This window comes from Schistocerca americana, chromosome 4, assembly GCF_021461395.2.
Source record: "Schistocerca americana isolate TAMUIC-IGC-003095 chromosome 4, iqSchAmer2.1, whole genome shotgun sequence".
NCBI lineage: Eukaryota > Metazoa > Arthropoda > Insecta > Orthoptera > Acrididae > Schistocerca > Schistocerca americana.
This window is the reverse complement of record NC_060122.1, coordinates 257,732,395-257,804,483: the sequence shown is the minus strand read 5'-3', so window position 1 is coordinate 257,804,483 and position 72,089 is coordinate 257,732,395.

Here is a 72,089-nt window from a genome sequence, read left to right as displayed (position 1 = left end):
TGCAGCGGATAGGCACTTGGTGCAGGGACTGGCAACTGACCCTTAACATAGACAAATGTAATGTATTGCGAATACATTGAAAGAAGGATCCTTTATTGTATGATTATATGATAGCGGAACAAACACTGGTAGCAGTTACTTCTGTAAAATATCTGGGAGTATGCGTGCGAAACGATTTGAAGTGGAATGATCATATAAAATTAATTGTTGGTATGGTGGGTACCAGGTTGAGATTCATTGGGAGAGTCCTTAGAAAATGTAGTCCATCAACAAAGGAGGTGGCTTACAAAACACTCGTTCGACCTATACTTGAGTATTGCTCATCAGTGTGGGATCCGTACCAGATCTGGTTGACGGAGGGGATAGAGAAGATCCAAAGAAGAGCGGCGCGTTTCGTCACAGGGTTATTTGGTAACCGTGATAGCGTTACGGAGATGTTTAACAAACTCAAGTGGCAGACTCTGCAAGAGAGGCGCTCTGCATCGCGGTGTAGCTTGCTCGCCAGGTTTCGAGAGGGTGCGTTCTGGATGAGGTATCGAATATATTGCTTCCCCCTACTTATACCTCCCGAGGAGATCACGAATGTAAAATTAGAGAGATTAGAGCGCTCACGGAGGCTTTCAGACAGTCGTTCTTCCCGCGAACCATACGCCACTGGAACAGGAAAGGGAGGTAATGACAGTGGCACGTAAAGTGCCCTCCGCCACACACCGTTGGGTGGCTTGCGGAGTATAGATGTAGATGTAGAAGACAGTCGTAATGTGCAATAGGCAGACATCGATCCCGACCATCACACAGGAATTCCAAACTGCATCAGCATCTACTGCAAGTACTTTGACAGTTAGGCGGGAGGTGAGAAAACTTGGATTTCATAGTCGAGCGGCTGCTTGGATGATTTAGCAGTAGAAAGACGTTGTGTGGAATGACGAATCATGGTACACATTATGGCGATCCGATGGCACGGTGTGCGTTGGCGAGTGCTCGAGGAACGTCATCTGCCAGTGTGTGTAACGCCAGCTGTAAAATTTGGAGGCGGTAGTGTTATGGTGTGGTCGTGTTTTTCATGGAGGAGGCTTGCACCCCTTGTTGAAGAGCAATTCGGGGATGGCGATAGCATCTGTGAACACGATCAGGCAACTTTTCTTAATACACGGCCCGTGGCGGTGTGGTTACACGACGATAACGATCATGCAAAATCTCTCGGCAGGTACCCATACTTGGGGGTACACACTGTTTTCTAGGCATCTTTCCGATACCTCTGTGCCCTCAGAACCGCAAAGAGGGAAGTGGCGCAATCGACAGCCTTACAAGGGACACTGCCCAGCACATTTGGATGAAGCTTAATCGGATTTTCGATGTGTTGTCCTTTACCGTGAGCGATCGGAACCTACTTTCTGGACAACGTTTCTATTTTAACACACATAAGATCACATGATTGGCTTTCCGCGGTTGTATGCTTGCTTACAAACGTGTGTAGAGAGCAGATTATAACATTCTTTTACTAAATGCATAGGAAAACCTAAAAGCAGGAGAACAGGAAAACGATTTCGAAAGCAGCAAAATTTCAGTTTATTGTACTAGGACTTCCCTAGAAATAACGCGTTCCACCGTAACAAATGCATTGCTGGAGGAAGACGCAGAAATGATCAGCACCATCCGAAGGAAATAAATTTCAGACGTACTCCTCCTAAAGTATTCACTGTATTAATCTCGTAATATTTCGGGTTGGACTTAGTAGATTTCTGGCTACCTTGCGTGTGATATAAGCTACATGAACTGGCAGTAGATGTGCTACCGACGTAAATGTAGGCTTGTTGACACCATAGCTAAAAGACGATAAAAAACATTAGAATCGGGAAGCGGACATTTTCAATGAAGGAAGGAAGCATCCACTCTCTCCCGTTATTACTAGAAATTTACAGGTTTATTTTGTTACCTGGGTTACGTATACCATGCAGTCGTAAGTATGGACGATGGTTTTCATCAGCGCTGCTTTTAACATCGTCTACTTAGTACCTACGAATGTAGAGCAACGGGTGGTGGACGAACGCTGTACTGAGGTAGGTGTACATTAATCTGCAGCTTGCTTCACTCAGTGCTAGCGAACTTTTGAGCGCCACCCGGCCGCAAACGGCAATCCATGGATTGGCGCCACACCATCTGTCCTCAGAAGAAAAAGTTCTATGCAGCACCCTCAGCCGGTAAAGTCATGGTGACGGCCTTTTGGGGCCTTAAAGGGGTTATTCTGTTTGATGTCCCGCTCATGGAGCGACGTTCAACTGGGAAGTGTATTGTGAAATTGATGAAACCACTTGAGCGTTTTCACCGCCACAAAAATGCAAACGAACTTCTCCTCCTCCACGAAACACAAGACACCAAGCAAGCGTGCTCATCCGGGAAGTCACAAAACTTCGTTGGTCTGTACTTCCGCATTCACCCTACCAGCCGGATCTCGCACCTTCCGACTTCTATCTGTTTGCTCCAATAACTCAATAACTGTGGGTCTCCACGGGAAACAGCGCGTGGATTATGGGGAAGTTATTGATACAGTAACGCGTTGGCGCCCACGTCGACCAGTAAAGTGGTACTATGCGGGCATAAAGACCCTGCCAGTAAGGTGGGGTAACTCCGTCGCACTGAACGTTAGATTATGTTGTAAAATAGGGTTTTGTAGCCAGCAGAGTGGCGAATAACATGGTGTATTGAAATCCTGGAAGAAAAAAAACTTGCTTTCAGAAAAAATGTATTGCATTACTTATTGAACGCACCTTGCAGACGGTAATTAGTGAAGACGAGAGCAGAAGCACATGAAATGTGGTGCTGCGGAATACTACTGAAGGTAAATTAAGTAGACTGTGTAACTAATGAAAGCTTACGCATTCGAATCGAGGAGAAAAAATTATGGCACAGCTTGGCTAAAAGAAGGGATCGATTGATAAGACACACTCAAAGGCAAAATCGAATAGTTTATGTGTAACGAAGACACGTGTGTAGAGTGATCGTGCATTGACTGTACCAAGCATGAACCATAATCGGAATTTTATTAGGTGACGGTATTCTGAAATACCTTACGATGCCATTGTAGAGAGTGAAAATGCAGAAGGCAATAAAAAAAAGAAGCGAGATTAGTGTTTAACATCCTGTCGACAGTGAGGTCACTAGAGACAGAGCACAGGAATGGAGTGCGAAGGAATCGTTCATGCCCTTTTAAAGGAACCATAACAGCATTCATCTTAAACGATTTAGGGTAATCACGGAAATCTTAATCTGGATGGCCGGACGGGTCATAAAAGAGAACGACGGTCGTATTTTAACTGTCTCTATAACACAATAAACTAGCCTTGTGGTAGAAGATAGTAGATAACAGTACAATTTTCTGGGCCGCTAGTAGTAAAAATAACTTTCTCAGACACTAAATGACTTAGCATTGCCCACCGCAGAAAGCAACTGGATCATGGTCCCACACTGACTGCTGATAATCGGCGGCGCAGGCTGGAATTTGCACGTCAGTATTACACCTGGAAGTCCTATGAATGGTGACACTTGTCCTTTTCAGATGAATCGCGTTTTGTGCTCCACCTGACAGATGGCTGTTGGCACATATGGCCCTGCAACAATCGTCGTAAGGGTCCAGGCCACTGAAAATGAATTCGTTATATTCCCTGGGAAATCTCATAATCCTGGAACGCAAAATGGGCCAACACAAGTACTGTATTTATCTATTCTTGGCGTCCACGTCCACCCCTACACGCAGTTTGTTTTCCCTCGGCACGAAGGCATCTACCAGCAGGACAATGCACCGAGTTACACAATTCGCAGTGTATGTGCGTGGTTCGATGAGCACCAGGATGAACTTAATGGCCACGTCCATCAGACTCCCCGGATTTAGATCTAATCGAGAATCTATGGGAACACCTAGATCTGACTGACCACAATAATAGAGTCGACATGGCTCCACAGCCGGCCGCGGTGGCCGTGCGGTTCTAGGCGCTGCAGTCTGGAGCCGAGCGACCGCTGCGGTCGCAGGTTCGAATTCTGCCTAGGCCATGGATGTGTGTGATGTCCTTAGGTTAGTTAGGTTTCATTAGTTCTAAGTTCAAGCGACTGATGACCTCAGAAGTTAAGTCGCATAGTGCTCAGAGCCATTTGAACCATGGCTCCACATTCCTGTCGGTGTCTTCCAGAACCTCACTGACGTTTCCTGCACGTCCGGACTCCAAAAGTTGGTTATTCAGGCTTTTGACAGGTAGTCACGTTAATGTGTACAACGAACACTGATGTTGGTACGTTTTGTTTTCCAACAACGTACTTGAATAATACCCTACTATCTTTCTCACTTAGACTCAGTTTCATTCAGAATTGGACTCGAATATCATTTTTTGAGTATCAGGTCCTGCCAAAACGTCTCTTTTAATTTAGCTTTTGATACACGAGGAAACGTCTGGTAGAGATACTTAAAACAATCTCGATATTTATACAAGGCTTTCACAAATGACTTCGTTATTTATCAGCTTAACCCAGTCCCGTTAAACGGCCAGCTGTTGTCGCATGAAGTTGCCATGGAATTTAAATCACATGATGAGCTCAGTTCACAAATGCACACTTCGCGATATGAACTCATGGAGCTAAATTCCCAATTTCTTAAATGTATTCTAAATCGAAGGACAATTCATTTGTGTCACGTGGCAGCTGATCTTAGTAAACAACACAGATAATGAAGACAGTAGTTCATGGTGATGAAGGTTTACAGAAGCTTGCTGATAATGTTTTCAGCAGTGGTAATGATCCTTTGACATCAATGAAACATGAAAGGTGAGAGTAAAGGAAAATCAGCAGTCAATAGTGGAGGTGATAAAACCTAATTTTATCGTAGATTATCGGAAGGGAATGTGTGATGTAAACCTTCTAGAGCAAATTACAGCTTTTTTTCCAGCGTGGCACATAGTGAAGAGGTATGGAAAGATATTTTTTTATCTTCTTGTTATATGTACTTTTTTTGAGAGCAATACAAAGAAAAATAACTTCAACGCCAAAATACATGTGTACTGCCCGATGAGTCCAAACTTACGCCATCCCAATGGCAGTTCCCTACCACTTCTTGTGGAGAACAATAATTCGACTTCATTCCGACTCATATTTACTAGGTGTTGTATCCACGTGATCGTCGATTGCTCTGCACACCAAGCAGGCCATGAGACCAGCTGCCCCACCAGGAGGACGTGCGTAAGCGACTCTCACGAACACAGATACTTTAATTGTAAGGCCTGGGCTGTTTACGTCGGAGTTACACGTCGCCTCCACAGTTCCTGGGAGAGCCAACGTTGCCGGCAGGCAGCGTGCATGTCGCAGCAGAGAGTGCTTTCTCCAGAACACTCTTTTGCTCCGCCAGGTCACGGGCGAAGTCGGTTACGCCCTACGCCTCGAGTCGGCAGTACTAGCAGTTCTTTCCAGCAGCATCAGCAGTTCAGTTCCAGCGCTACCAGTTGACAGTACCAGCAGTTTCATCTCAGCGCTTAACACTGGCAGGCTCAACCCGCGTAGTATTGGTCTGTACCAGCAGCACGTCAGGCGTCACACGCCGACAGCACCGGCCCAGTAAAGCCCCAGATCTTCACGCCGCCGCCTACCGCGATTCTGTGGTTCGTCGTGCAGGCAGACAACGTCACAGGAAAGATAATTTCATTGTATGTAGTTGTGCGGTATTCATCCAACGACATTATAACTGAGTTTTGTTTTGTTAATAAACCTATTCTTTACAAGTATCTTCGATCACTCCTCACTAACGAGGATACTGAGCCGTGCTGCGACTCGCGTTGATGCTGTTTGTAGGTTTCCGCCCTCTGTTTGAGGCTGGACAGTATCGTTTAGTTGGGATGGTTGCGATTGTTTATCATCTTCTCATGTTGACTGGCGCCACTTGGTCTCGCAAGCGTTGCCTGTCCACTAGTGGCAGCAGCAGCGGTTGTCGATATGTAGTAACAGTTGCCCTATCTTTGGGGTGACGTTGTTGTTTGCCGGGTCGTGTGAGTGTGCAGTTCGGTTGGGGACTCATGAGCAGCCAGGTTCGCACAGTGCGAGAACACGCTAGGACCAATGGTGGCACGCATGGACTGCCGGATGGAAGGGCTGTGGTCACGAGGGTGCAAGACCTCGTCGTAAACCAGATCCAGCAAGCTTTAAGATGAGTGCATTTCAATCCAAGTAGGGAAACCTCCACCATTGTGATATCTCGCTATTCTCCAGTGACTTGGGTTCGTGTTGCTGCTCGTAGTGTCGTCGAGGCGAAGAGAAGCGAATGGAGTGCTTCGGGAAGGCGGTGGTAGTGATTCCTTTCCCGTTCCAGGCGCGACAAACACAGTATTCTGTGGACGTAGTGCAGACCGAAATTTCCGGATTTGGCGTATTTTTCCATTGTTGCATTTGGTTCTTCGAACGTCAAGTAGCTTCAGCAAGATTATCATTGCTCATCAGTTAGAATGCCTCTAGTCTGAGTTACCATCTTGTGAAATGAATGCAGCTCTTGGCTGCCTATCTCATCACTCGCGAAAGTGTTTGTTACCGGACATTCTCAGAGGTCGATTCCTAGAGCACTGTATGTGGCCCCTTGTGTTACAAAGTTTGCCATCACCTTATTTCACCGATTTGGTGATCAGTTGCTTTTTTTTAAATTTACCTTTGCTATTGTATTTGCTGTTTTACAGCACGTTTCTAATTTTTGTATATTATTGCCATTCCTGGCATGTAAGGCCTTTAGCCGTGATTGTGGTCATTTGCCTTTGAATTCCATTTTGGTATTTGTGTTTTAGCAGTAAGCCTGAAAACCTTATTTACTGCCGTTCCTGGCCTCTGATGCCTCCTACTGTGTTTGTGTTGACTTACCTTTAATATTTCAATACCTGTAACTTGAAAATTGCAGCGAGTTCTTAAACAGTTCTTAATTTATTGATATTCTTGGCGTGTAAGGCCTTCTGCGCAAATCACAGTGGCTTGTTTTTAAAACATTATCTGTTGTATCTGTATTTTAATGGTGGTTTTCTAAATTGTAGCTCACTCAAAACACTATTATTTACACCGTTGTTTATTCCTTCATCAGTGACGTGTGGTATTTTATTTATTGTTGAGTTTGGAATTACTAGTTTAAAATAAATTGTGTGTAATTGTAAAAGACAACCAACAGTCAATGATTATGACCCCGTCCACAATCGCAATCGAATCCTGCCTTCCCTTGACTTGCAAGTCTCAGATACTTTATTTCGACCTAATTAGAGACTTCCGAAAATGATTGTGAACAGAAGAGGAGCCATTTGCGCTCCATCATTGCTCAAATGGTTCACATAGCTCTGAGCACTACGGAACTTAACTTCTGAGGTCATCACTCCCCTTGAACTTAGAACTACTTAAACCTAATTAACCTAAGGACATCACACACATCCATGCCCGAGGTAGGATTCGAACCTGCGACCGTAGTGGTCGCGCGGCTCCAGACTGTAGCGCCTAGAACCGTTCTGCCACTCTGGCCGGCTCCATCATTGCTTCTAATACAACTCCATCATAACAAGTTAATAACTTCTTGACAAAAACTAAAGTATGAGTTTCATTGCTTTATGGGGTATCACATCACGACTTGACGCACATCGAATTTGTTTCAAGCGTCTTATCAGGACGTCACTAACTGTTTAAGGTATGTCACGCAACCTTTCCAATGGTATTACCTCAAACGCCAGAACCGCAGAGATTGTGCCTCTAAGCCTACGATTGTCACAACAGTTACATGTGCCGCATGCAGGACACCTGTAGACACGTGTTTCGATTTGACTGCAGATGGAAGATGACTATTTTAAGATATCTGAGTGTGATGCATCAGTGACAGCTGTCCATCGCGACTTGGATGAAGTGTTCGTAGAAGACAACTGTTTCTTCACAGCGGAGGGTCAGCTAAGATTTTCCAGCTGTTGGATGTGTTCGTAACTCGTTTGATCAGTGTGGTGAGGATTCGTAATATTCCTCGCTCGCTTATTTAGTTTGTAGTTGTTAGTAGTAGACGCAGATTTGAAAGGCTTAGCACTGACTGAACATCGTAAACAGTCATCACGCAGTGACACCTTGGGTACATGAGACGAGGCGTGTTCAATGACTACAATCGCCTTCCTTTCGTTGACGACACCTGAGCTCCGCAACTAACGTCGACTGAAATGAAGCTGGCTGAAAAATATTTTCTGCAGAAAGTGAAGGACTTCTCCTTAGTTCTGGCTCCCATGCGCTAATATCGGTGGTTTCACCATCAAAATGCACCGATAACCTTTCACCTATAGTACGAAATTATTCTTCCAAAATTGAGCTCGCTTTCTTCTTGTCACCAGACGCTACCTTAACTCTCTCCCATGCACCTTCCGTCGCAGTTCCGGTATCTGAACTTATGGCCCTCGATGCCGATTGTCTTGGCGCACATCGATCGAGATATTTCATAATTCTGTCTGATTTCACATTCTCCTGTTTGACTGAGCCCACAGCTTGAACCTTTCCGCTGTTTTTGTCTTGCTAGAGGTACAGGCTTCTTTGGGGCCTCGTCCAGACTTGTTTCTACGCGCACGAAGCTTCTTGGTTTTGTCTTCGGTACATGCATGTTACCCACTAACAAGAAAAGCAAGTCCGTATGACATGAAGTGATAAACCGAGCTCACACGTAACCGCGGTCATACGAATAGCTTCTGCCTTCCGTTTCGACAATGGAGATGCAGCGGCGGTAACCACGGAAACACTTGGTGCTAAGCTTTTGAACCGAAATGTTCGCTTTGCTGAGCGCTGTTCTACACGAGGTGGCCGCGGGTCTCCTTTTATGGTAAGTCGCCGCGAGCGTCTGCAGAGCCGCACGTTTCTCAGTCTGACGCTGCCAGCACAGGGAGGTGTAGCAGTCGCGCGATTTACATGCAGATCCACAGTCGTACATCTGACTGTGCCTACTGGCGTACTGAGATTAATTTGGCTCATGTCTCGTATGCGCTGCAAACGTATTTCTCAAAGTTTCGCGTTAAGTCCTTTAGCTGAAAAGTGGAACTCCGGAAAACAGTGCGCACCGAGAAACTACTCAAAGCACGGGGTGTTAAAGTGCTTATATTAGCAAATTGTTTCACATGCTATTTGCAGTAGTTAACGTGAAGTCTGAAGGAAGTAAATGGGTAAATCCTTTGAACGGTAACTTACACGCATTTCAAACTCGTTTACGAATTTAATTAAGGATGCTGACCGTCATGTTTTTGAGGGTGGCATTTCTCAATTTCAACAGCGTGCAATCATTTCGACTTTGCGCGTTGCCCAACGCCTGCAACTTGGAAATCGGGGATTCACGCTCCATGCCAATGATATAATTCCAATGCGATAATTGACTCATCTGCCCAATTGCAGCAAGGTTCTCTACATAATTCCGATGCGATAATTGACTCATCTGCCCATTTGCAGCAAGGTTCTCTTCTTGCAGTATTGTTTTACAAAGTCCTAACTATACTTTAGCGTTCTTTCTTCTGCGTAGTTTCGAGAATACGTGGGGTATAGATTGGCATATTATTCTCCCTGATCTGCATTTTTCGGTTACGACAAGCCGTGTTTATAAATAAATAAAAAACTGGGAACTATTTATCTCTACATTTGTAAAAGCTTTCAGATACAAAAGTGAAGGGTGCGTACTGTAGTTCATGTGCCACGAATTTATCAACAGTAATGCACTGCTTAATAGGAAAATGGTAATTTCCAAGAACGTTTGCCTATCGAAGCCACAAGGCTTCAAACGATAGTTATCGAACGTGCGATTGTAAATCGATCAGGCGACCGTGCTGGCGGGCCTTATGATAAATTATTTGTGATTTGATAGGGAAATATGGCTTTAACTCCTCACCCAGCTTTTACTCAGTAGGAACGTAGTAACAGGATATGTCATACTACGCAGAACATTTCAGTGAAAGGAAAAATGTTTTGAATTCCATAAATTCCAAGGATGCAGTCACTATTACCCTAGACCATGAATTGTTTGCTTAAAATGGCATCCAAGAAAAGATAGAGTACATCTAGAATCATTTCTCGAAAATACCTGATATTTTAAAACAGCTTGAAGCTCTAAATAATTCCTTGGAACATTCATTTCCTCTGATGGACTAAATTTTTGTAACATTGTCGTCACAAATACAGTGAGTTTCAAAAGCTGCTTTCGAGAAAGAAAATCATATGCTAGAGAAAAATTCCGGATACAAAACACGGTGTCAAAGTTTTAAAAGGTTTTTTGTGACGAAACAAATATTGAAGAGGAAGTCACCGAAGAAGAAGTGTGGTGTTTTTTACATATACCTGTGACGTCATGCGGCATCGAAAGAACATTTTCGATGTACAGATCATACTTCACTGATAGATGCAGGAGTTATACACAGGAAAATCTCAGGAAGACATTGTTTGTGTAATGTATCAGTCTGCAATAAGGTACGAGTCCTATGAAACTATAATTTTTGCCTGCATTACTTCTTTTTCCTTTCAGTGCTTGTTTTCACCATTCTCCCAGTTTATTTGCTTGCTTATCTTGCTATTTTATTGTGCTTAGAAATCCAGGCCTTACTGATAAGAATCCGAGGCTAATGACAAATGTTCAACAATCGCTGGAAGTTTCGTTACTCAAGGCACTTCTTTCATGGGCGAATTGCATTTCTTTAATATTCAACCAATGAGTCTTACTTTAGCATCTGCTTTTCCCAGTCATCATCAAAATATTGGTTCCTCCAGACTATTAATCGTAACTATTTTGCCTGTTGTTTGTTGTTATTGGCTTAATCGAATAGTAATGGAACTTTCCGATTATTTATAAATAGTACGTTACAGTTACATAAATTCAAGCTCAATATCCAGTCCTTGCAAGAAATATCAATCTTCTGGACATCTTCCCGCATTTCAGTACAGCTGTTTGCATTGGACTTTTACTATAGAAAAACCTTCTTCCGCGAAAAGCTCACTAGATCATTTATATATAATGTAAACGGTATCAGCGCTATAACACTCCCTTCCGTTACTTCCGAAATTACCTTTACATCTATTGATTACGTCCGCTTAAGAAACACATTTTGAATACATTCCCCTAGAACTTAGAACTACTTAAACCTAACTAACCTAAGGATATCACACACACCCGAGGCAGGATTCGAACCTGCGACCGTAGCAGTTGCGCGGTTCCGGACTGAGCGCCTATAACCGCTAGACCACCGCGGCCGGCATTCCGTTTCGGTTCCAGTATGTAACTGAAGGACTAAATAAATTATTTCTATGCGCTTACTGCATTTACGTAACTCCAAAACTTCTTCAAATATTTAGTCACACAGTTTGGCGGAATTTTTGCTTATTTTTATCCAGCACGAATAGTAACCAGAACAGACCTCTGCTGCAGAGACTCCAGTCTATAGCAGTAGGACGCAGAAGACGAATTGTGACTGACCTCAATATGCTCCTTGAAAATAGGCTCGGCGGCTGTCATCACTGTTAATTGTGGTTCCCAATAACGACTCGACCTGTATCAATTGAAGACTAGGACAGGGCAGATTGTGGACGGAGCGTCATGCGAAGGAGACGTCGTTGGTTCTGTAACTGCATCTGCATCAGCATCTTTATCAGTATCTAGCCATCATACTGCTTATGGAGGTGGGTATTCGTATATCACAGTATTTTTCCTCCTCCTCCTCTATCCGTTGTCATACGGTGAACAGATACAAATATCGTCGGTACCCTAGTGTATGTTTTCTGAGAGAATAAACCACCATTTGACTGCATATTACTGTTTTTATCGTCTGTTCTACACACATTAAAAAAAGTTTTGCATCACCCCGGTTCCCCGAACTCCTGAAGATAGACTTTGACTGTGGATATTGTCCCTTTGACTATTCAGAGATTCACTAAACCCGCCCAAAGATGTAAACAACCATACATGAGCAACGCCTATTAGACGGAGGGGCTCCGACAGCCGATCAGTTCCAGTCATTCTACCAGGAAGGAGGTGGACGGCTTGTGTTGTATGTCGTTCAACCACGCCTAGACGTTCAATACCGCGGTTCGATCGCGTCCGCTTTATTACTTTGTGCCAGGCAGGTCTCTCAACAAGAGAAGTGTCCAGGTGTCTCAGAGTGAACCAAAGCGATATTTTTCGGACATGGAGGAGATACAGAGATACAGGAACTGTCTATGACATGCCTCGCTCAGGCCGCTCAAGGGCTACTGCTGCAGTGGATGATTGGTACCTATGGATTATGGTCCGGAGGAACCATGACAGTAACGCCACCATGTTGAATAAAATTTTTCGTGCAGCCACAGAAAGTCGTGTTATGACTCAAACTGTGCGTCATAGGCTCCATGATGCGCAACTTCACTCCCAATGTCCATGGCGAGGTCCACCTTTGCAGCCAGACACCATGCAGCGCGGTAAACATCGGCCCAACAACATGCCGATGGACCGCTCAGGATATTAATCACGATCTCTTCACCGACGAGTGTCGCATATGCCTTCAGCCAGACTATCGACAGAGACGTGTTTGGAGGCAACACGGTCAGGATGAAGGCCTTAGACCCACTGTCCAGTGAGTGCAGCAAGGTGGAGGTTCCCTGCTGTTTTGGAGTGACATTATGTGGGGCCGACGTACGCCGCTAGTGGTCATGGAAGGCACCGTAACGGCTGCATCATACGAGAAGGCCATCCTCCGAGCGATAGTGCAACCATATCGGCATTCGTCTTCATGGATGACAGTTCGCGTCCCCTTGGTGCACATCTTGTGAATGACTTCCTTCAGGATAACGACATCGCTCGACTAGAGTGGCCAGCATGTTCTACAGACGTGAACCTTATTGAACATGCCTGGGATGGATTGAAAATGGCTGTTCATGGACGACGCGACCCACCAACAACTCTGAGGGATCTACGCCGAATCGACGTTGAAGAGTGGGACAATCTGGTCCAACAGTGCCTTCATGAACTTGTGGACAGAATGCCACAACGAATACAGGCATGCATCAATGCAAGAGGATGTTCTACTGGGTACTAGAGGTACCGGTGTGTACAGCACTCTGGACCACCACCTCTGAAGGTCTAGCTGTGTAGTGGTACAACATGCAATGTGTGGTTTTCATGAGCAATAAAAAGGGCGGAAATGATGTTAATGTTGAGGCCTATTCCAATTTTCTGTACAGGTTCCGGAACTCTCGGAACCGAGATAATGCAAAACTTTTGTTGATGTGTGTATTTAGATTTTGACTTTTAAGCCGTTATCGAGTACAATATTAAAAGTTCTTAGACTATTAACATGTCAGGTCTGTTAAGGTAGAATATAAATATGGTAATACACAGTCAAATGGCAGTTTATTCTTTCAAAAAATATTGCATGACTCTGCCTCAACACTATCGAGAACGTTTCCCTGTGCAAGTGTCCTGTGTCATCTAATTCCACCCTCGTGGTCATCATACCAGGTTACGGGATTCAGAAAGTTTCTTAGCTCGTGTTGGAACGAGAGATCTCTTGATACTGAGAATAAGATCTTCCGCGATGCAGTGTGCGTTACGGCACATTTCTGTGATGCTCTCGCTCTTACTTAACAAATCCGTGTCGAAATTCGAAACACTTCTTTGAATCAATAGTCTCATTTGTTAAGATGTTCTACAATCCACTTGTTTTGTTTTCATGTGAAGCTAACGTATTTTAATGTGTGATTTGCTGGCACTGTGACAAAATCCGCATAAGGGTCCCATTTTCCTATTTTTGCATACGGAATTAACTCTGCAGGTAACTGGGCCTCTATCTATCATGATCGCAAAAAGTCTTTATTAGGAACGCTTTCAAATGTTACTTTCTCGACACAGATGTGCACAACTTAAGATGCTGCTGTATGGTTTCTGATTTTCACAGTGGTGTCAGCAATACAATTAGCCTGGAGATGCGCAAAGAGACGAAATTAGTAAACAGCTAAAGCTTGATGCAAAGTGATTGTTCCAAATATTACACCCTGATCAAGGAAAATCACTTCCCACAAGAAATCATTTTTTAATATTTTCTGTATCTTACGATAGACCAACTTAGTAAGGGTAGAAGTCAGACGAACATCCCAGTGATTGGTGGAACGGGAAATTTATCGGCGACATCCTTTGTGAGTACGTTGCACAGCCTAAGTATTTCTTCTGTTAAACTCAGCCCCATACCTGACTTCTCCACGGTTAGATGTAGCGCTTATAACGGTTTTCATCTCTCCAGACCAATGTTACTAGATGGTTGCGAGTGACTGCAAAGACCGATCATCACTCTAAAATCAAAAGATATCGGCTGCTCCTCTGTTTACGGCCTTTATATTATATTTCTCCTTGTTGTTTAGCTGATAGTCAGGAAACAGTGTTTTCTACCACACTCACCATCAACATGTTCTCCAACATTTCGTAACCTTTTCTCACGACGTGAGAACCCTAAAAACAGTGTTAAAAGATCTTTTAAAAATTTTGAGCTTCTGGATTCCGCTTGTGGCTGCTAATCCTCATTTCTTATGACATGAAGGTACAAACGGTTTCGCGATAATGAATCGCATCCTCAGATTAATTTGGCTGGATTCCCTGTGTGATGGTTCATTATAATCTAAGGTTATTGATGGATCTTTCAACAACCATTGGATCTGATGTTGCCTAGATATGTGCCTTATATAACTTTTGGAGATCGTATTGGTATAATGGCTTGATGTAACCACACCAACTTAACCGGAAGATGCGATTGATTAACGCGAAATCTGTTGTACCTTGATCTCACAGTAAATGAGCATTAGCAGTGCTACAAGCGGACTCTGTTATTTTTTAGAAGATTTTATGGCGAAACCTTTTACAAAACCTTTTAACTATGAACTGATTAAGCTGCGGTTGGCCACAAAGAAAATTTGCACTAAAGACATTGTCTACCAGTTCCTTTACATATATTCTGAAATTTAACGATTAACTCAGAATTCATTGTGGTACATCACACGATATTTTCAGGTTTAACGACTCCAATTACAGATATAGCAAAGCAAAGCTCTGCCTCCTGGCCGTGATAGGACAGTGTGGACCGACCGACCGCCATGTCATCCTACGCCAGTGACGTCATCGGATACGGTACTGATTCAGCAAATCGCTCACCCGGATGCTGTCGGCTTTCTTGACCTTGGAGCCACTGCTCCACACACAAATAGTTCCTCAGTTCGCCTCACGTGGCTCAGTGCAAACCGTATCAGTTCTCCCAGCAAGGAGAAATCACTGGCAGTACCAGGAATCGAACCCGGATCATCTGCTTAGCAGCCAGATACACTGACCACTGTGCATCTAAGGGTGACAATGATACGCGTAGGAGAACCAGAATCAGAATCTTAGGTTAAAAGACGTTTAGAAAACTTACAATCCAAGAAGGCAGAAACGACAGATAACATTCTTGCAAAATTTCTAAAATCATTGGCGGAAATGGCCACCAAACGACAATTCACGTAGGTTTGTAAAATATGTGAACCTGGCGATATACCATCATACTTTTGGAAAAATATCATCCACACTATTCCAAAGATAGCAAGGACACATAAGAGCGAGAAGCATCTTGCAGTCGCCCTTACATCTCACGCATCCAATAGACAGCAGAATAGAAAAGAAAATGGTGGAGCTGTTAGGTGACGACCAGTTTGCCCTTAGGAAAGGTAAAGGCACCCGATAGGGAATTACGATGTTGCGTTTGATAATGGAAGCAAGCCTGGAGAAAAATAAAGACACGTTCATAGGATTTGTCGACCCGGAAAAAGCATTCGACAATTTAAAATGGTTCAAGACATTCGAAATTATGAGGAGAACAGGAGTAAGATTTAGCGAAAGACGTAGTATATAGCTTTTACAAAAACCAGGAGGGAACAAAATGACTAGAAGACCAAGAAAGAAGTGATCGAATTAAAAAGGATGTAAGACGGGGATGTAGCCTTCGTTCAATTTATACATCAAAAAAAAATCGCGGTAAATAAAGAAAGGTTCAAGATTGCGATTAAAGATGAGGGTGAAAGATTATCAATGACAAGATTTGCTGAAGACAATGTTGTCCGTGAAAGTGAGTAATTTCAGGACCTATTCAATGCAATGAACAGTCTAATATATACACACTTCAGAATGAGACTAACCAGAAGAAAGACCCAAGTAATGAGAAGTAATAGAAATAAGATCAGCGGTAAACATAATATCAGAATTAGGGATCACGGAGTAGACGATATTAAGGAATTCTGCAACATAGGCAGGAAAATAACCCATGATGGATTATGCAAGGAGGACATATAAAGTAACTGAGAGCTGGCGACAAGGGCGTTGTTGGCCAGGAAAAGCATACTAGTATCAAACGTAGGCCTTAATTTGTGGATGGAATTTCTGGTAACGTACGTTTGGAACACAGTATTGTATGGTAGTGAAACATGGACCTTGGAGAAACGGGAACAGAAGAAAGTCGAAGCAGATGTGGTATGGTGCCACAGATGAATGTTTAAAGTTCACTTATAAGGTAAGGAAAGAGGAGGTTCTCCGTAGAAATGGCGAGGAAAGGAACATATGGAAACACTGATAAGAACAAGGGACAGAATGATACGATCTGTTAACAGATCAGAGGATAACTTCAATGGTACTAGAGGGAGCTGTAAGTAAAGACTGTAGAGGAAGACTGAGATTGGGATACATCCACCAAATATCTGAGAACTTAGGTTGCAAGTGCTACTCTGAGATTCGTGGAGGGCTGCATCAAACCAGTCCAAAGACTGACGACGAGAACAATGACGAACTGTTCACCAGATTAGTCACTAAGCACGTGGTATCGTATTGAGAAACACTGTTTCTGTAGGTTCAAGTGGATCCCATGCAGTTTCACCACACGGCTTAATGATACATTTTGTCCCGTCCAGCTAATTTGTTTTGAAAAATCACAACGAAGTTGGATGTTTCATATGTGATAAGGTTTCGAAAAAGCAGCCATTTATGGAATGAACTTCAGAGTGTAACTCACGCTATCCTAAGTTTCGTCACAGAAATACCACCGTAAGCGCATCTGGAATTGACTCTGCAGTCATTGCATGTTCTATTTGGTAAACATTTTTGGAAAGCAGTGATCAATTAATTGTTATATTTTGACTAAAGTTCAGTCTTGATCAGTGACTGCGTAGCAGCGAGGAGAGCTCCGTCTACCATCCTAAGGGAGCCATGGGTCTGATGATGCTTTTGTAGAAAGAACCTAAACCGGTTACCTATATTATTAAAACATACATGATGTGATCAAGACTGAACTTTAGTCAAAATATTGCATGTTCTGTTATTACGACTGTTTGAAGCCAGGACCGCGAAACATTGTTGAAGTCAGTCACCGCGAAATTGTTCTAAGCGGATTCTATAAAAAAACTTGACATTTACTGTTACAAATGAGAAATCTTCAATTTCTTAACTTAACTGGCTGACGATATTTTATTTTATTTTGAAGTAGACTACCTTACGTTTGAAAATGACTTGTCGGTTAGTAGTTGCTAATGCAAAGGAATTTTGATAAGAACTGCCGATACTGAAGAAGTCATGAATGAGTAAATTTTCAAACGACTGCTTTACAGTATTTCTATGTAGTCAAGATAACCGCTTAAACATCTTATTCTGTGTCAGTCGCTACGAAAATACACGTTCTTTCCTTTTCTGTTTCAGGTTAGTTTGGGAGTTGCTGTTCCCACTGGTGACGAAGTAAGTAAAAAAGCTTTTTTCTAAATAGTAGATGATGTAAAGTTAGCAGAATGGTATCAGTTGCGTAAATTTCACATATGATAGATCCTAAGTCCATCATGATTTTCCCATCATATGGAAATTTGAAAGGTTGCTTGTGTTTGTCAGTAACTTAAGAAACCTAAAAGAACTCCGTACCAAAAATCTGAATAAAAATGAACTGGAAGGTAGGAACTACAGCATTGTTTATTAGATGTGAACTCGTACAGTACAGCAAAGATCTACAGAGAAGGAAATGAGACCATTAAACTATCCTGGAATACGCCTGAAGTATAAACGTACGCCACGAGACAGCTAAATTTCCTACAACGTAGCGGACAGGTGACTGTGGGCGTCCACAGCTTAGATACATTAATTTAAAACAAAAACTCTATTAACATCTTCTAAAATACTTTTTTGTAGCGGCCTTACCTGTTAATAATTCCTTTATTACACGAACGATTTCGCAGTGATGTACTCGCAGCCTCAGATGTATACATCTATGAAAAGCACAATGAGAATTAGAAAATATAGTAATGGTAAAAAATAATACAGTTAAACGAGAAAGATTGATGAACAGTTGCTACCGTAACTAAGATCGGTAACTAAATATACACGATCTCCCAAGTTCGAATGGCGCTAGAATTCTCAGAATGACCCCATGTTAAATTAGTTTTGCTAGTATCTGTTCATCTATTTTTCTAGTTCAATTGCCTTACTGTTTACTATTATTATACTTCTTAATTCTAATTGCATTTTTCATTCATGTGCGTATCTGAGGATGCGGTTAAACCATTGCGAAAGCGGTCGTATATGATCCTGAAATAAAGTAACTGTCAACACATAATGCGACTACAGAAGTATTTAGAACATTTTAATAGTTATTTAAAAATTCTGTAACATATTTCTTTGACGGAATAGTTTGCGACGATCTTCAAGTTTCTGACAATTCTGGTATTCCAGCATCCTCGTGACGTTCTCCCCTGGACCAAACAAACCCATGACGATTAGTGAAAGCATTTTCAGTATACGTCCAGAATGCAATGTTAGTCCTGTATAGTGCGGGTCCCACCGACTTGAACAATATTTGGATTTGGTCACCTGAATGACTGGTACGCAGTCTTGTAGACTCATTGGATATCCGTGGTATTTCACCTATGAATCGAAGTCTGCCATCTGCTTTACCTACGACTAAGCCAATGCGATACTTCCATTTCATATCCCTAAAAACTGTTACAGTCAGTCGTTTCAATCGTTTCAGTCGTTTATGTAAGCTGACACACTGATACTATGGTCATATAATAATAAGGATTTTTTTTTTAAATTGGGAAGTTGCCGGGATGACGCTGCAGAACGTTTAAAGCAAGTTGCCAATACCTCCATCACTTTCAAATTTTACGAAGATCTCACAGAATATCTGTACAGCTTTTGTCAGACAATAGTTTACTATAGATAAGTGTTATCCACGGGAAGTCTTAGATTACTATTTATATTGACTGCAAGATCATTAATGTACACCGGCCATCCCGATTTAGGTTTTCCGTGATTTTCCTAAATCACTCCAGGCAAATGCCGGGATGGTTCCTCTGAAAGGGCACGGCCGCCTTCCTTCCTCATCCTTCCCTAACCCGATGAGACCGATGACCACGCTGTCTGGTCTCCTTCCCCAAACCAACCAACCATTAATGTACAACACGAACTGCAAGGATCCCGACACACCCCTGATGCACTACGCTGGTGTGACTTCCACACCTGTGGACCACTGTCCATCGAAGATAACATTCAGAGTCCTCCCTAACACTAGAATCCGCAATCCGGCACTAGTTTATCGCCATCTTATAAGAAACAGATTTTCTGCTATTAGCAATTTCGCTGATATTACAACAGGTTAAGTTTCACAATATTCCAAATAAGTATGAAATAGATTAATGTATACATGTCATCGGATTATTGTTAGTAGACTGCATTGCAATATAAAGTTTTCTTTATTTTAAGGCTGGACTTGAACAAGGACACGGATTTGGACTGCGAGCTGTATTTTGACGATGTAAAGGAATTTCAAGACATGCCAGAGTACGAAGAGGACGCCTATCCAGCAGAAGATTTGTTGGCAGTCAATGTAAAGCTGAGTTTTTCGGCTACTTTAGTAGTTCCATCGCCTAAGCTGTACAATTTAATCGACGGCTTACTTCCATTTGAAATAAATGGTGATTAGCGTTTAAAAAGTTTTTTTTGTATCCGAGTAGTTAAGCATTCTCCGTCCATCGTCATCCACCATTGCCGAGGTTGATGTCGCATGCCACTGCTCGTCTCAGAGGTTCGAATTCTGGTGCTGGAACTAAAATTCAACTGCAGTATTTTACCAGTAAGAGCAGGAGATATGGTACAAGGTTCCTGATTACCTGCATTACGTTCCAAGCCTTCTTTTATTGTGTCATGAAAATGCGCCACCACACCTAAACTGATGGCAAGCTGTTCGAACCCAAGGCGGCATAAAAGGAAAGCGCCTGCCTCAACTAACGGGAGAGATAAACGTTAATAGGCCATCGGGATCTCAGATAAATTCCCTATTCAGTATTAGACCGTGGGAAGCCGTGCACTAGTTACATACTGACAGGGGACCACTCATTTGTGTGGACACTGTGGAAAGGTCGTTGGTATCGCAACACTAACAATGAAAAGGTGCACTAAATATAAAACGAAAATGTATTCTGAAACTGGAACTGAACAGAGCAATATTTAACTGAGTTCAGCCTTTGTGCAGTCACAGGGACTGCACATATAGGGTGATTCAACTGACTCTACCCATTGGTTTATGGAACCACCAGTGCCTTCAAGTACCACATACTAGATATTCCTATTCTCTCGCCCACTATATATCCAAACTGTTTGTCGGACACAAAAAATGAACATGACCCTTTGGTAGGAAAATTAATGCAATTAAGTTTTGTGACGGGATACGTTTTCTCTAGCGGCCTTAGTTTTGGAATTATTCAAGTGTCGCGTCTCCCCACCGCACACTTTTTGATTTTATATGCAGTTTATGTTGTATAACATTTCAATTAACTGTATATTGCTTACTGTTGCGAGTACAAAATATAAGATGCGATTCTCATTATTAGTTTCTGTAGTTGAAAAACTTCAAATTTGTGCACCTCGAACTGTTATGTGGGGATAAGCACAACACTAAAATATTTCTTGCTGTGAACGCGTGATCTTTAATTTGCAAACTACGTCCATATAACCTTGATCAGACCTATTAGAAATGGAACACGGTATCATTACTGTAACTAATTACTATGAAATTAAACGTGTCCTTCTCTACCTTCATCTCTGAAATGCACTGAAAATTACTCTTGTTTACACGTGCAGAAGTTACAGTGTGGTATGTTCGCTGAACATAAAAGCTGCTGTGGATGTTTTTTTAACATAAGAACACTATTGATCGCCACGACTAACACGAGAGCATGAAACAAAAAAGTAAATTTGATTTTAATATTATTATTAGCCAGAACTGGTTTCAGCACAGCAGCAAAGACAAAAAAAATCACACAAGTGAAGTTTTATCACTCTGATTTACGTAAATTATTTACGTCACTGAGATTGTAATAGCAGTTGCCTATGTTCACCTGAAAATTACATAATAAAATCCACAATTCTCCTCTGATGTCTCCGGGAAGCTGAAAGAAATACTTTCAATGCACCATTACCTGCCTGCTTCATTGCGGGAAAAATGCTTTCATTCAATTATAATTTGAATTTGTCGCGGTAGCGGCTCCCGCGATGGCGACGCAGCTCTGCTTCATGAAAAATTCTAAATGTGCTGAAAACGGCTAAAAATGTGGAATGAAATACTGGGCAAGCTAGCAATAAATTATTACAAGTATTTCTAACAATTTCTATATTCAAACATCAACATAAATTCAAAGTACACACTTTTTTATACATCAGCCTCCAATGGCGTCTTTCTCGAACAAAGAACAAAAGAAAGCTAACCAAGCATTCAAGCGAGCGTCACAGCCTCTTACAACTTTAACGGCTACAAGAAGACGGAGAGAGTAACATTTAAGCCTCTACTATTTATAATCAATTCAGTAGGCTAATAAATATCTTTTTTTAATTTTTTCGGTTAACATCGTCTGCTTCGATTTCCACACTCGCCGATCACACACTAACATACGGACGCCTTCAAAAGTACAGATGGTGCCAACCGACTGGCTGCACTAAAAGCTAGGTCTCGCCTAATAGCTCACAGCACTGGCCTCTTCCTTTCTGCCCCAGATGTTCCCTGCCCTGTGGCCGCTGCAACCGTCAGAACAGACCTGTATTTTTGTATGCAACAAGAAGACACTCCGTTGAAAACAGAATCTTTAACATTCGTCGAAATATACCACAAATTATTAATTCATCTTAAAATTATTGCAGGCAAAATCTGTTTACAGATTTAGGTTCCTCTGTATGTGGAAAACTACTATTATAAAGAATCTTTCCTCTCTGCAATTACTTTAAAGCTTTAATTCACGCCTGAATTTTTAAGTAGTTTCAAAAAGCATTTGACACGTAAATTATGGATACAACAGCAGTTTGTTCCTCATCAAAAAGTCCCGAATCTGCCACCTGAGTTAGTATCAATTCATCATGTTCGATTTCATGGGAATAGTTGTGCCCCGCGGCCGTGATGTAATCCAGGACGAAGGACACCATCGGTCGAATGTCATCTGTAGAACAGATGACATTACGACTATCACTGACCTTCTTTCTGTCATATCGGCTGATCAGCTGCGGAATCATCCTTTGCTTTCGGTATTACTCGGCCGCCCACGTACTCGTCACGGCTTGAGACGGTTTGTAACGCGATGTGTTACATACAGGGTGTTACAAAAGGGTACTGTCAAACTTTCAGGAAACATTCTACACACTCAAACAAACAAAAGATGTTATGTGGACATGTGTCCGGAAACGCTTAATTTCCATGTTAGAGTTCATTTTAGTTACGTCAGTATGTACTGTACTTCCTCGATTCACAATCAACATGTGTTGGCTGGCGAGAATCCGCACGCAATTGTGCAATCACGTCATCAACACAGATTTTCTGTGAACGTTTGGGCAGACATTGTTAGTGATGTCTTGATTGAACCCATGTTCATCCACCTACACTCAATGGAGCACGTTATCATGATTTCATACGGGATACTCTACCTGTGCTGCTAGAACATGTGCCTTTACAAGTACGACACAACATGTGGTTCATGCACGATGGAGCTCCTGCATATTTCAGTCGAAGTGTTCGTACGCTTCTCAACAACAGATTCGGTGACCGATGGATTGGTAGAGGCGGACCAATTCCATGGCCTCCACGCTCTCCTGACCCCAACCGTCTTGACTTTCATTTATGGGGGCATTTGAAAGCTCTTGTCTACGCAACCCCGGTACCAAATGTAGGGAACCGAGCGAGGTGGCGCAGTGGTTAGCACACTGGACTCGCATTCGGGAGGACGATGGTTCAATCCCGGGTCCGGCCATCCTGATTTAGGTTTTCCGTGATTTCCCTAAATCGCTTCAGGCAAATGCCGGGATGGTTCCTTAGAAAGGGCACGGCCGATTTCCTTCCCCATCCTTCCCTAATCCGAGCTTGTGCTCCGTCTCTAATGACCTCGTTGCCGACGGGACGTTAAACAGTAATCTCCTCCTCCTCCCCAAATGTAGGGACTCTTCGTGCTCGTATTGTGGACGGCTGTGATACAATACGCCATTCTCCAGGGCTGCATCAGCGCATCAGGGATTCCATGCGACGGAGGGTGGATGTACGTATCCTCGCTAACGGAGGACATTTTGAACATTTCCTGTAACAAAGTGTTTGAAGTCACGCTGGTACGTACTGTTGCTGTGTGTTTCCATTCCATGATTAATGTGATATGAAGAGAAGTAATAAAATGAGCTCTAACATGGAAAGTAAGCGTTTCCGGACACATGTCCACATAACATATTTTCTTTCTTTGTGTGTGAGGAATGTTTCCTGAAAGTTTGGCCGCACCTTTTTGTAGCACCCTGTATAAATGGCCGCGCAACCATATCTATCCGTCGGAGGGGGCGTTAAGCCCAGGGGCCGTCGTGGTACTAGTCGAGAGGAGAACATTACATACCGGCAATTTTATGTTGTCATCGTACTACGTAGACACCACACTGTAAACACAACCCATCATAGCCGTCGCAACAGGAAAACTTGCGCCACCACTCCCACACCGCACAGAGAAGTGCCATTGTGTGCGGAGGAGGAAAAGCCTCTCGGAGTAGTTGGTTTAACGACTCCTAACATTACCGTAAGATTCTTCTTTCTGTGTTCAGAGGACGAATATTTTGTGCGTATCCAGTCTGATCGGCTTAGCCTCACCAAAGTAATCACCAGAAAACGACTGGTCCGTTTCTCGTGCCACTACGGTCATTACAGGTAAAATTGGTCACTGAAACTTGAAGAATTTGTGTAGAAACAGTTGCACCGGCGCTAGTGTGATTAACTCTTAATTTCACTTTCTTAGTAAATACTGTCGACCTCAACTGTATTCCCATCGTCTACTCTAACTGGAGTGGGTTAGAAAGCTTTGAGACTCCGAAACGACCTATAGATGGACCGGTTAAGGTTAGTAATGAAAGTAATAGCGAAAATTAATATGAGGAGGAAGAGCGCCTTACGACCACACAGATTAAGTAAATAATGAACACATGACTCAAAAGGACACAGATGATCGGGCTAGAATTCTCTAAATTATCGTGATTTTCCGAAGGAAATGTGTGATATTCACATATACAATGTGATACAAAGTATATGCACACCCCAAAACCATACATTTTTCACATTAGGTGCATTGAGCTGCTATCTACTGCCAGGTACTTCATATCAGTGACCTCAGTAGTCATTAGACATCATGAGAGAGCAGAATGGGGCGCTCACAGACATCGAACGTGGTCAGGTAATTGGGTGTCACTTATGACATACGTCTGTAAGCAATATTTCCACACTCCTAAACATCCCTAGGTCCACTGTTTTCGATGTGATAGTGAAGTGGAAACGTGAAGGAGACGTACAGCACAAAAGCGTACAGGCCGACCTCGTCTGTTGACTGACAGAGACCGCCGACAATTGAAGAAAGCTGCTTGAAGCCAGAGATAAATTCTGCCGAAATTTTTACAAAGGTACAGACGGTGTTTAGAAAGGATAGATTGCATGCAACCGGTGGTGGAGTGTTCGTCGCTGTTAGTAGTAGTTTATCCTGTAGTGAAATAGAAGTGGATAGTTCCTGTGAATTATTATGGGTGGAGGTTACACTCAACAACCGAGCTAGGTTAATAATTGGCTCCTTTTACCGACCTCCCGACTCAGTAGCATTAGTGGCAGAACAACTGAGAGAAAATTTGGAATACATTTCACATAAATTTACTCAGCATGTTATAGTCTTAGGTGGAGATTTCAATTTACCAGATATAGACTGGGACACTCAGATGTTTATGACGGATGGTAGGGACAGAGCATCGAGTGACATTATACTGAGTGCACTGTCCGAAAATTACCTCGAGCAATTAAACAGAGAACCGACTCGTGGAGATAACATCTTGGACCTACTGATAACAAACAGACCCGAACTTTTCGACTCTGTATGTACAGAACAGGGAATCAGTGATCATAAGGCCGTTGCAGCATCCCTGAATATGGAAGTTAGTAGGAATATAAAAAAAGGGAGGAAGGTTTATCTGTTTAGCAAGGGTAATAGGAGGCAGATTCCAGACTACCTAACAGATCAAAACGAAAATTTCTGTTCCGACACTGACAATGTTGAGTGTTTATGGATAAAGTTCAAGGCAATCGTAAAATGCGTTTTAGACAGGTACGTGCCGAGTAAAACTGTGAGGGACGGGAAAAACTCACCGTGGTACAACAACAAAGTTAGGAAACTACTGCGAAAGCAAAGAGAGTTTAAACGCAGCCAAAACCTCTCAGACAAACAGAAGCTAAACGATGTCAAAGTTAGAGTAAGGAGGGCTATGCGTGAAGCGTTCAGTGAATTCGAAAGTAAAATTCTATGTACCGACTTGACAGAAAACCCAGGAAGTTCTGGTCTTACGTTAAATCAGTAAGTGGTTCGAAACAGCATATCCAGACACTCCGGGATGATGATGGCATTGAAACAGTGGATGACACGCGTAAAGCTGAAATACTAAACACCTTTTTCCAAAGCTGTTTCACAGAGGAAGACCGCACTGCAGTTCCTTCTCTAAATCCTCGCACAAGCGAAAAAATGGCTGACATCGAAATAAGTGTCCAAGGAATAGAAAAGCAACTGGAATCACTCAACAGAGGAAAGTCCACTCGACCTGACGGGATACCAATTCGATTCTACACAGAGTACGCGAAAGAACTTGCCCCCCTTCTAACAGCCGTGTACCGCAAGTCTCTAGAGGAACGGAAGGTTCCAAATGATTGGAAAAGAGCACAGGTAGTCCCAGTCTTCAAGAAGGGTCGTCGAGCAGATGCGCAAAACTATAGACCTATATCTCTGACGTCGATCTGTTGTAGAATTTTAGAACATGTTTTTTGCTCGAGTATCATGTCGTTTTTGGAAACCCAGAATCTACTATGTAGGAATCAACATAGATTCCGGAAACAGCGATCGTGTGAGACCCAACTCGCTTTATTTGTTCATGAGACCCAGAAAATATTAGATACAGGCTCCCAGGTAGATGCTATTTTTCTTGACTTCCGGAAGGCGTTCGATACAGTTCCGCACTGTCGCCTGATAAACAAAGTAAGAGCCTACGGAATATCAGACCAGCTGTGTGGCTGGATTGAAGAGTTTTTAGCAAACAGAACACAGCATGTTGTTATCAATGGAGAGACGTCTACAGACGTTAAAGTAACCTCTGGCGTGCCACAGGGGAGTATCATGGGACCATTGCTTTTCACAATATATATAAATGACCTAGTAGATAGTGTCGGAAGTCCCATGCGGCTTTTCGCGGATGATGCTGTAGTATACAGAGAAGTTGCAGCATTAGAAAATTGTAGCGAAATGCAGGAAGATCTGCAGCGGATAGGCACTTGGTGCAGGGAGTGGCAACTGACCCTTAACATAGACAAATGTAATGTATTGCGAATACATTGAAAGAAGGATCCTTTATTGTATGATTATATGATAGCGGAACAAACACTGGTAGCAGTTACTTCTGTAAAATATCTGGGAGTATGCGTGCGAAACGATTTGAAGTGGAATGATCATATAAAATTAATTGTTGGTATGGTGGGTACCAGGTTGAGATTCATTGGGAGAGTCCTTAGAAAATGTAGTCCATCAACAAAGGAGGTGGCTTACAAAACACTCGTTCGACCTATACTTGAGTATTGCTCATCAGTGTCGGATCCGTACCAGATCTGGTTGACGGAGGGGATAGAGAAGATCCAAAGAAGAGCGGCGCGTTTCGTCACAGGGTTATTTGGTAACCGTGATAGCGTTACGGAGATGTTTAACAAACTCAAGTGGCAGACTCTGCAAGAGAGGCGCTCTGCATCGCGGTGTAGCTTGCTCGCCGGTTTCGAGAGGGTGCGTTCTGGATGAGGTATCGAATATATTGCTTCCCCCTACTTATACCTCCCGAGGAGATCACGAATGTAAAATTAGAGAGATTAGAGCGCTCACGGAGGCTTTCAGACAGTCGTTCTTCCCGCGAACCATACGCCACTGGAACAGGAAAGGGAGGTAATGGCAGTGGCACGTAAAGTGCTCTCCGCCACACACCGTTGGGTGGCTTGCGGAGTATAGATGTAGATGTAGAAGACAGTCGTAATGTGCAATGGGCAGACATCGATCCCGACCATCACACAGGAATTCCAAACTGCATCAGCATCTACTGCAAGTACTTTGACAGTTAGGCAGGGGGTGAGAAAACTTGGATTTCATAGTCGAGCGGCTGCTTGGATGATTTAGCAGTAGAAAGACGTTGTGTGGAATGACGAATCATGGTACACATTATGGCGATCCGATGGCACGGTGTGCGTTGGCGAGTGCTCGAGGAACGTCATCTGCCAGTGTGTGTAACGCCAGCTGTAAAATTTGGAGGCGGTAGTGTTATGGTGTGGTCGTGTTTTTCATGGAGGAGGCTTGCACCCCTTGTTGAAGAGCAATTCGGGGATGGCGATAGCATCTGTGAACACGATCAGGCAACTTTTCTTAATACACGGCCCGTGGCGGTGTGGTTACACGACGATAACGATCATGCAAAATCTCTCGGCAGGTACCCATACTTGGGGGTACACACTGTTTTCTAGGCATCTTTCCGATACCTCTGTGCCCTCAGAACCGCAAAGAGGGAAGTGGCGCAATCGACAGCCTTACAAGGGACACTGCCCAGCACATTTGGATGAAGCTTAATCGGATTTTCGATGTGTTTTCCTTTACCGTGAGCGATCGGATTCTACTTTCTGGACAACGTTTCTATTTTAACACACATGAGATCACATGATTGGCTTTCCCCGGTTGTATGCTTGCTTACAAACGTGTGTAGAGAGCAGATTATAACATTCTTTTACTAAATGCATAGGAAAACCTAAAAGCGACTATGGTTGCATGTTCTTCAGCAGGAGATCAGGAAAACGATTTCGAAAGCAGCAAAATTTCAGTTTAGTTGTACTAGGACTTCCCTAGAAATTACGCTTTCCACCGTAACAAATGCATTGCTGGAGGAAGACGCAGAAATGATCAGCACCATCCGATGGAAATAAATTTCAGACATACTCCTCCTAGAGTATTCACTGTATTAATCTCGTAATATTTCGGGTTGGACGTAGTAGATTTCTGGCTACCTTGCGTGTGATATAAGCTACATGAACTGGCGGTAGATGTGCTACCGACGTAAATGTAGGCTTGTTGACACCATAGCTAAAAGACGATAAAAAACATTAGTATCGGGAAGCGGACATTTTAATGAAGGAAGGAAGCATCCACTCTCTCCCGTTATTACTAGAAATTTACAGGTCTATTTTGTTACCTGGGTTACGCATACCATGCAGTCGTAAGTATGGACGATGGTTTTCATCAGCGCTGCTTTTAACATCGTCTACTTATTACCTACGAATGTAGAGCAACGGGTGGTGGACGAACGCTGTACTGAGGTAGGTGTACATTAATCTGGAGCTTGCTTCACTCAGTGCTAGCGAACTTCTGAGCGCCACCCGGCCGCAAACGGCAATCCATGGATTGGCGCCACACCATCTGTCCTCAGAAGGAAAAGTTCTATGCCCCACCCTCAGCCGGTAAAGTCATGGTGACGGCCTTTTGGGGCTCTAAAGGAGTTATTCTGTTTGATGTCCCCCTCGTGGAGCAACGTTCAACCGGGAAGTGTATTGTGAAATTGATGAAACCACTCGAGCGTGTTCACCGCCACAAAAATGCAAACGAACTTCTCCTTCTCCACGAAACACAAGACACCAAACAAGCGTGCTCATCAGGGAAGTCACAAAACTTCGTTCGTCTGTACTTCCGCATTCACCCTACCAGCCGGATCTCGCACCTTCCGACTTCTATCTGTTTGCTCCAATAATTCAATAACTGTGGCTCTCCACGGGAAACAGCGCGTGGATGATGGGGAAGTTATTGATACAGTAACGCGTTGGCGCCCACGTCGACCAGTAAAGTGGTACTATGCGGTCATAAAGGCCCTGCCAGTAAGGTGGGGTAACTCCGTCGCACTGAACGTTAGATTATGTTGTAAAATAGGGTTTTGTAGCCAGCAGAGTGGCGAATAACATGGTGTATTGAAATCCTGGAAGATAAACAACTTGCTTTCAGAAAAAATGTATTGCATTACTTATTGAACGCACCTTGCAGACGGTAATTAGTGAAGACGAGAGCAGAAGCACATGAAATGTGGTGCTGCGGAATACTGCTGAAGGTAAATTAAGTAGACTGAGTAACTAATGAAAGCTTACGCATTCGAATCGAGGAGAAAAAATTATGGCACAGCTTGGCTAAAAGAAGGGATCGATTGATAAGACACACTCAAAGGCAAAAGCGAATAGTTTATGTGGTAACGAAGACACGTGTGTAGAGTGATCGTGCATTGACTGTACCAAGCATGAACCATAATCGGAATTTTATTAGGTGACGGTATTCTGAAATACCTTACGATGCCATTGTAGAGAGTGAAAATGCAGAAGGCAATAAAAAAAAAGCAAGATTAGTGTTTAACATCCTGTCGACAGTGAGGTCACTAGAGACAGAGCACAAGAAAGGAGTGCGAAGGAATCGGTCATGCCCTTTTAAAGGAACCATACCAGCATTCATCTTAAGCGATTTAGGGTAATCACGGAAATCTTAATCTGGATGGCCGGACGGGTCATAAAAGAGAAGGACGGTCGTATTTTAACTGTCTCTATAACACAATAAACTAGCCTTGTGGTAGAAGATAGTAGATAACAGTACAATTTTCTGGGCCGCTAGTAGTAAAAATAACTTTCTCAGACACTAAATGACTTAGTATTGCCCACCGCAGAAAGCAACTGGATCATGGTCCCACACTGATTGCTGTTAATCGACGACACAGGCTGGAATTTGCACGTCAATATTGCAGCTGGAAGTCCAACGAATGATGACACTTGCCCTTTTCAGATGAATCGCGTTTTGTGCTCCACCTGACAGATGGCTGTTGGCACATATGGCCCTGCAACAATCGTCGTAAGGGTGCAGGCCACAGAAAAGAAATTCGTTATATTCCCGGGGAAATCTCATAATTCTGGAACGCAAAATGGGTCAACACAAGTACTGTATATACCTATCCTTGGCGTCCATGTCCACCCCTACACGCAGTTTGTTTTCCCTCGGCGCGAAGGCATCTACCAGCAGGAGAATGCACCGAATTACACAGTTCGCAGTGTATGTGTGTGGTTCGATGAGCACAGGATGAACTTAATGGCCACGTCCATCAAACTCCCCGGATTTAGATCTAATCGAGTATCTATGGGATCACCTAGATTGGACTGACCACAATATTAGAGTCGGAATGGCTACACATCCGGCACGGTGGCCGTGCGGTTCTAGGCGCTACAGTCTGGAGCAGAGCGACCGCTACGGTCGCAGGTTCGAATCCTGCCTAGGGCATGGATGTGTGTGATGTCCTTAGGTTAGTTAGGTTTCATTAGTTCTAAGTTCTAGGTGACTGATGACCTCAGAAGTCAAGTCGCATAGTGCTCAGAGCCATTTGAACCATGGCTCCACATTCCTGTCGGTGTCTTCCAGAACCTCACTGACGTTTCCTGCACGTCCGTACTCCAAAAGTTGGTTATTCAGGCTTTTGACAGGTAGTCACGTTAATGTGTACAACGAACACTGATGTTGGTACGTTTTGTTTTCCAACAACGTACTTGAATAATACCCTACTATCTTTCCCACTTAGACTCAATTTCATTCAGAGTTGGACTGGAATATCATTTTTTGAGTATAAGGTCCTGCCAAAACGTCTCTTTCAATTTAGCTTTTGATACACGAGGAAACGTCTGGTAGAGATACTTAAAACAATCTCGATATTTGTACAAGGCTTTCACAAATGACTTCGTTATTCTCAGCTTAACACAGTCGCGTTAAACGGCCAGCTGTTGTCGCATGAAGTTGCCATGGAATTTAAATCACATGATGAGCTCAGTTCACAAATGCACACTTCGCGATATGAACTCATGGAGCTAAATTCCTAAATTTTTAAATGTATTCTAAATCGAAGGACAATTCTTTTGTGTCACGTGGCAGCTGATCTTTGTAAACAACACAGATAATGAAGACAGTAGTTCATGGTGATGAAGGTTTACAGAAGCTTGCTGATAATGTTTTCAGCAGTGGTAATGATCCTTTGACATCAATGGAGCATGAAAAGTGAGAGTTAAGGAAAATCAGCAGTCAACAGTGGAGGTGATAAAACCTAATTTTATCGTCGGTTAGCGGAAGGGAATGTGTGATGTAAACCTTCTAGAGCAAATTACAGCTTTTTTTCCAGCGTGGCACATAGTGAAGAGGTATGGAAAGATATTTTTTTATCTTCTTGTTATATGTACTTCTTTGAGAGCAATAAAAAGAAAAAGAACTTCTACGCCAAAATACATGTGTACTGCCCGATGAGTCCAAACTTACGCCATCCCAATGGCAGTTCCCTACCACTTCTTGAGGAGAACAATAATTCGACTTCATTCCGACTCATATTTACTAGGTGTTGTATCCACGTGATCGTCGATTGCTCTGCACACCAAGCAGGCCATGAGACCAGCTGCCCCACCAGGACGACGTGCGTAAGCGACTCTCACGAACACAGATACTTTAATTGTAAGGCCTGGGCTGTTTACGTCGGAGTTACACGTCGCCTCCACAGTTCCTGGGAGAGCCAACGTTGCCGGCAGGCAGCGTGCATGTCGCAGCAGAGAGTGCTTTCTCCAGAACACTCTTTTGCTCCGCCAGGTCACGGGCGAAGTCGGATACGCCCTACGCCTCGAGTCGGCAGTACCAGCAGTTCTTTCCAGCAGTATCAGCAGTTCAGTTCCAGCGCTACCAGTTGACAGTACCAGCAGTTTCATCTCAGCGCTTAACACTGGCAGGCTCAACCCACGTAGTCTTGGTCTGCACCAGCAGCACGTCAGGCGTCACACGCCGACAGCACCGGCCCAGTAAAGCCCCAGATCTTCACGCCGCCGCCTACCGCGTTTCTATGGTTCGTCGTGCAGGCAGACAACGTCACAGGAAAGATAATTTCATTGTATGTAGTTGTGCGGTATTCATCCAACGACATTATAACTGAGTATTGTTTTGTTAATTAAGCTATTCTTTACAAGTATCTTCGATCACTCCTTACTAACGAGGATACTGAGCCGTGCTGCGACTCGCGTTGATGCTGTTTGTAGGTTTCCGCCCTCTGTTTGAGGCTGAACAGTATCGTTTAGTTGGGATGGCTGCGATTGTTTATCATCTTCTAATGTTGACTGGCGCCACTTGGTCCCGCAAGCGTTGCTTGTCCACTAGTGGCAGCAGCAGCGGTTGTCGATATGTAGTAACAGTTGCCCTATCTTTGGGGTGACGTTGTTGTTTGCCGGGTCGTGTGAGTGTGCAGTTCGGTTGGGGACTCATGAGCAGCCAGGTCCGCACACTGCGAGAACACGCTGGGACCACTGGTGGCACGCATGGACTGCCGGATGGAAGGGCTGTGGTCACGAGGGTGCGAGACCTCGTCGTAAACCGGATACAGCAAGCTTTAAGATGAGTGCATTTCAATCCAAGTAGAGAAACCTCCACCATTGTGATATCTCGCTGTTCTCCAGTGACTTGGTTTCGTGTTGCTGCTCGTAGTGTCGTCGAGGCGAAGAGCAGCGAATGGAGTGCTTGGGGAAGGCGGTGGTAGTGATTCCTTTCCCGTTCCAGGCGCGACAAACACAGTATTCTGTGGACGTAGTGCAGTCCGAAATTTCCGGATTTGGCGTATTTTTCCATTGTTGCATTTGGTTCTTCGAACGTCAAGTAGCTTCAGCAAGATTATCATTGCTCATCAGTTAGACTGCCTCTAGTCTGAGTTACCATCTTGTGAAATGAATGCAGCTCTTGGCTGCCTATCTCATCACTCGCGAAAGTGTTTGTTACCGGACATTCTCAGAGGTCGATTCCTAGAGCACTGTATGTGGCCCCTTGTGTTACAAAGTTTACCATCATCTTATTTCACCGATTTGGTGATCAGCTGTTTTTTTTTAAATTAACCTTTGCTATTGTATTTGCTGTTTTACAGCACGTTTCTAATTTTTGTATATTATTGCCATTCCTGGCATGTAAGGCCTTTAGCCGTGATTGTGGTCATTTGCCTTAGAATTCCATTTTGGTATCTGTGTTTTAGCAGTAAGCCTGAAAACCTTATTTACTGCCGTTCCAGGCGTCTGGTGCCTCCTACTGTGTTTGTGTTGACTTACCTTTAATATTTCAATACCTGTAACTTGTAAATTGCAGCGAGTTCTTAAACAGTTCTTAATTTATTGATATTCTTGGCGTGTAAGGGCTACAGTCGCGATTGTGGTCACTTGCCTTAAAATTCCAACTTGGTATTTGTATTTACGCAGTAAGCCTTTAAAATCTTATTGACTTCCATTCCTTGTGTCTGATGCCTTCTGCTGTGTTTGTGGCGACTTCCCTATAATATTTCAATACCTGTAATTTCTAAGTTGTAGCAAGTTTTAAACAATTCTTAATTTATTGCCATTCCTGGTGTGTAAGGCCTTCTGCCCAGATCACAGTGGCTTGTTTTTAAAACATTATCTGTTGTATCTGTATTTTAATGGTGGTTTACTAAATTGTAGCTCACTCAAAACACTATTATTTACACCGTTGTTTATTCCTTCATCAATGACGTGTGGTATTTTATTTATTGTTGAGTTTGGAATTACTAGTTTAAAATAAATTGTGTGTAATTGTAAAAGACAACCAACAGTCAATGATTATGACCCCGTCCACAATCGCAATCGAATCCTGCCTTCCCTTGACTTGCAAGTCTCAGATACTTTATTTCGACCTAATTAGAGACTTCCGAAAATGATTGTGAACAGAAGGGGAGCCATTTGCGCTCCATCATTGCTCAAATGGCTCACATAGCTCTGAGCACTACGGAACTTAACTTCTGAGGTCATCACCCCGCTTGAACTTAGAACTACTTAAACCTAATTAACCTAAGGACATCACACACATCCATGCCCGAGGTAGGATTCGAACCTGCGACCGTAGTCGTCGCGCGGCTCCAGACTGTAGCACCTAGAACCGTTCTGCCACTCTGGCCGGCTCCACCATTGCTTCTAATACAAGTCCATGATAACAAGTTAATGATTTCTTGCCAAAAACTATAGTATGAGTTTCATTGCTTTATGGGGTATCATAACACGACTTTACGCACATCGAATTTGTTTCAAGCGTCTTATCAGGACGTCACTAACTGTTTAAGGTATGTCACGCAACCTTTCCAACGGTATTACCTCAAAGGCCAGAACCGCAGAGATTGTGCCTCTAAGCCTACGATTGTCACAACAGTCACATGTGCCGCATGCAGGACACCTGTCGACACGTGTTTCGATTTGACTGCAGATGGAAGATGACTATTTTAAGATATCTGAGTGTGATGCATCAGTGACAGCTGTCCATCGCGACTTGGATGAAGTGTTCGTAGATGACAACTGTTTCTTCACAGCGGAGGGTCAGCTAAGATTTTCCAGCTGATGGATGTGTTCGTAACTCGTTTGATCAGTGTGATGAGGATTCGTAATATTCCGCACTCGCTTATTTACTTTGTAGTTGTTAGTAGTAGACGCAGATTTGAAAGGCTTAGCACTGACTGAACATTGTAAACAGTCATCACGCAGTGACACCTTGGGTACATGAGACGAGGCGTGTTCAATGACTACAATCGCCTTCCTTTCGTTGACGACACCTGAGCTCCGCAACTAACGTCGACTGAAATGAAGCTGGCTGAAAAATATTTTCTGCAGAAAGTGAAGGACTTCTCCTTAGTTCTGGCTCCCATGCGCTAATATCGATGGTTTCACCATCAAAATGCACCGATAACCTTTCACCTATAGTACGAAATTATTCTTCCAAAATTGAGCTCGCTTTCTTCTTGTCACCAGACGCTACCTTAACTCTCTCCCATACACCTTCCGTCGCAGTTCCATTATCAGAACTTATGGCCCTCGATGGCGATTGTCTTGACGCACATCGATCGAGATATTTCACAATTCTGTCTGATTTCACATTCTCCTGTTTGACTGAGCCCACAGATTGAACCTTTCCGCTGTTTTTGTCTTGCTAGAGGTACAGGCTTCTTTGGGGCCTCGTCCCGACTTGTTTCTACGCGCACGATTCTTATTGGTTTTCGCTTCGGTACATGCATGTTACCCACTAACAAGAAAAGCAAGTCCGTATGACATGATGTGATAAACCGAGCTCACACGTAACCGCGGTCATACGAATAGCTTCTGCCTTCCGTTTCGACAATGGAGATGCAGCGGCGGTAACCACGGAAACACTTGGTGCTAAGCTTTTGAACCGAAATGTTCGCTTTGCTGAGCGCTGTTCTACACGAGGTGGCCGCGGGTCTCCTTTTATGGTAAGTCGCCGCGAGCGTCTGCAGAGCCGCACGTTTCTCAGTCTGACGCTGCCAGCACAGGGAGGTGTAGCAGTCGCGCGATTTACATGCAGATCCACAGTCGTACATCTGACTGTGTCTACTGGCGTACTGAGAGTAATTTGGCTCATGTCTCGTATGGGCTGCAAACGTATTTCTCAAAGTTTCGCGTTAAGTCCTTTAACTGAAAAGTGGAACTCCGGAAAACAGTGCGCACCCAGAAACTACTCAAAGCACGGGGTGTTAAAGTGCTTATATTAGCAAATTGTTTCACATGCTATTTGCAGTAGTTAACGTGAGGTCTGAAGGGAGGAAATGGGTAAATCCTTTGAACGGTAACTTACACGCATTTCAAACTCGTTTACGAATTTATGTAAGGATGCTGACCGTCATGTTTTTGAGGGTGGCATTTCTCAATTTGAACAGCGAGCAATCATTACGACTTTAACTAACGCGCGTTGTCCAACACCTGCAACTTGGAAATCGGGGATTCAAGCTCCATGCCAATGACATAATTCCGATGCGATAATTGACTCATCTGCTCAATTGCAACAAGGTTCTCTTCTTGCAGTATTGTTTCACAAAGTCCTAACTATACTTTAGCGTTCTTTCTTCTGCGTAGTTTCGAGAATACGTGGGGTATAAATTGGCATATTATTCTCCCTGATCAGCATTTTTCGGTTACGACAACTCGTGTTTATAAATAAATAAAAACTGGGATCTATTTATCTCTACATTTGTAAAAGCTTTCAGATACAAAATCGAAGGGTGCATACTGTAGTTCATGTGCCACGAATTTATCAACAGTAATGCACTGCTTAATAGGAAAAAGGTAATTTCCAAGAACGTTTGCCTATCGAAGCCGCAAGGTTTCAAACGATAGTTATCGAACGTGCGATTGTAAATCAATCAGGCGACCGTGCTGGCGGGCGTTATGATAAATTATTTGTGATATGCTAGGGAAACGCCGGCCGTTGTGGCCGAGCGGTTCTAGGCGCTTCAGTCTGCAATCCGCGCGATCGCTACAGTCGCAGGTTCGAATCCTGCATCGGGCTTGGATGTGTGTGATGTCCTTAGGTTAGTTAGGTTTAAGTAGTTCTAAGTTCTAGGGGACTGATGACCTCCGATGTTGAGTCCCATAGCGCTCAGAGCCATTAGAACCATTTGCTAGGGAAACACAGACGATTTATGTCGGTAGTGAGTGGGATATCTGGTGTTGTTGACGTTTCGTCGGCCGATTGCCTCACGTGGATGAATCCAATTCCACGCTTACACAATGCAGAAAATTGTTTGACTTTTTGTCGCAAATATGGACTAATATCGGATGAGGAAAGGAGGGCTTGCGTAGAGTGCGGTGGGGCGAAGTATGTGAAACTTCGTAAGAAGAGTTCTGATACTGAAATATCGTTACAATGTCATTGCGGAAAGTGTGGAAAACGAACGACTGTCAGGAAAAATACATGATTTGAGTATTCCAAATTATCCATCCAGACCAGCATAATTCTTCTATCTTGTTGAATTCGGGACTACACCCTGCAGGCAACAGCATCGGAAACTGGCTTATCTACTAATCCCGTGTGAGGCTATTTCGGGTTTTGCAGAGTGACGAACGACAGTGTACCGATTGGTGGACCGATTAAAGTTGTTGAAGTGGTCGAATCACACATAGCAAGAAGAGAGGACGACCTTCAAAGAATGAAATCAAGCATATTTGGGTATTTGGTGGTATAGAACGGGAGTCCCAGAAGTGTTTTGTTGTGAGAGTGTTGTCCAGAGACGAGGTAACTTTAGTCGGTTTGATAAAGCACTTTACACTGCCCAGTAGTAAAGTCATTATAGACGGCTTTCAGTCCTACAAAACACTGAAGGCAAAGGATTCGACCACTCTGCAGATTTTGTGCCTTCGGATGACCCCAGTGTGCACACGCAGAACATCGAGTGGCTGTGGAAATCTGTGAAAGCTTCCACTAAAAGACAAGGGCGTCCAGGAGAAACAGACGAACTCTAATTGTTTCACTACCTCTATTTCCATAACTTGCATTTGCAAGGAAAAGTTAGCACATGTGACATTCTGCCCATATTGTTCCGTGACATTGGCAGAGTTTACACAGGTAATGGCAAAAAGAGAATGCTTCCGGTAGCATACACATCAAACCGACTTCCTCATGACGACAACATCGAAGACGAGTAAGGTAAGTCGTCACCTTTGTAATTCCAAGTATTTTAGTAACGCTCTTCTTTCGGAGCTGTAATGACCACTATAAGCATGCTCATAACGCCCGACAATACAGTCGAGTAGTTGGTTTTCAATTGCACGTTTGATATCTATCGTTTGGAGCCAGCGGATTCGATAGGCAAACATTCTTGGAAAGTACCAGCTAAAAAACTGGAAATTAGTGGTAAGGTTCAAATGGTTCAAATTGATCTGAGCGCTATGGGACTTAACTTATGAAGTCATCAGTCCCCTAGAACTTAGAACTACTTAAACCTAACTAACCTAAGGACATCACACACATCCATGCCCGAGTCAGGATTCGAACCTGCGACCGTAGCGGTCGCGCGGTTCCAGATGTAGCGCCTAGAACCGCTCGACCACTCCGGCTGGCAATCTTACGCTACAATACGAGTGTAGCAAACAATGTGCTGCTCGAAAACTGCAAGACTTGAACTGTATTTTGTTTCAAAGTAGTGTAAGGTAATGTCAAAATGCATTGTACCGCATTCGTTGTAAGTATATAATTGTCACATGTAACATGGTGATCACAGAATATTTCATTGTAAACACTAATTAATGATTTTAATTAAAATATTTTAATTATTACTTATTTTCGAACATACATTATAGTTACGGTGTACTTTAATTCCGCATTATCCCCAATCATCGCGGCTAGTCGAAAGTTTACTGCACTTCAGATATGCTTCGTATTCAGCGTCCGAGGTAGATACACTACTACGCCGAAGAATTTCACTGGTAATATCTCTACTCGTTTCAATTTAAGCTCAATCATAACATTGCGGTTTAATATCACTCTAGAAATTCCTCAAAAAATGGTGCGAACGTCGCCTCCTTGCGGTCTCAATATGCGGTTTAGACATGATCCGTTGTTTCGTACACGTGCACATATTCTTATCATCTTTGGTTGCTTCTGTATATGCGCTCCACGTCAAATGCAATGCAACATTTCACCCACGAATATGCATATTCTGGATGATGGTGAATCGTTCATTATATGTAAGTTGCGTCATACACAATACGGAATAGCAAATACCGTTTGACAGTCCTAAAAATATATCATGTCTTTAGGTTCGATATACGAGGAGGAGAAACATTCTGAGAGCTCAGTGTGGCGTCGTCCATTCAGCGTTAGTTGCGTCCTGTTTCACATCTCCGTCTACACTGCCCCTCCCATCAGTTCTGTTCCTGTTTCCTGTATGGAGTGAGGGTGAAATAACGGTCGCCGAACTTCCGAATGAGATCTCTGATTCTCTCTTCGTGGTTATTTCACCAGGCGTGTGCCATAGTCGCTTAACTTTTAGCAGAAGCACGATATCTTAATTTTAACAACAAATCTCTCAATTTTTCACCAAGCTTCTCCAGAAGTCTGTTAAGTATCTCCATAACACTTTTGCCTTGCTTACCGTCCCCTAACGAAACGAGCCGCTTCTTATTGGATCTCTCTCTCTCTCTCTCTCTCTCTCTCTCTCTCTCTTTCTCTCTCTCTCTCTCTCTCTCCCTCTCTCTTTTTTTATCCGATGACGTAAGGCATGGTCGGATTTCTAAGAAAAATGCATAACTTTTTCACACTTTTAGGGATAAGCAAAAAGGTTATACTTCGTAAGACACACCTAGATAAGTACATTTAACTATATTTATTTGTGCTTACTCATGCTTATTTTACGAGAATATCTTTTTGCTTACTTATTTTATCATTTTAATTAAAGCAACATATTTTACCGGAAACGGTGATTTAAAATGTGTATATATCACTCCTAACTCCGTGAATGCGTCAATGCCTTATTTTGTTTGCTTTGTGGAAAGAACGTTTCTATGAAGAACAAATATGACATTGTGCAGCACATAAATACTAGTCACATAAGGGGAGGTTTAAGAAGAAATCTAAGTTAAACGAGCAACTAATTAAAAGTAATGTTGGCGAACAATCGAATTGTAGTGATATATTTTCAAAGACTTGTGCTTAGAATTAGTGAGTTCCGACTTTCCGATGTGGGAATTGAATAATGTGCAGCCTCGTGTGTTTTTAGAAAAATACACAAACAAAAGCGTATCAGACGCAAAAATTATATGCCACAATATTTTCAAGAAATAATTTGTACTATTCGGAATACACAAAAACACATGTATTTCGAGTGACGGAGCCACAGATGCGTCAGGACATTGCATTTGTAGTGCTGTCGTTGTGCTATGAAGGCAGGCAGCAGGTCATTTCTTCTAAATACACAAATACTCGACCGAGTAAATCACTCTACTGGTGCCTAATTTTTCGGTGACTCGTTAGCTTAGCCGGAGGTCATTTGCTACTGTTATTTCTCAGTCCTGGTGCGCCATATATCTTTAAAGCAGAACTCAATGAAAAGTTCTCTATCATAAATTATTAAACCTGACGAGCCCTGCCCACGGTTCACGTCGTGTCGTTGAAACTGTGACAACTCAAAACAACGACGTCGATCTTCTTGCTTCCAGAGTGAAGTAGGTGTTTGTCGAGTCACCAATTACTATTCAAAAACTCCGTGAACGTCTTCCAAATATGGCTTTAACTCCTTAACCAGTTTTTACTCAGTAGGAACGTAGTAACAGGATATGTCATACTACGCAGAACATTTCAGTGAAAGGAAAAATGTTTTGAATGCCGTAAATTCGGAGGATGCAGGCACTATTACCATAGACCATGAATTTTTTGCTTAAAATGGCATCCAAGAAAAGATAGAGTACATCTAGAATCATTTCTCTAAAATACTTGATATTTTAAAACAGCTGGAAGCTCTAAATAATTCCTTTGAACATTCATTTTCTCTGATGGACTAAATTTTTGTAATATTGTCGTCACAAATACAAAGAGTTTCAAAAGCTGCTTTCGAGAAAGAAAATCATATGCTAGAGAAAAATACCGGACACAAAACACGGTGTCAAAGTTTTAAAAAGGTTTTCTGTGACGAAACAAATATTGAAGAGGAAGCCACCGAAGAAGAAGTGTGGTGTTTTTCACATACACCTGTGACGTCATGCGACATGGAAAGAACATTTTCGATGTACAGATCATCTTCACTGATAGATGCAGGAGTTATACACAGGAAAATCTCAGGAAGACATTGTTTGTGTAATGTATCAGTCTGCAATAAGGTACGAGTCCTATGAAACTATAGTTTATGCCTGCATTACTTTTTTATCCTTTCAGTGCTTGTTTTCACCAATTTCCCAGTTTATTTGCTTGTTTATCTTGCTATTTTATTGTGCTTAGAAAGCCAGGCCTTACTGATAAGAATCCGAGACTAATGACAAATGTTCAACAATCGCTCGAAATTTCGTTTCTCAAGGCACTTCTTTCATGGTCGAATTGCATTTCTTTAATATTCTTCCAATGAGTATTACTCTAGCATCAGCTTTTCCCAGTCATCATCAAAATATTGGTTCCTCCAGACTGTTAATCGTAACTATTCTGCCTGTTGTTTGTTGTTATTGGCTTAATCGAATAGTAATGGAACTTTCCGATTATTTATAAATAGTACGTTACAGTTACATAAATTCAAGCTCAATATCCAGTCCTTGCAAGAAATATCATTCTTCTGGACATCTTCCCGCATTTCAGTACAGCTGTCTGCGTTGGAACTTTACTATAGAAAAACCTTCTTCCGCGAAAAGCTCACTAGATCATTTATATATAATGTAAACGGTATCAGCGCTATAACACCCCCTTCCGTTACTTCCTAAATTACCTTTACATCTATTGATTACGTCCGCTTAAGAACACATTTTGAATTCATTCCCCTAGAACTTAGAACTACTTAAACCTAACTAACCTAAGGATATCACACACACCCGAGGCAGGATTCGAACCTGCGACCGTAGCAGTTGCGCGGTTCCGGACTGAGCGCCTATAACCGCTAGACCACCGCGGCCGGCATTCTGTGTCGGTTCCAGTATGTAACTGAAGGACTAAATAAATTATTTCTATGCGCTTACTGCATTTACGTAACTCCAAAACTTCTTCAAATATTTAGTCACACAGTTTGGCAGAATTTTTGCTTATTTTTATCCAGCACGAATAGTAACCAGAACAGACCTCTGCTGCAGAGACTCCAGTCTATAGCAGTAGGACGCAGGAGACGAATTGTGACTGACCTCAATATGCTCCTTGAAAATAGGCTCGGCGGCTGTCATCACTGTTAATTGTGGTTCCCAATAACGACTCGACCTGTATCAATTGAAGACTAGGACAGGGCAGATTGTGGACGGAGCGTCATGCGAAGGAGACGTCGTTGGTTCTGTAACTACATCTGCATCAGCATCTTTATCAGTATCTAGCCATCATACTGCTTATGGAGGTGGGTATTCGTATATAACAGTATTTTTCCTCCTCCTCCTCTATCCGTTGTCATACGGTGAACAGATACAAATATCTTCGGTACCCTCGTGTATGTTTTATGAGAGAATAAACCACCATTTGACTGCTTATTACTGTTTTTATCGTCTGTTCTACACACATTAAAAAACGTTTTGCATCACCCCGGTTCCACGAACTCCTGAAGATAGACTTTGACTGTGGATATTGTCCCTTTGACTATTCAGAGATTCACTAAACCCGCCCAAAGATGTAAACAACCATACATGAGCAACGCCTATTAGACGGAGGGGCTCCGACAGCCGATCAGTTCCAGTCATTCTACCAGGAAGGAGGTACACGGCTCGTGTTGTATGTCGTTCAACCACGCCTAGACGCTCAATACCGCGGTTCGATCGCGTCCGCATTATTACTTTGTGCCAGGCAGGTCTCTCAACAAGAGAAGTGTCCAGGCGTCTCAGAGTGAACCAAAGCGATGTTTTTCGGACATGGAGCAGATACAGAGAGACAGGAACTGTCTATGACATGCCTCGCTCAGGCCGCTCAAGGGCTAATACTGCAGTGGATGATTGCTACCTATGGATTATGGACCGGAGGAACCCTGATAGCAACGCCACACCATGTTGAATAAAATTTTTCGTGCAGCCACATTAAGTCGTGTTATGACTCAAACTGTGCACCATAGGCTGCATGATGCGCAACTTCACTCCCAATGTCCATGGCGAGGTCCACCTTTGCAACCAGACACCATGCAGCGCGGTAAACATCGGCCTAACAACATGCCGAATGGACCGCTCAGGATTTTAGTCACGATCTCTTCACCGACGAGTGTCGCATATGCCTTCAGCCAGACTATCTTCGGAGACGTGTTTGGAGGCAACCCGGTCAGGCTGAAGGCCTTAGACCCACTGTCCAGCGAGTGCAGCAAGGTGGAGGTTCCCTGCTGTTTTGGAGTGACATTTTGTCAGGCCGACGTACGCAGCTAGTGGTCATGGAAGGCACCGTAACGGCTGTATCATACGAGAATGCCATCCTCCGCGCGATAGTGCAACCATATCGGCATTCGTCTTCATGGACGACAGTTCGCGTCCCCTTGGTGCACATCTTGTGAATGACTTCCTTCAGGATAACGACATCGCTCGACTAGAGTGGCCAGCATGTTCTCCAGACATGAACCTTATTGAACATGCCTGGGATGGATTGAAAATGGCTGTTTATGGACGACGTGACCCACCAACAACTCTGAGGGATCTACGCCGAATCGCCGTTGAGGAGTGGGACAATCTGGTCCAACAGTCCCTTCATGAACTTGTGGACAGTATGCCACAACGAATACAGGCATGCGTCAATGCAAGAGGATGTTCTACTGGGTACTAGAGGTACCGGTGTGTACAACACTCTGGACCACCACCTCTGAAGGTCTAGCTGTGTAGTGGTACAACATGCAATGTGTGGTTTTCATGAGCAATAAAAAGGGCGGAAATGATGTTAATGTTGAGGCCTATTCCAATTTTCTGTACAGGTTCCGGAACTCTCGGAACCGAGATAATCCAAAACCTGTGTTGATGTGTGTATTTAGAGTTTGACTTTTAAGCCGTTTTCGAATACAATGTTAAAAGTTCTTAGACTATTAACATGTCATGTCTGTTAAGGTAGAATATAAATATAGTAATACACAGTCAAATGGCAGTTTATTCTTTCAAAAAATATTGCATGACTCTGCCTCAACACTATCGAAAACTTTTCCCTGTGTAAGTGTCCTGTGTCATCTAATTCCACCCTCGTGGTCATTATACCAGGTTACGGGATTCAGAAAGTTTCTTAGCTCGTGTTGGAACGAGAGATCTCTTGATACTGAGAATAAGATCTTCCGCGATGCAGTGTGCGTTACGGCACATTTCTGTGATGCTCTCGCTCTTACTTAACAAATCCGTGTCGAAATTCGAAACACTTCTTTGAATCAATAGTCTCATTTGTTAAGATGTTCTACAATCCACTTGTTTTGTTTTAATGTGAAGCTAACGTATTTTAATGTGTGATTTGCTGGCACTGTGACAAAATCCGCATAAGGGTCCCATTTTCCTATTTTTGCATACGGAATTAACTCTGCAGATAACTGTGCATGTAACTATCATGATCGCAAAAAGTCTTTATTGGGAACACTTTCAAATGTTACTTTCTCGACACAGATGTGCACAACTTAAGATGCTGCTGTATGGTTTCTGATTTTCACAGTGGTGTCAGCAATACAATTAGCCTGGAGATGCGCAAAGAGACGAAATTAGTAAACAGCTAAAACTTGATGCAAACTGATTGTTCCAAAAATTACACCCTGATCAAGGAAAATCACTTCCCACAAGAAATCATTTTTTAATATTTTCTGTATCTTACGATAGACCAACTTAGTAAGGGTAGAAGTCAGACGAACATCCCAGTGATTGGTGGAACGGGAAATTTATCGGCGACATCCTTTGTGAGTGCGTTTCACAGCCTAAGTATTTTTTCTGTTAAACTCAGCCCCATACCTGACTTCTCCACGGTTAGATGTAGCGCTTATAACGGTTTTCATCTCTCCAGACCAATGTTACTAGATGGTTGCGAGTGACTGCAAAGACCGATCATCACTCTAAAATCAAAAAATATCGGCTGCTCCTCTGTTTACGGCCTTTATATTATATTTCTCCTTGTTGTTTAGCTGATAGTCAGGAAACAATGTTTTCTACCACACTCACCATCAACATGTTCTCCAACATTTCGTAACCTTTTCTCACGACGTGAGAACCCTAAAAACAGTGTTAAAAGATCTTTTAAAAATTTTGAGCTTCTGGATTCCGCTTGTGGCTGCTAATCCTCATTTCTTATGACATGAAGGTACCAACGGTTTTGCGATAATGAATCGCATCTTCAGATTAATTTGGCTGGATTCCCTGTGTGATGGTTCATAATTATCTAACGTTATTGATGGATCTTTCAACAATCATTGGATCTGATGTTGCCTAGATATGTGCCTTATATAACTTTTGGAGATCGTATTGATATACTCGCTTGATGTAACCACACCAAATTAACCTGAAGATGCGACTGATTATCGTGAAATCTGTTGTACCATGATCTCACAGTAACTGAGCATTAGCAGTGCTACAAGCGGACTCTGCAATTTTTTAGAAGATTTTATCACGAAACCTTTCACAAAACCTTTTAACTATGAACTGATTAAGCTGCGGTTGGACACAAAGAAAATTTGTACTAAAGACATTGTCTACCAGTTCCTTTACATATATTCTGAAATTTAACGATTAACTCAGAATTCGTTGTGGTACATCACACGTTACTTTCAGGTTTAACGACTCCAGTTATAGATACAGCAAAGCAAAGCTTTGCCTCCTGGCCATGATAGGACAGTGTGGACCGACCGACCGCCATGTCATCCTACGCCAGTGACGTCATCGGACACGGTACTGATTCAGCAAATCGCTCACCCGGATGCTGTCGGCTTTCTTGACCTTGGAGCCACTGCTCCACACACAAATAGTTCCTCAGTTCGCCTCACGTGGCTCAGTGCAAACCGTATCAGTTCTCCCAGCAAGGAGAAATCACTGGCAGTACCAGGAATCGAACCCGGATCATCTGCTTAGCAGCCAGATACACTGACCACTGTGCATCTAAGAGTGACAATGATAGGCGTAGGAGAACCAGAATCAGAATCTTAGGTTCAATGACCTTTAGAGAACTTACAATCAAAGAAGGCAGAAACGACAGATAACATTCTTGCAAAATTTCTAAAACCATTGGCGGAAATGGCCACCAAACGACAATTCACGTAGGTTTGTAAAATATGTGAAACTGGCGATATACCATCATACTTTTGGAGAAATATCATCCACACTATTCCAAAGATAGCAAGGACACATAAGAGCGAGAAGCATCTTGCAGTCGCCCTTACATCTCACGCATCCAATACACAGCAGAATGGAAAAGGAAATGGTGGAGCTGTTAGGTGACGACCAGTTTGTCCTTAGGAAAGGAAAAGGCACCCGAGAGGGAATTATGATGTTGCGTTTCATAATGGAAGCAAGACTGGAGAAAAATAAAGACACGTTCATAGGATTTGTCGACCTGGAAAAAGCATTCGACAATTTAAAATGGTTCAAAACATTCGAAATTATGAGAACAGGAGTAAGATTTAGCGAAAGACTTAGTGTATAGCTTTTACAAAAACCAAGAGGGAACAAAAAGACTAGAAGACCAAGAAAGAAGTGATCGGATTAAAAAGGATGTAAGACGGGGATGTAGCCTTGCGCCCCTAGCGTTCAATTTATACATCCAAAAAACAATCGCGGTAAATAAAGAAAGGTTCAAGATTGCGATTAAAGATGAGGGTGAAAGATTATCAATGATAAGATTTGCTGAAGACAATGTTCTCCGTGAAAGTGAGTAATAATTTCAGGACCTATTCAATGCAATGAACAGTCTAATATATACACACTTCAGAATGAGACTAACCAGAAGTAAGACCCAAGTAATGAGAAGTAATAGAAATAAGATCAGCGGTAAACATAATATCAGAATTAGGGATCACGGAGTAGACGATATTAAGGAATTCTGCAACATAGGCAGGAAAATAACCCATGATGGATTATGCAAGGAGGACATATAAAGTAACTGAGAGCTGGCGACAAGGGCGTTGTTGGCCAGGAAAAACATACTAGTATCAAACGTAGGCCTTAATTTGTGGATGGAATTTCTGGTAACGTACGTTTGGAACACAGTATTGTATGGTAGTGAAACATGGACCTTGGAGAAACGGGAACAGAAGAAAGTCGAAGCAGATGTGGTATGGTGCCACAGATGAATGTTTAAAGTTCACTTATAAGGTAAGGAGAGGAGGTTCTCCGTAGAAATGGCGAGGAAAGGAACATATGGAAACACTGATAAGAACAAGGGACAGAATGATACGATCTGTTAACAGATCAGAGGATAACTTCAATGGTACTAGAGGGAGCTGTAAGTAAAGACTGTAGAGGAAGACTGAGATTGGGATACATCCACCAAATATCTGAGAACTTAGGTTGCAAGTGCTACTCTGAGATTCGTGGAGGGCTGCATCAAACCAGTCCAAAGACTGACGACGAGAACAATGACGAACTGTTCACCAGATTAGTCACTAAGCAAGTGGTATCGTATTGAGAAACACTGTTTCTGTAGGTTCAAGTGGATCCCATGCAGTTTCACCACACGGCTTAATGATACATTTTGTCTCGCACAGCTAATTTGTTTTGAAAAATCACAACGAAGTTGGATGTTTCATATGTGAAAAGGTTTCGAAAAAGCAGCCATTTATGGAAGTAACTCACGCTATCCTAAGTTTCGTCACAGAAATACCACCGTAAGTGCATCTGGAATTGACTCTGCAGTCATTGCATGTTCTATTTGGTAAACATTTTTGGAAAGCAGTGATCAATTAATTGTTATATTTTGACTAAAGTTCAGTCTTGATCAGTGACTGCGTAGCAGCGAGGAGAGCTCCGTCTACCATCCTAAGGGAGCCATGGGTCTGATGATGCTTTTGTAGAAAGAACCTAAACCGGTTACCTATATTATTAAAACATACATGATGTGATCAAGACTGAACTTTATCAAAATATTTCATGTTCTGTTATTACGACTGTTTGAAGCCAGGACAGCGAAACATTGTTGAAGTCAGTCACCGCGAAATTGTTCTAAGCGGATTCTATAAAAAACTTGACGTTTACTGTTACAAATGAGAAATCTTCAATTTCTTAACTTAACTGGCTGACGATATTTTATTTTATTTTGAAGTAGACTACCTTACGTTTGAAAATGACTTGTCGGTTAGTAGTTGCTAATGCAAAGGAATTTTGATAAGAACTGCCGATACTGAAGAAGTCATCAATGAGTAAATTTTCTAACGACTGCTTTACAGTATTTCTATGTAGTCAAGATAACCGCTTAAACATCTTATTCTGTGTCAGTCGCTACGAAAATACACGTTCTTTCCTTTCCTGTTTCAGGATAGTTTGGGAGTTGCTGTTCCCACTGGTGACGAAGTAAGTAAAAAAGCTTTTTTCTAAATAGTAGATGATGTAAAGTTAGCAGAATGGTATCAGTTGCGTAAATTTCACATATGATAGATCCTAAGTCCATCATGATTTTCCCATCATATGGAAATTTGAAAGGTTGCTTGTGTTTGTCAGTAACTAAAGAAACCTAAAAGAACTCCGTACCAAAAATCTGAATAAAAATGAACTGTAAGGTAGGAACTACAGCATTGTTTATTAGATGTGAACTCGTACAGTACAGCAAAGATCTACAGAGAAGGAAATGAGACCATTAAACTATCCTGGAATACGCCTGAAGTATAAACGTACGCCACGAGACAGCTAAATTTCCTACAACGTAGCGGACAGGTGACTGTGGGCGTCCACAGCTTAGATACATTAATTTAAAACAAAAACTCTATTAACATCTTCTAAAATACTTTTTGTAGCGGCCTTACCTGTTAATAATTCCTTTATTACACGAACGATTTCGCAGTGATTTACTCGCAGCCTCAGATATATACATCTATGAAAAGCACAATGAGAATTAGAAAATATAGTAATGGTAAAAAATAATACAGTTAAACGAGAAAGATTGATGAACAGTTGCTACCGTAACTAAGATCGGTAACTAAATATACACGATCTCCCAAGTTCGAATGGCGCTAGAATTCTCAGAATGACCCCATGTTAAATTAGTTTTGCTAGTATCTGTTCATCTATTTTTCTAGTTCAATTGCCTTACTGTTTACTATTATTATACTTCTTAATTCTAATTGCATTTTTCATTCATGTGCGTATCTGAGGATGCGGTTAAACCATTGCGAAAGCGGTCGTATATGATCCTGAAATAAAGTAACTGTCAACACATAATGCGACTACAAAAGTATTTAGAACATTTTTATAGTTATTTAAAAATTCTGTAACATATTTCTTTGACGGAATAGTTTGCGACGATCTTCAAGTTTCTGACAATTCTGGTATTCCAGCATCCTCGTGACGTTCTCCCCTGGACCAAACAAACCCATGACGATTAGTGAAAGCATTTTCAGTATACGTCCAGAATGCAATGTTAGTCCTGTATAGTGCGGGTCCCACCGACTTGAACAATATTTGGATTTGGTCACCTGAATGACTGGTACGCAGTCTTGTAGACTCATTGGATATCCGTGGTATTTCACCTATGAATCGAAGTCTGCCATCTGCTTTACCTACGACTAAGCCAATGCGATACTTCCATTTCATATCCCTAAAAACTGTTACAGTCAGTCGTTTCAATCGTTTCAGTCGTTTATGTAAGCTGACACACTGATACTATGGTCATATAATAATAAGGATTTTTTTTTTAAATTGGGAAGTTGCCGGGATGACGCTGCAGAACGTTTAAAGCAAGTTGCCAATACCTGCATCACTTTCAAATTTTACGAAGATCTCACAGAATATCAGTACAGCTTTTGTCAGACAATAGTTTACCATAGATAAGTGTTATCCACGGGAAGTCTTAGATTACTATTTATATTGACTGCAAGATCATTAATGTACACCGGCCATCCCGATTTAGGTTTTCCGTGATTTTCCTAAATCACTCCAGGCAAATGCCGGGATGGTTCCTCTGAAAGGGCACGGCCGCCTTCCTTCCCCATCCTCCCCTAACCCGATGAGACCGATGACCACGCTGTCTGGTCTCCTTCCCCAAACCAACCAACCATTAATGTACAACACGAACTGCAAGGATCCCGACACACCCCTGATGCACTACGCTGGTGTGACTTCCACACCTGTGGACCACTGTCCATCGAAGATAACATTCAGAGTCCTCCCTAACACTAGAATCCGCAATCCGGCACTAGTTTATCGCCATCTTATAAGAAACAGCTTTTCTGCTATTAGCAATTTCGCTGATATTACAACAGGTTAAGTTTCACAATATTCCAAATAAGTATGAAATAGATTAATGTATACATGTCATCGGATTATTGTTAGTAGACTGCATTGCAATATAAAGTTTTCTTTATTTTAAGGCTGGACATGAACAAGGACACGGATTTGGACTGCGAGCTGTATTTTGACGATGTAAAGGAATTTCAAGACATGCCAGAGTACGAAGAGGACGCCTATCCAGCAGAAGATTTGTTGGCAGTCAATGTAAAGCTGAGTTTTTCGGCTACTTTTGTAGTTCCATCGCCTAAGCTGTACAATTTAATCGACGGCTTACTTCCATTTGAAATAAATGGTGATTAGCGTTTAAAAAGTTTTTTTTGTATCCGAGTAGTTAAGCATTCTCCGTCCATCGTCATCCACCATTGCCGAGGTTGATGTCGCATGCCACTGCTCGTCTCAGAGGTTCGAATTCTGGTGCTGGAACTAAAATTCAACTGCAGTATTTTACCAGTAAGAGCAGGAGATATGGTACAAGGTTCCTGATTACCTGCATTACGTTCCAAGCCTTCTTTTATTGTGTCATGAAAATGCGCCACCACACCTAAACTGATGGCAAGCTGTTCGAACCCAAGGCGGCATAAAAGGAAAGAGCCTGCCTCAACTAACGGGAGAGATAAACGTTAATAGGCCATCGGGATCTCAGATAAATTCCCTATTCAGTATTAGACCGTGGGAAGCCGTGCACTAGTTTCATACTGACAGGGGACCACTCATTGTGTGGACACTGTGGAAAGGTCGTTGGTATCGCAACACTAACAATGAAAAGGTGCACTAAATATAAAACGAAAATGTATTCTGAAACTGGAACTGAACAGAGCAATATTTAACTGAGTTCAGCCTTTGTGCAGTCACAGGGACTGCACATATAGGGTGATTCAACTGACTCTACCCATTGGTTTATGGAACCACCAGTGCCTTCAAGTACCACATACTAGATATTCCTATTCTCTCGCCCACTATATAACCAAACTGTTTGTCGGACACAAAAAATGAACATGACCCTTTGGTAGGAAAATTAATGCAATTAAGTTTTGTAACGGGATACGTTTTCTCTAGCGGCCTTAGTTTTGGAATTATTCAAGTGTCGCGTCTCCCCACCGCACACTTTTTGATTTTATATGCAGTTTATGTTGCATAACATTTCAATTAACTGTATATTGCTTACTGTTGCGAGTACAAAAGATAACATGCGATTCTCATTATTAGTTTCTGTAGTTGAAAAACTTCAACTTTGTGCACCTCGAACTGTTATGTGGGGATAAGCACAACACTAAAATATTTCTTGCTGTGAACGCGTGATCTTTAATTCGCAAACTACGTCCATATAACCTTGATCAGACCTATTAGAAATGGAACACGGTATCATTACTGTAACTAATTACTATGAAATTAAACGTGTCCTTCTCTACCTTCATCTCTGAAATGCACTGAAAATTACTCTTGTTTACACGTGCAGAAGTTACAGTGTGGTATGTTCGCTGAACATAAAAGCTGCTGTGGATGTTTTTTAACATATGAACACTATTGATCGCCACGACTAACACGAGAGCATGAAACAAAAAAGTAAATTTGATTTTAATATTATTATTAGCCAGAACTGGTTTCAGCACAGCAGCAAAGACAAAAAAAATCACACAAGTGAAGTTTTATCACTCTGATTTACGTAAATTATTTACGTCACTGAGATTGTAATAGCAGTTGCCTATGTTCACCTGAAAATTACATAATAAAATCCACAATTCTCCTCTGATGTCTCCGGGAAGCTGAAAGAAATACTTTCAATGCAACATTACCTGCCTGCTTCATTGCGGGAAAAATGTTTTCATTCAATTATAATTTGAATTTGCGCGGTAGCGGCTCCCGCGATCGCGACGCAGCTCTGCTTCATGAAAAATACTAAATGTGCTGAAAACGGCTAAAAATGTGGAATGAAATACTGGGCAAGCTAGCAATAAATTATTACAAGTATTTCTAACAATTTCTATATTCAAACATCAACATAAATTCAAAGACACACTTTTTTATATATCAGCCTCCAATGGCGTCTTTCTCGAACAAAGAACAAAAGAAAGCTAACCAAGCATTCAAGCGAGCGTCACAGCCTCTTACAACTTTAACGGCTACAAGAAGACGGAGAGAGTAACATTTAAGCCTCTACTATTTATAATCAATTCAGTACGCTAATAAATATCTTTTTTTAATTTTTTCGGTTAACATCGTCTGCTTCGATTTCCACACTCGCCGATCACACACTAACATACGGACGCCTTCAAAAGTACAGATGGTGCCAACCGACTGGCTGCACTAAAAGCTAGGTCTCGCCTAATAGCTCACAGAACTGGCCTCTTCCTTTCTGCCCCAGATGTTCCCTGCCCTGTGGCCGCTGCAACCGTCAGAACAGACCTGTATTTTTGTATGCAACAAGAAGACACTCCGTTGAAAACAGAATCTTTAACATTCGTCGAAATATACCACAAATTATTAATTCATCTTAAAATTATTGCAGGCAAAATCTGTTTACAGATTTAGGTTCCTCTGTATGTGGAAAACTACTATTATAAAGAATCTTTCCTCTCTGCAATAACTTTAAAGCTTTAATTCACGCCTGAATTTTTAAGTAGTTTCAAAAAGCATTTGACACGTAAATTATGGATACAACAGCAGTTTGTTTCTCATCAAAAAGTCCCGAATCTGCCACCTGAGTTAGTATCAATTCATCATGTTCGATTTCATGCGAATAGTTCTGCCCCGCGGCCGTGATGTAATCCAGGACGAAGGACACCTTCAGTCGAATGTCATCTGTAAAACAGATGACATTACGACTATCACTGACCTTCTTTCTGTCATATCGGCTGATCAGCTGCGGAATCATCCTTTGCTTTCGGTATTACTCGGCCGCCCACGTACTCGTCACGGCTTGAGACGGTTTGTAACGCGATGTGTTACATACAGGGTGTTACAAAAGGGTACTGTCAAACTTTCAGGAAACATTCTACACACTCAAAGAAACAAAAGATGTTATGTGGACATGTGTCCGGAAACGCTTAATTTCCATGTTAGAGTTCATTTTAGTTACGTCAGTATGTACTGTACTTCCTCGATTCACAATCAACATGTGTTGGCTGGCGAGAATCCGCACGCAATTGTGCAATCACGTCATCAACACAGATTTTCTGTGAACGTTTGGGCAGGCATTGTTAGTGATGTCTTGATTGAACCCATGTTCATCCACCTACACTCAATGGAGCACGTTATCATGATTTCATACGGGATACTCTACCTGTGCTGCTAGAACATGTGCCTTTACAAGTACGACACAAGATGTGGTTCATGCACGATGGAGCTCCTGCATATTTCAGTCGAAGTGTTCGTACGCTTCTCAACAACAGATTCGGTGACCGATGGATTGGTAGAGGCGGACCAATTCCATGGCCTCCACGCTCTCCTGACCTCAACCGTCTTGACTTTCATTTATGGGGGCATTTGAAAGCTCTTGTCTACGCAACCCCGGTACCAAATGTAGGGAACCGAGCGAGGTGGCGCAGTGGTTAGCACACTGGACTCGCATTCGGGAGGACGATGGTTCAATCCCGGGTCCGGCCATCCTGATTTAGGTTTTCCGTGATTTCCCTAAATCGCTTCAGGCAAATGCCGGGATGGTTCCTTAGAAAGGGCACGGCCGATTTCCTTCCCCATCCTTCCCCAATCCGTGCTTGTGCTCCGTCTCTAATGACCTCGTTGCCGACGGGACGTTAAACAGTAATCTCCTCCTCCTCCCCAAATGTAGGGACTCTTCGTGCTCGTATTGTGGACGGCTGTGATACAATACGCCATTCTCCAGGGCTGCATCAGCGCATCAGGCATTCCATGCGACGGAGGGTGGATGTACGTATCCTCGCTAACGGAGGACATTTTGAACATTTCCTGTAACAAAGTGTTTGAAGTCACGCTGGTACGTACTGTTGCTGTGTGTTTCCATTCCATGATTAATGTGATATGAAGAGAAGTAATAAAATGAGCTCTAACATGGAAAGTAAGCGTTTCCGGACACATGTCCACATAACATATTTTCTTTCTTTGTGTGTGAGGAATGTTTCCTGAAAGTTTGGCCGCACCTTTTTGTAGCACCCTGTATAAATGGCCGCGCAACCATATCTATCCGTCGGAGGGGGCGTTAAGCCCAGGGGCCGTCGTGGTACTAGTCGAGAGGAGAACATTACATACCGGCAATTTTATGTTATCATCGTACTACGTAGACACCACACTGTAAACACAACCCATCATAGCCGTCGCAAAAGGAAAACTTGCGCCACCACTCTCACTCCGCACAGAGAAGTGCCATTGTGTGCGGAGGAGGAAAAGCCTCTCGGAGTAGTTGGTTTCACGACTCCTAACATTACCGTAAGATTCTTCTTTCTGTGTTCAGAGGACGAATATTTTGTGCGTATCCAGTCTGATCGGCTTAGCCTCACCAAAGTAATCACCAGAAAACGACTGGTCCGTTTCTCGTGCCACTACGGTCATTACAGGTAAAATTGGTCACTGAAACTTGAAGAATTTGTGTAGAAACAGTTGCACCGGCGCTAGTGTGATTAACTCTTAATTTCACTTTCTTAGTAAATACTGTCGACCTCAACTGTATTCCCATCGTCTACTCTAACTGGAGTGGGTTAGAAAGCTTTGAGACTCCGAAACGACCTATAGATGGACCGGTTAAGGTTAGTAATGAAAGTAATAGCGAAAATTAATATGAGGAGGAAGAGCGCCTTACGACCACACAGATTAAGTAAATAATGAATACATGACTCAAAAGGACACAGATGATCGGGCTAGAATTCTCTAAATTATCGTGATTTTCCGAAGGAAATGTGTGATATTCACATATACAATGTGATACAAAGTATATGCACACCCCAAAACCATACATTTTTCACATTAGGTGCATTGAGCTGCTATCTACTGCCAGGTACTTCATATCAGCGACCTCAGTAGTCATTAGACATCATGAGAGAGCAGAATGGGGCGCTCACAGACATCGAACGTGGTCAGGTAATTGGGTGTCACTTATGACATACGTCTGTAAGCAATATTTCCACACTCCTAAACATCCCTAGGTCCACTGTTTTCGATGTGATAGTGAAGTGGAAACGTGAAGGAGACGTACAGCACAAAAGCGTACAGGCCGACCTCGTCTGTTGACTGGCAGAGACCGCCGACAATTGAAGAAAGCTGCTTGAAGCCAGAGATAAATTCTGCCGAAATTTTTACAAAGGTACAGACGGTGTTTAGAAAGGATAGATTGCATGCAACCGGTGGTGGAGTGTTCGTCGCTGTTAGTAGTAGTTTATCCTGTAGTGAAATAGAAGTGGATAGTTCCTGTGAATTATTATGGGTCGAGGTTACACTCAACAACCGAGCTAGGTTAATAATTGGCTCCTTTTACCGACCTCCCGACTCAGTAGCATTAGTGGCAGAACAACTGAGAGAAAATTTGGAATACATTTCACATAAATTTTCTCAGCATGTTATAGTCTTAGGTGGAGATTTCAATTTACCAGATATAGACTGGGACACTCAGATGTTTATGACGGATGGTAGGGACAGAGCATCGAGTGACATTATACTGAGTGCACTATCCGAAAATTACCTCGAGCAATTAAACAGAGAACCGACTCGTGGAGATAACATCTTGGACCTACTGATAACAAACAGACCCGAACTTTTCGACTCTGTATGTACAGAACAGGAAATCAGTGATCATAAGGCCGTTGCAGCATCCCTGAATATGGAAGTTAGTAGGAATATAAAAAAAGGGAGGAAGGTTTATCTGTTTAGCAAAGGTAATAGGAGGCAGATTCCAGACTACCTAACAGATCAAAACGAAAATTTCTGTTCCGACACTGACAATGTTGAGTGTTTATGGATAAAGTTCAAGGCAATCGTAAAATGCGTTTTAGACAGGTACGTGCCGAGTAAAACTGTGAGGGACGGGAAAAACTCACCGTGGTACAACAACAAAGTTAGGAAACTACTGCGAAAGCAAAGAGAGTTTAAACGCAGCCAAAACCTCTCAGACAAACAGAAGCTAAACGATGTCAAAGTTAGCGTAAGGAGGGCTATGCGTGAAGCGTTCAGTGAATTCGAAAGTAAAATTCTATGTACCGACTTGACAGAAAACCCAGGAAGTTCTGGTCATACGTTAAATCAGTAAGTGGTTCGAAACAGCATATCCAGACACTCCGGGATGATGATGGCATTGAAACAGTGGATGACACGCGTAAAGCTGAAATACTAAACACCTTTTTCCAAAGCTGTTTCACAGAGGAAGACCGCACTGCAGTTCCTTCTCTAAATCCTCGCACAAGCGAAAAAATGGCTGACATCGAAATAAGTGTCCAAGGAATAGAAAAGCAACTGGAATCACTCAACAGAGGAAAGTCCACTCGACCTGACGGGATACCAATTCGATTCTACACAGAGTACGCGAAAGAACTTGCCCCCCTTCTAACAGCCGTGTACCGCAAGTCTCTAGAGGAACGGAAGGTTCCAAATGATTGGAAAAGAGCACAGGTAGTCCCAATCTTCAAGAAGGGTCGTCGAGCAGATGCGCAAAACTATAGACCTATATCTCTGACGTCGATCTGTTGTAGAATTTTAGAACATGTTTTTTGCTCGAGTATCATGTCGTTTTTGGAAACCCAGAATCTACTATGTAGGAATCAACATAGATTCCGGAAACAGCGATCGTGTGAGGCCCAACTCGCTTTATTTGTTCATGAGACCCAGAAAATATTAGATACAGGCTCCCAGGTAGATACTATTTTTCTTTATTTCCGGAAGGCGTTCGATACAGTTCCGCACTGTCGCCTGATAAACAAAGTAAGAGCCTACGGAATATCAGACCAGCTGTGTGGCTGGATTGAAGAGTTTTTAGCAAACAGAACACAGCATGCTGTTATCAATGGAGAGACGTCTACAGACGTTAAAGTAACCTCTGGCGTGCCACAGGGGAGTATCATGGGACCATTGCTTTTCACAATATATATAAATGACCTAGTAGATAGTGTCGGAAGTCCCATGCGGCTTTTCGCGGATGATGCTGTAGTATACAGAGAAGTTGCAGCATTAGAAAATTGTAGCGAAATGCAGGAAGATCTGCAGCGGATAGGCACTTGGTGCAGGGAGTGGCAACTGACCCTTAACATAGACAAATGTAATGTATTGCGAATACATTGAAAGAAGGATCCTTTATTGTATGATTATATGATAGCGGAACAAACACTGGTAGCAGTTACTTCTGTAAAATATCTGGGAGTATGCATGCGAAACGATTTGAAGTGGAATGATCATATAAAATTAATTGTTGGTATGGTGGGTACCAGGTTGAGATTCATTGGGAGAGTCCTTAGAAAATGTAGTCCATCAACAAAGGAGGTGGCTTACAAAACACTCGTTCGACCTATACTTGAGTATTGCTCATCAGTGTGGGATCCGTACCAGCTCTGGTTGACGGAGGGGATAGAGAAGATCCAAAGAAGAGCGGCGCGTTTCGTCACAGGGTTATTTGGTAACCGTGATAGCGTTGCGGAGATGTTTAACAAACTCAAGTGGCAGACTCTGCAAGAGAGGCGCTCTGCATCGCGGTGTAGCTTGCTCGCCAGGTTTCGAGAGGGTGCGTTCTGGATGAGGTATCGAATATATTGCTTCCCCCTACTTATACCTCCCGAGGAGATCACGAATGTAAAATTAGAGAGATTAGAGAGCGCACGGAGGCTTTCAGACTGTCGTTCTACCCGCGAACCATACGCCACTGGAACAGGAAAGGGAGGTAATGACAGTGGCACGCAAAGTGCCCTCCGCCACACACCGTTGGGTGGCTTGCGGAGTATAGATGTAGATGTAGAAGACAGTCGTAATGTGCAATAGGCAGACATCGATCCCGACTATCACACAGGAATTCCAAACTGCATCAGCATCTACTGCAAGTACTTTGACAGTTAGGCGGGAGGTGAGAAAACTTGGATTTCATAGTCGAGCGGCAATTTGGATGATTTAGCAGTAGAAAGACGTTGTGTGGAATGACGAATCATGGTACACATTATGGCGATCCGATGGCACGGTGTGCGTATGGCGAGTGCTCGAGGGACGTCATCTGCCAGTGTGTGTAACGCCAGCTGTAAAATTTGGAGGCGGTAGTGTTATGGTGTGGTCGTGTTTTTCATGGAGGAGGCTTGCACCCCTTGTTGAAGAGCAATTCGGGGATGGCGATAGCATCTGTGAACACGATCAGGCAACTTTTCTTAATACACGGCCCGTGGCGGTGTGGTTACACGACGATAACGATCATGCAAAATCTCTCGGCAGGTACCCATACTTGGGGGTACACACTGTTTTCTAGGCATCTTTCCGATACCTCTGTGCCCTCAGAACTGCAAAGACGGAAGTGGCGCAATCGACAGCCTTACAAGAGACACTGCCCAGCACATTTGGATGAAGCTTAATCGGATTTTCGATGTGTTTTCCTTTACCGTGAGCGATCGGAACCTACCTTCTGGACAACGTTTCTATTTTAACACACATGAGATCACATGATTGGCTTTCCCCGGTTGTATGCTTGCTTACAAACGTGTGTAGAGAGCAGATTATAACATTCTTTTACTAAATGCATAGGAAAACCTAAAAGCGACTATGGTTGCATGTTCTTCAGCAGGAGATCAGGAAAACGATTTCGAAAGCAGCAAAATTTCAGTTTAGTTGTACTAGGACTTCCCTAGAAATTACGCTTTCCACCGTAACAAATGCATTGCTGGAGGAAGACGCAGAAATGATCAGCACCATCCGATGGAAATAAATTTCAGACATACTCCTCCTAGAGTATTCACTGTATTAATCTCGTAATATTTCGGGTTGGACTTAGTAGATTTCTGGCTACCTTGCGTGTGATATAAGCTACATGAACTGGCGGTAGATGTGCTACCGACGTAAATGTAGGCTTGTTGACACCATAGCTAAAAGACGATAAAAACATTAGTATAGGGAAGCGGACATTTTAATGAAGGAAGGAAGCATCCACTCTCTCCCGTTATTACTAGAAATTTACAGGTCTATTTTGTTACCTGGGTTACGCATACCATGCAGTCGTAAGTATGGACGATGGTTTTCATCAGCGCTGCTTTTAACATCGTCTACTTATTACCTACGAATGTAGAGCAACGGGTGGTGGACGAACGCTGTACTGAGGTAGGTGTACATTAATCTGGAGCTTGCTTCACTCAGTGCTAGCGAACTTCTGAGCGCCACCCGGCCGCAAACGGCAATCCATGGATTGGCGCCACACCATCTGTCCTCAGAAGGAAAAGTTCTATGCCCCACCCTCAGCCGGTAAAGTCATGGTGACGGCCTTTTGGGGCTCTAAAGGGGTTATTCTGTTTGATGTCCCCCTCGTGGAGCAACGTTCAACCGGGAAGTGTATTGTGAAATTGATGAAACCACTCGAGCGTGTTCACCGCCACAAAAATGCAAACGAACTTCTCCTTCTCCACGAAACACAAGACACCAAACAAGCGTGCTCATCAGGGAAGTCACAAAACTTCGTTGGTCTGTACTTCCGCATTCACCCTACCAGCCGGATCTCGCACCTTCCGACTTCTATCTGTTTACTCCAATAACTCAATAACTGTGGCTCTCCACGAGAAACAGCGCGTGGATGATGGGGAAGTTATTGATACAGTAACGCGTTGGCGCCCACGTCGACCAGTAAAGTGGTACTATGCGGTCATAAAGGCCCTGCCAGTAAGGTGGGGTAACTCCGTCGCACTGAACGTTAGATTATGTTGTAAAATAGGGTTTTGTAGCCAGCAGAGTGGCGAATAACATGGTGTATTGAAATCCTGGAAGAAAAACAACTTGCTTTCAGAAAAAATGTATTGCATTACTTATTGAACGCACCTTGCAGACGGTAATTAGTGAAGACGAGAGCAGAAGCACATGAAATGTGGTGCTGCGGAATACTGCTGAAGGTAAATTAAGTAGACTGAGTAACTAATGAAAGCTTACGCATTCGAATCGAGGAGAAAAAATTATGGCACAGCTTGGCTAAAAGAAGGGATCGATTGATAAGACACACTCAAAGGCAAAATCGAATAGTTTATGTGGTAACGAAGACACGTGTGTAGAGTGATCGTGCATTGACTGTACCAAGCATGAACCATAATCGGAATTTTATTAGGTGACGGTATTCTGAAATACCTTACGATGCCATTGTAGAGAGTGAAAATGCAGAAGGCAATCAGCCAAAAAAAAGCAAGATTAGTGTTTAACATCCTGTCGACAGTGAGGTCACTAGAGACAGAGCACAAGAAAGGAGTGCGAAGGAATCGGTCATGCCCTTTTAAAGGAACCATACCAGCATTCATCTTAAGCGATTTAGGGTAATCACGGAAATCTTAATCTGGATGGCCGGACGGGTCATAAAAGAGAAGGACGGTCGTATTTTAACTGTCTCTATAACACAATAAACTAGCCTTGTGGTAGAAGATAGTAGATAACAGTACAATTTTCTGGGCCGCTAGTAGTAAAAATAACTTTCTCAGACACTAAATGACTTAGCATTGCCCACCGCAGAAAGCAACTGGATCATGGTCCCACACTGATTGCTGTTAATCGACGACACAGGCTGGAATTTGCACGTCAATATTGCAGCTGGAAGTCCAACGAATGGTGACACTTGCCCTTTTCAGATGAATCGCGTTTTGTGCTCCACCTGACAGATGGCTGTTGGCACATATGGCCCTGCAACGATCGTCGTAAGGGTGCAGGCCACAGAAAAGGAATTCGTTATATTCCCTGGGAAATCTCATAATTCTGGAACGCAAAATGGGTCAACACAAGTACTGTATATACCTATCCTTGGCGTCCATGTCCACCCCTACACGCAGTTTGTTTTCCCTCGGCGCGAAGGCATCTACCAGCAGGAGAATGCACCGAGTTACACAGTTCGCAGTGTATGTGTGTGGTTCGATGAGCACCAGGATGAACTTAATGGCCACGTCCATCAAACTCCCCGGATTTAGATCTAATCGAGTATCTATGGGATCACCTAGATCGGACTGACCACAATATTAGAGTCGACATGGCTACACAGCCGGCACGGAGGCCGTGCGGTTCTAGACGCTACAGTCTGTAGCAGAGCGACCGCTACGGTCGCAGGTTCGAATCCTGCCTAGGGCATGGATGTGTGTGATGTCCTTAGGTTAGTTAGGTTTCATTAGTTCTAAGTTCTAGGCGACTGATGACCTCAGAAGTCAAGTCGCATAGTGCTCAGAGCCATTTGAACCATGGCTCCACATTCCTGTCGGTGTCTTCCAGAACCTCACTGACGTTTCCTGCACGTCCGTACTCCAAAAGTTGGTTATTCAGGCTTTTGACAGGTAGTCACGTTAATGTGTACAACGAACACTGATGTTGGTACGTTTTGTTTTCCAACAACGTACTTGAATAATACCCTACTATCTTTCCCACTTAGACTCAATTTCATTCAGAGTTGGACTGGAATATCATTTTTTGAGTATAAGGTCCTGCCAAAACGTCGCTTTCAATTTAGCTTTTGATACACGAGGAAACGTCTGGTAGAGATACTTAAAACAATCTCGATATTTGTACAAGGCTTTCACAAATGACTCCGTTATTCTCAGCTTAACCCAGTCGCGTTAAACGGCCAACTGTTGTCGCATGAAGTTGCCATGGAATTTAAATCACATGATGAGCTCAGTTCACAAATGCACACTTCGCGATATGAACTCATGGAGCTAAATTCCTAAATTTTTAAATGTATTCTAAATCGAAGGACAATTCTTTTGTGTCACGTGGCAGCTGATCTTTGTAAACAACACAGATAATGAAGACAGCAGTTCATGGTGATGAAGGTTTACAGAAGCTTGCTGATAATGTTTTCAGCAGTGGTAATGATCCTTTGACATCAATGGAACATGAAAAGTGAGAGTTAAGGAAAATCAGCAGTCAACAGTGGAGGTGATAAAACCTAATTTTATCGTCGGTTATCGGAAGGGAATGTGTGATGTAAACCTTCTAGAGCAAATTACAGCTTTTTTTCCAGCGTGGCACATAGTGAAGAGGTATGGAAAGATATTTTTTATCTTCTTGTTATATGTACTTCTTTGAGAGCAATAAAAAGAAAAAGAACTTCTACGCCAAAATACATGTGTACTGCCCGATGAGTCCAAACTTACGCCATCCCAATGGCAGTTCCCTACCACTTCTTGAGGAGAACAATAATTCGACTTCATTCCGACTCATATTTACTAGGTGTTGTATCCACGTGATCGTCGATTGCTCTGCACACCAAGCAGGCCATGAGACCAGCTGCCCCACCAGGAGGACGTGCGTAAGCGACTCTCACGAACACAGATACTTTAATTGTAAGGCCTGGGCTGTTTACGTCGGAGTTACACGTCGCCTCCACAGTTCCTGGGAGAGCCAACGTTGCCGGCAGGCAGCGTGCATGTCGCAGCAGAGAGTGCTTTCTCCAGAACACTCCTTTGCTCCGCCAGGTCACGGGCGAAGTCGGTTACGCCCTACGCCTCGAGTCGGCAGTACCAGCAGTTCTTTCCAGCAGCATCAGCAGTTCAGTTCCAGCGCTACCAGTTGACAGTACCAGCAGTTTCATCTCAGCGCTTAACACTGGCAGGCTCAACCCACGTAGTCTTGGTCTGCACCAGCAGCACGTCAGGCGTCACTCGCCGACAGCACCGGCCCAGTAAAGCCCCAGATCTTCACGCCGCCGCCTACCGCGATTCTGTGGTTCGTCGTGCAGGCAGACAACGTCACAGGAAAGATAATTTCATTGTATGTAGTTGTGCGGTATTCATCCAACGACATTATAACTGAGTTTTGTTTTCTTAATAAAGCTATTCTTTACAAGTATCTTCGATCACTCCTCGCTAACGAGGATACTGAGCCGTGCTGCGACTCGCGTTGATGCTGTTTGTAGATTTCCGCCCGCTGTTTGAGGCTGGACAGTATCGTTTAGTTGGGATGGTTGCGATTGTTTATCATCTTCTAATGTTGACTGGCGCCACTTGGTCCCGCAAGCGTTGCTTGTCCACTAGTGGCAGCAGCAGCGGTTGTCGATATGTAGTAACAGTTGCCCTATCTTTGGGGTGACGTTGTTGTTTGCCGGGTCGTGTGAGTGTGCAGTTCGGTTGGGGACTCATGAGCAGCCGGGTCCGCACAGTGCGAGAACACGCTGGGACCACTGGTGGCACGCATGGACTGCCGGATGGAAGGGCTGTGGTCACGAGGGTGCGAGACCTCGTCGTAAACCGGATACAGCAAGCTTTAAGATGAGTGCATTTCAATCCAAGTAGAGAAACCTCCACCATTGTGATATCTCGCTATTCTCCAGTGACTTGGTTTCGTGTTGCTGCTCGTAGTGTCGTCGAGGCGAAGAGCAGCGAATGGAGTGCTTGGGGAAGGCGGTGTGATTCCTTTCCCGTTCCAGGCGCGACAAACACAGTATTCTGTGGACGTAGTGCAGTCCGAAATTTCCGGATTTGGCGTATTTTTCCATTGTTGCATTTGGTTCTTCGAACGTCAAGTAGTTTCAGCAAGATTATCATTGCTCATCAGTTAGACTGCCTCTAGTCTGAGTTACCATCTTGTGAAATGAATGCAGCTCTTGGCTGCCTATCTCATCACTCGCGACATTCTCAGAGGTCGATTCCTAGAGCACTGTATGTGGCCCCTTGTGTTACGAAGTTTACCATCATCTTATTTCACCGATTTGGTGATCAGCTGTTTTTTTTTTAAATTAACCTTTGCTATTGTATTTGCTGTTTTACAGCACGTTTCTAATTTTTGTATATTATTGCCATTCCTGGCATGTAAGGCCTTTAGCCGTGATTGTGGTCATTTGCCTTAGAATTCCATTTTGGTATCTGTGTTTTAGCAGTAAGCCTGAAAACCTTATTTACTGCCGTTCCTGGCGTCTGATGCCTCCTACTGTGTTTGTGTTGACTTACCTTTAATATTTCAATACCTGTAACTTGTAAATTGCAGCGAGTTCTTAAACAGTTCTTAATTTATTGATATTCTTGGCGTGTAAGGGCTACAGTCGCGATTGTGGTCACTTGCCTTAAAATTCCAACTTGGTATTTGTATTTACGCAGTAAGCCTTTAAAATCTTATTGACTTCCATTCCTTGTGTCTGATGCCTTCTGCTGTGTTTGTGGCGACTTCCCTATAATATTTCAATACCTGTAATTTCTAAGTTGTAGCAAGTTTTAAACAATTCTTAATTTATTGCCATTCCTGGTGTGTAAGGCCTTCTGCCCAGATCACAGTGGCTTGTTTTTAAAACATTATCTGTTGTATCTGTATTTTAATGGTGGTTTACTAAATTGTAGCTCACTCAAAACACTATTATTTACACCGTTGTTTATTCCTTCATCAATGACGTGTGGTATTTTATTTATTGTTGAGTTTGGAATTACTAGTTTAAAATAAATTGTGTGTAATTGTAAAAGACAACCAACAGTCAATGATTATGACCCCGTCCACAATCGCAATCGAATCCTGCCTTCCCTTGACTTGCAAGTCTCAGATACTTTATTTCGACCTAATTAGAGACTTCCGAAAATGATTGTGAACAGAAGAGGAGCCATTTGCGCTCCATCATTGCTCAAATAGTTCACATAGCTCTGAGCACTACGGAACTTAACTTCTGAGGTCATCACCCCGCTTGAACTTAGAACTACTTAAACGTAATTAACCTAAGGACATCACACACATCCATGCCCGAGGTAGGATTCGAACCTGCGACCGTAGTCGTCGCGCGGCTCCAGACTGTAGCGCCTAGAACCGTTCTGCCACTCTGGCCGGCTCCACCATTGCTTCTAATACAAGTCCATGATAACAAGTTAATGATTTCTTGCCAAAAACTATAGTATGAGTTTCATTGCTTTATGGGGTATCACAACACGACTTTACGCACATCGAATTTGTTTCAAGCGTCTTATCAGGACGTCACTAACTGTTTAAGGTATGTCACACAACCTTTCCAACGGTATTACCTCAAAGGCCAGAACCGCAGAGGTTGTGCCTCTAAGCCTACGATTGTCACAACAGTCACATGAGCCGCATGCAGGACACCTGTAGACACGTGTTTCGATTTGACTGCAGATGGAAGATGACTATTTTAAGATATCTGAGTGTGATGCATCAGTGACAGCTGTCCATCGCGACTTGGATGAAGTGTTCGTAGATGACAACTGTTTCTTCACAGCGGAGGGTCAGCTAAGATTTTCCAGCTGATGGATGTGTTCGTAACTCGTTTGATCAGTGTGGTGAGGATTCGTAATATTCCGCACTCGCTTATTTAGTTTGTAGTTGTTAGTAGTAGACGCAGATTTGAAAGGCTTAGCACTGACTGAACATTGTAAACAGTCATCACGCAGTGACACCTTGGGTACATGAGACGAGGCGTGTTCAATGACTACAATCGCCTTCCTTTCGTTGACGACACCTGAGCTCCGCAACTAACGTCGACTGAAATGAAGCTGGCTGAAAAATATTTTCTGCAGAAAGTGAAGGACTTCTCCTTAGTTCTGGCTCCCATGCGCTAATATCGGTGGTTTCACCATCAAAATGCACCGATAACCTTTCACCTATAGTACGAAATTATTCTTCCAAAATTGAGCTCGCTTTCTTCTTGTCACCAGACGCTACCTTAACTCTCTCCCATACACCTTCCGTCGCAGTTCCATTATCTGAACTTATGGCCCTCGATGGCGATTGTCTTGACGCACATCGATCGAGATATTTTATAATTCTGTCTGATTCAACATTCTCCTGTTTGACTGGGCCCACAGCTTGAACCTTTCCGCTGTTTTTGTCTTGCTAGAGGTACAGGCTTCTTTGGGGCCTCGTCCAGACTTGTTTCTACGCGCACGAAGCTTCTTGGTTTTGTCTTCGGTACATGCATGTTACCCACTAACAAGAAAAGCAAGTCCGTATGACATGAAGTGATAAACCGAGCTCACACGTAACCGCGGTCATACGAATAGCTTCTGCCTTCCGTTTCGACAATGGAGATGCAGCGGCGGTAACCACGGAAACACTTGGTGCTGAGCTTTTGAACCGAAATGTTCGCTTTGCTGAGCGCTGTTCTACACGAGGTGGCCGCGGGTCTCCTTTTATGGTAAGTCGCCGCGAGCGTCTGCAGAGCCGCACGTTTCTCAGTCTGACGCTGCCAGCACAGGGAGGTGTAGCAGTCGCGCGATTTACATGCAGATCCACAGTCGTACATCTCACTGTGCCTACTGGCGTACTGAGAGTAATTTGGCTCATGTCACGTATGCGCTGCAAACGTATTTCTCAAAGTTTCGCGTTAGGTCCTTTAACTGAAAAGTGGAACTCCGGAAAACAGTGCGCACCCAGAAACTACTCAAAGCACGGGGTGTTAAAGTGCTTATATTAGCAAATTGTTTCACATGCTATTTGCAGTAGTTAACGTGAGGTCTGAAGGGAGGAAATGGGTAAATCCTTTGAACGGTAACTTACACGCATTTCAAACTCGTTTACGAATTTATGTAAGGGTGCTGACCGTCATGTTTTTGAGGGTGGCATTTCTGAATTTGAACAGCGAGCAATCATTACGACTTTAACTAACGCGCGTTGTCCAACACCTGCAACTTGGAAATCGGGGATTCAAGCTCCATGCCAATGACATAATTCCGATGCGATAATAGACTCATCTGCTCAATTGCAACAAGGTTCTCTTCTTGCAGTATTGATTCACAAAGTCCTAACTACACTTTAGCGTTCTTTCTTCTGCGTAGTTTCGAGAATACGTGGGGTATAAATTGGCATATTATTCTCCCTGATCAGCATTTTTCGGTTACGACAACTCATGTTTATAAATAAATAAAAACTGGGATCTATTTATCTCTACATTTGTAAAAGCTTTCAGATACAAAATCGAAGGGTGCATACTTTAGTTCATGTGCCACGAATTTATCAACAGTAATGCACTGCTTAATAGGAAAAAGGTAATTTCCAAGAACGTTTGCCTATCGAAGCCGCAAGGTTTCAAACGATAGTTATCGAACGTGCGATTGTAAATCAATCAGGCGACCGTGCTGGCGGGCGTTATGATAAATTATTTGTGATATGCTAGGGAAACGCCGGCCGTTGTGGCCGAGCGGTTCTAGGCGCTTCAGTCTGCAATCCGCGCGATCGCTACAGTCGCAGGTTCGAATCCTGCATCGGGCTTGGATGTGTGTGATGTCCTTAGGTTAGTTAGGTTTAAGTAGTTCTAAGTTCTAGGGGACTGATGACCTCCGATGTTGAGTCCCATAGCGCTCAGAGCCATTAGAACCATTTGCTAGGGAAACACAGACGATTTATGTCGGTAGTGAGTGGGTTATCTGGTGTTGTTGACGTTTCGTCGGCCGATTGCCTCACGTGGATGAATCCAATTCCACGCTTACACAATGTAGAAAATTGTTTGACTTTTTGTCGCAAATATGGACTAATATCGGATGAGGAAAGGAGGGCTTGCGTAGAGTGCGGTGGGGCGAAGTATGTGAAACTTCGTAAGAAGAGTTCTGATACTGAAATATCGTTACAATGTCATTGCGGAAAGTGTGGAAAACGAACGACTGTCAGGAAAAATACATGATTTGAGTATTCCAAATTATCCATCCAGACCAGCATAATTCTTCTATCTTGTTGAATTCGGGACTACACCCTGCAGGCAACAGCATCGGAAACTGGCTTATCTACTAATCCCGTGTGAGGCTATTTCGGGTTTTGCAGAGTGACGAACGACAGTGTACCGATTGGTGGACCGATTAAAGTTGTTGAAGTGGTCGAATCACACATAGCAAGAAGAGAGGACGACCTTCAAAGAATGAAATCAAGCATATTTGGGTATTTGGTGGTATAGAACGGGAGTCCCAGAAGTGTTTTGTTGTGAGAGTGTTGTCCAGAGACGAGGTAACTTTAGTCGGTTTGATAAAGCACTTTACACTGCCCAGTAGTAAAGTCATTATAGACGGCTTTCAGTCCTACAAAACACTGAAGGCAAAGGATTCGACCACTCTGCAGATTTTGTGCCTTCGGATGACCCCAGTGTGCACACGCAGAACATCGAGTGGCTGTGGAAATCTGTGAAAGCTTCCACTAAAAGACAAGGGCGTCCAGGAGAAACAGACGAACTCTAATTGTTTCACTACCTCTATTTCCATAACTTGCATTTGCAAGGAAAAGTTAGCACATGTGACATTCTGCCCATATTGTTCCGTGACATTGGCAGAGTTTACACAGGTAATGGCAAAAAGAGACTGCTTCCGGTAGCATACACATCAAACCGACTTCCTCATGACGACAACATCGAAGACGAGTAAGGTATGTCGTCACCTTTGTAATTCCAAGTATTTTAGTAACGCTCTTCTTTCGGAGCTGTAATGACCACTATAAGCATGCTCATAACGCCCGCCAATACACTCGAGTAGTTGATTTTCAATTGCACGTTTGATATCTATCGTTTGGAGCCAGCGGATTCGATAGGCAAACATTCTTGGAAACTACCAGCTAAAAAACTGGAAATTAGTGGTAAGGTTCAAATGGTTCAAATTGCTCTGAGCGCTATGGGACTTAACTTCTGAAGTCATCAGTCCCCTAGAACTTAGAACTACTTAAACCTAACTAACCTAAGGACATCACACACATCCATGCCCGAGTCAGGATTCGAACCTGCGACCGTAGCGGTCGCGCGGTTCCAGATGTAGCGCCTAGAACCGCTCGACCACTCCGGCTGGCAATCTTACGCTACAATACGAGTGTAGCAAACAATGTGCTGCTCAAAACTGCAAGACTTGAACTGCATTTTGTTTCAAAGTAGTGTAAGGTAATGTCAAAATGCATTGTACCGCATTCGTTGTAAGTATATAATTGTCACATGTAACATGGTGATCACAGAATATTTCATTGTAAACACTAATTAATGATTTTAATTAAAATATTTTAATTATTACTTATTTTCGAACATACATTATAGTTACGGTGTACTTTAATTCCGCATTATCCCCAATCATCGCGGCTAGTCGAGAGGTTACTGCACTTCAGATATGCTTCGTATTCAGTGTCCGAGATAGATACACTACTACGCCGAAGAATTTCACTGGTAATATCTCTACTCGTTTCAATTTAAGCTCAATCATAACATTGCGGTTTAATATCACTCTAGAAATTCCTCAAAAAATGGTGCGAACGTCGCCTCCTTGCGGACTCAATATGCGGTTTAGACATGATACGTTGTTTCGTACACGTGCACATATTCTTATCATCTTTGGTTGCTTCTGTATATGCGCTCCACGTCAAATGCAATGCAACATTTCACCCACGAATATGCATATTCTGCATGATGGTGAATCGTTCGTTATATGTAAGTTGCGTCATACACAATGCGGAATAGCAAATACCGTTTGACAGTCCTAAAAATATATCATGTCTTTAGGTTCTATATACGAGGAGGAGAAACATTCTGAGAGCTCAGTGTGGCGTCGTCCATTCAGCGTTAGTTGCGTCCTCTTTCACATCTCCGTCTACACTGCCCCTCCCATCAGTTCTGTTCCTGTTTCCTGTATGGAGTGAGGGTGAAATAACGGTCGCCGAACTTCCGAATGAGATCTCTGATTCTCTCTTCGTGGTTATTTCACCAGGCGTGTGCCATAGTCGCTTAACTTTTAGAAGAAGCACGATATCTTAATTTTAACAACAAATCTCTCAATTTTTCACCAAGCTTCTCCAGAAGTCTGTTAAGTATCTCCATAACACTTTTGCCTTGCTTACCGTCCCCTAACGAAACGAGCCGCTTCTTATTGGATCTCTCTCTCTCTCTCTCTCTCTTTCTCTCTCTCTCTCTCTCTCTCCCTCTCTCTTTTTTTATCCGATGACGTAAGGCATGGTCGGATTTCTAAGAAAAATGCATAACTTTTTCACACTTTTAGGGATAAGCAGAAAGGTTATACTTCGTAAGACACACCTAGATAAGTAGATTTAACTATATTTATCTGTGCTTACTCATGCTTATTTTACGAGAATATGTTTTTGCTTACTTATTTTAACATTTTTAATTAAAACAACATATTTTACCGGAAACGGTGATTTAAAATGTGTATATATCACTCCTAACTCCGTGAATGCGTCAATGCCTTATTTTGTTTGCTTTGTGGAAAGAACGTTTCTATGAAGAACAAATATGACATTGTGCAGCACATAAATACTAGTCACATAAGGGGAGGTTTAAGAAGAAATCTAAGTTAAACGAGCAACTAATTAAAAGCAATGTTGGCGAACAATCGAATTGTAGTGATATATTTTCAAGGACTTGTGCTTAGAATTAGTGAGTTCCGACTTTCCGATGTGGGAATTGAATAATGTGCAGCCTCGTGTGTTTTTAGAAAAATACACAAACAAAAGCGTATCAGACGAATCTACCTTGCGCAAAAATTATATGCCACAATATTTTCAAGAAATAATTTGTACTATTCGGAATACGCAAAAACACATGTATTTCCAGTGACGGAGCCACAGATGCGTCAGGACATTGCATTTGTAGTGCTGTCGTTGTGCTATGAAAGCAGGCAGCAGGTCATTTCTTCTTAATACACAAATACTCGACCGAGTAAATCACTCAACTGGTGCCTAATTTTTCGGTGACTCGTTAGCTTGGCCGGAGGCCATTTGCTACTGTTATTTCTCAGTCCTGGTGCGCCATATATCTTTAAAGTAGAAGTCAATGAAAAGTTCTCTATGATAAATTATTAAACCTGACGAGCCCTGCCCACGGTTCACGTCGTGTCGTTGAAACTGTGACAACTCAAAACTACGACGTCGATCTTCTTGCTTCCAGAGTGAAGTAGGTGTTTGTCGAGTCACCAATTACTATTCAAAGACTCCGTGAACATCTTCCAAATATGGCTTTAACTCCTTACCCAGTTTTTACTCAGTAGGAACGTAGTAACAGGATATGTCATACTACGCAGAACATTTCAGTGAAAGGAAAAATGTTTTGAATTCCATAAATTCGGAAGATGCAGGCACTCTTACCATAGACCATGAATTTTTTGCTTAAAATGGCATCCAAGAAAAGATAGAGTACATCTAGAATCATTTCTCTAAAATACTTGATATTTTAAAACAGCTCGAAGCTCTAAATAATTCCTTTGAACATTCATTTCCTCTGATGGACTAAATTTTTGTAACATTGTCGTCACAAATACAAAGAGTTTCAAAAGCTGCTTTCGAGAAAGAAAATCATATGCTAGAGAAAAATACCGGACACAAAACACGGTGTCAAAGTTTTAAAAAGGTTTTCTGTGACGAAACAAATATTGAAGAGGAAGCCACCGAAGAAGAAGTGTGGTGTTTTTCACATACACCTGTGACGTCATGCGACATCGAAAGAACATTTTCGATGTACAGATTATTCTTCACTGATAGATGCAGGAGTTATACACAGGAAAATCTCAGGAAGACATTGTTTGT